The sequence below is a fragment of the Dendrobates tinctorius genome, unplaced genomic scaffold, assembly GCF_039654945.1.
Source record: "Dendrobates tinctorius isolate UK_male_01 unplaced genomic scaffold, ASM3965494v1 ptg000075l, whole genome shotgun sequence".
Lineage (NCBI taxonomy): Eukaryota > Metazoa > Chordata > Amphibia > Anura > Dendrobatidae > Dendrobates > Dendrobates tinctorius.
Genome location: NW_027361743.1, coordinates 59132367 through 59204455, shown reverse-complemented (window position 1 = coordinate 59204455; position 72089 = coordinate 59132367).

Genomic DNA, 72089 nt, shown 5'->3' with positions numbered 1-72089 from the left:
GTCCCCGCTGCTAAAGCGAAATGAATATTCACGCTTCTCCACGCCTCTATGGGTGTGGAGAGGCGTGAATACCATTCCTCTTTAATAGCGGGCAGCCCATCCCCAGCACCGCACCACACACACAGCACCGCATCACTCACACTCACACACAGCTCCACATACACACGCAGACACACAGTACACCTCACCTCCCCGCAGCCGCAGCACATCCCGGCTTCCTGCTTTCTGGGCGTTTCCTGTCTGACAGCCCAGCTGGATGACGTCATCATCCAGCGTGCTGTCTCAGAGAGAAAGCTGCAGGAGAGAAAGAGGCTTCCGGGATGTGCTGCGGCTGCGGGGAGGAGAGTTGTGCTGTGTGTCTGCGTGTGTATGTGGTGCTGTGTGTGTGAGAGATGTGATGCGGTGCTCTCTTGTGATGAGTTGCTATGTGAGTGAGAGATTATGTGGACCGGTGCTGTGTGTGTGTGTGAGGGGGTGGTGGGGAAGGACAATGATATTGGTGGTGGGAGGCAATGATGGATGTGATGGGCAATTATGGCAGTGGGGGAGGCAATGATGGAGGTGATGGGCAATGATATTGGTGGGGGAAGCAATGATGGCAGTGGGGGAGACAATGATGGAGGTGATGGGCAATGTTATTGGTGGGGAAAGCAATGATGGTGATGGGCAATGATATTGGTGGGGGGAGGCAATGATGGTAGTGGGGAGACAATGATGGAGGTAATGGGCAATGATATTGGAGGGAGGAGGCAATAATGGAGGTGATGGGCAATGATGGTGGTGGGAGGCAATAATGGAGGTGATGGGCAATGATTGCAGTGGGAAGGCGATGGAGGTGATGGGCAACGATGGAGGTGATGGGTAATGATGGAGGTGATGGACAATGATGGAGGTAATGGGCAATGATGGAGGTGATGGACAATGATATTGGTGGTGATGCAATAATGGAGGTGATGGGCAATGATGGTGGTGGGCAATGATGGAGGTGATGGGTAATGATGGAGGTAACGGGCAATGATGGCAGTGGAGGAGACAATGATGGAGGTGGTGGGCAATATTGGTGGGGGAAGCAATGATGGAGGTAATGGGCAATATTGGTGGGGGGAGGCAATGATGGCAGTGGGGGAGACAATGATGGAGGTGATGGGCAATGATGGTGGTGGGCGGAGGCAATGATGGAGGTGATGAAATGGACAATGATGGTGGGGAGGAGGCAATGATTGAGGTGATGGAATTGGGAGTGATGGGGTGGTGGGGGAGAATGATAGGGGTGGTTGGGGAGAAGGCATCGATGGAGGTGGTGAGGGGCTGCATTATACTTTATGAGGGGGCTACATTATATTCTGATGGGGACTGCATTATTAGGGGACTACATTATATTCTGGGGGGCTACATCATACTATATGAGGGGGCTACAGTATACTCTATGGGGGGCTGCATTATATTCTTTGGTGGGGCAGCATTATTCTCTCAGGGGACAACATTATATTCTGGGGGGCTACATCATACTATATGAGGGGGCTACAGTATACTCTATGGGGGGCTGCATTACATTCTGTGGTGGGGCTGCATTATTCTCTCAGGGGACTACATTATATTCTGGGGGGGCTACATCATACTATATGAGGAGGCAGCATTATGCCCTATTAGGGGGCTACAGTATACTCTATGGGGAGGCTGCATTATATTCTGTGTTGGTGCTGTATTATACTATATGAGGGGGGCTGCATTATGCCCTATGAGGGTGCTACATTATATTCTATGGTGGGGACTGTGATATACCTTATGAGGGGGTTGCATTATATTTTGTGGGGTGCTGCATTATACCCTATGATGGAGGCTACATTATAATCTATGAGAGCGGCTACATTATATTCTATGAGGGGGCTACCCCTCTATGATTCTACCCCAACCCCTGCTACATAATTAAGACGTGTACTACCTTATATTATACCCTGATATTAGTGTGTTTTACCACACAATTGGTTGTCTTGTATTTATTTCTATGTAGCTACATAGTGGGCCCCAAGAATGATTTTCTCTGGTGGGCCCAAGGTGCTCCAGTCAGACGCTGGCAGTGAGACTATGGAACTCTCTGCTATATGATGTTGTAATGAGTGATTCCCTACTAAAATTTAAGAAAGGCCTGGATGCCTTTCTTGAAAAGTATATTACAGGTTATGTACACTAGTTTCCTTGATATTGTGTTGATCAGGGAGCTAGTCTGATTGCCCTATGTGTAGCCGGAAAGAATTTTTTTCCCCACTGTGAAGCTTACTGTTTGCCATATGGGTTTTTTTTGCCTTCCTCTGGATCAACATGTTAGGGCAGGTTAGGATAGGATATGGGTTGAACTAGATGGACCTAAAGTGACACTATGACACTTTTCATTCTCTACTCAACCCAAGAGTACAGGCCCCAACCACGGAGCTCTGAGCTGACGATCTGGCCAATTACTTCAAAGAAAAAATTGACCAGATCCGACAGGAAATTATCTCCCAATCACCTCATACCATGCACTGTCCTCCCTCCCCCACTGCATCTAGCTCACTCTCTGATTTTGAACCAGTCACAGAAGTAAACAGGCTCCTTGCATCTTCTCGCCCAACCACTTGCACCAGTGACCCATTTCCGTCACATCTCCTCCAGTCCCTTTCCCCTGCTGTCACCCCTCACCTAACTAAAATATTTAACCTCTCTCTCTCTCTCTTCTGGTATCTTTCCCTCCTCATTTAAGCATGCCATCATACATCCACTACTTAAAAAACCATCCCTCGACTAAAACTGTGCCGCTAACTATAGACCTGTCTCTAATCTTCCCTTCATCTCTAAACTCCTGGAACGCCTGGTCCACTCCCGTCTTATCCGCTATCTCTTTTATAACTCTCTTCTCGACCCTTTCCAATCCGGTATCCGCTCTTTACACTCTACTGAAATTGCCCTCACTAAAGTCTCTAATGATCTACTAACAGCTAAATCAAATGGTCATTACTCCATGCTAATTCTCTTGGATCTCTCTGCAGCATTCGACATTGTGGATCATCAGCTCCTCCTCACTATGCTCCTTTCCATTGGCCTCAAGGACACGATTCTCTCCTGGTTCTCCTATCTCTCTGACCGCTCCTTTACTGTATCTTTTGCCGGTTCCTCCTCCTCTCACCTTCCCCTTACTCTTGGGGTTCCTCAAGGATCAGTCTTAGGCCCCTCCTCTTCTCTTTGTACACTGCTCCTATTGGTCAATCAGTAGATTTGGTTTCCAGTACCATCTCTATGCTGATGACACCCAATTATACGCTTCTTCTCCTGACATCACACCAGCCTTTCTAGAAAACACCGGCGATTGTCTAAACGCTGTGTCTAACATCATGTCCTCACTATATCTGAAACTGAACCTGTCAAAGACTGAACTCCTTGTGTTTCCTCCCGCTACTAATGTACCTATACCCGACATTGCCATTTCCGTGTGTGGTTCCACTATTGCTCCCCAGCAACATGGACGCTGTCTTGGGGTCATACTTGACTCCGAGCTTTCCTTTGCCCCCCCACATTCGATCACTGGCTCGCTCTTGTCATCTGCACCTCAAAAACGTTTCTAGAATTCGACCTTTTCTTACTTTTGACTCTGCAAAAACTCTTACTGTTTCTCCTATTCATTCTCATCTCGACTATTGTAACTCTCTTCTAATCAGTCTCCCTCTTACCAAACTCTCCCCTCTCCAATCTGTCTTGAATGCTGCAGCCAGGATCATATTCCTCACCAATCGTTACACCGATGCCTCTACCTTGTGCCAGTCATTACACTGGCTACCCATCCACTCCAGAATTCAGTATAAACTTATTACCCTTATCCACAAAGCCCTCCATGGCTCAGCACCACCCTACATCTCCTCCCTTGTTTCAGTATACTACCCTACCCGCGCCCTCCGTTCTGCTGATGACCTGAGGTTAGCATCCTCAATAATCAGAACCTCCCACTCCCGTCTCCAAGACTTTACACGTGCTGCGCCAATTCTTTGGAATGCACTTCCCAGGTCAATACGATTAGTCCCCAATCCCCACAATTTTAAGCGTGCCCTGAACACGCATTTATTCAGACTGGCCTACCGCCTCAACACATTAACCTAATCTATCCCTGGGTGGCACAGTCAAAAGTTTTACCGTAACCAGGTTCCCCGCATCATGTTCCCACATGCTTTATGCATCCATTAGCCCTCTGTGTCTGTACTCTACACACTTTACATTATGGCTGGTCCAAACAATCAGGGCAATTGTTACCACCCACCTTTCGTGTCTACCTCTTTCCTCATAGACTGTAAGCTTGCGAGCAGGGCCCTCATTCCTCTTGGTATTTGTTATAATCTATGTGACTATTGTTATGCTGTAATGTCTATTGTCTGTACAAGTCCCCTCTGAAATGTAAAGTGCTGCGGAATATGTCAGCGCTATAGAAATAAAGCTTATTATAATTAAGTCTTCCTTCAACCATAAAAACTATGTTACTATATAGTGTCAGTGTACAGATAATAAACTGATCACTATAGTTTCATTATATAATAATAATAAAAATAATACATTTTATTTCTATAGCGCCGACATATTCCGCAGCACTTTACATTTCAGAGTGGATTTGTACAGACAATAGACATTACAGCATAACAATAATCACATAGATAATAACAAATACCAAGAGGAATGAGGGCCCTGCTCGCAAGCTTACAGTCTATGCGGAAAGAGGTAGACACGAAAGGTGGGTGGTAACAGTTGCCCTGATTGTTTAGACCAGCCATAATGTTAATTGTGTAACAGTACAGACACAGAGGGCTAATGGATGCATAAAGCATGTGGGAACATGATGCGGGGAACCTGGTTATGGTAAAACTTTTGGCTGTGCCACCCAGGGATAGATTAGGTTAATGTGTTGAGGCGGTAGGCCATTCTGAACAAATGCGTTTTCAGGGCACGCTTAAAATTGTGGGGATTGGGGACTAATCGTATTGACCTGGGAAATCTTTCCAAAGAATTGGCACAGCACATGTAAAATCATGGAGACGGGAGTGGGAGGTTCTGATTATTGAGGATGCTAACCTCAGGTCATCAGCAGAACGGAGGGCGCGGGTAGGGTAGTATACTGAAACAAGGGAGATGTAGGGTGGTGCTGAGCCATGGAGGGCTTTGTGGGTGAGGGTAATAAGTTTATACTGAATTCTGGAGTGGATGGGTAGCCAGTGTAATGACTGGCACAAGGTAGAGGCATCGGTGTAACGATTGGTGAGGAATATGATCCTGGCTGCAGCATTCAAGACAGATTGGAGAGGGGAGAGTTTGGTAAGAGGGAGACCGATTAGAAGAGAGTTACAATAGTCGAGACGAGAATGAATAAGAGAAACAGTAAGAGTTTTTGCAGAGTCAAAAGTAAGAAAAGGTCGAATTCTATAAATGTTTTTGAGGTGCAGATGACAAGAGCGAGCCAGTGATCGAATGTGGGGGCAAAGGAAAGCTCAGGGTCAAGTATGACCCCAAGACAGCGGGCATGTTGCTGGGGAGTAATGGTGGAACCACACACAGAAATGGCAATGTCGGGTATAGGTACATTTGTAGAGGGAGGAAACACAAGGAGTTCAGTCTTTGACAGGTTCAGTTTCAGATATAGTGAGGACATGATGTTAGACACAGCATTTAGACAATCGCTGGTGTTTTCTAGAAAGGCTGGCGTGATGTCAGGAGAAGAAGCATATAATTGGGTGTCATCAGCATAGAGATGGTACTGGAAACCAAATCTGATTCTTTGACCAATAGGTGTAGTGTACAAGGAGAAGAGGAGGGAGCCTAGAACCGATCCTTGAGGAACCCCAAGAGTAAGGGGAAGGTGAGAGGAGGAACCGGCAAAAGATACAGTAAAGGAGCGGTCAGAGAGATAGGAGGAAAACCAGGAGAGAACGGTGTCCTTGAGGCCAATGGAACGGAGCATAGTGAGGAGCTGATGATCCACAGTGTAGAATGCTGCAGAGAGATCCAAGAGAATTAGCATGTAGTAATCACCATTTGATTTAGCTGTTAGTAGATCATTAGAGGCTTTAGTGAGGGCAGTTTCAGTAGAGTGTAAAGAGCGGAAACCGGATTGGAGAGGGTCGAGAAGAGAGTTATCAAAGATAGCGGATAAGGCGGGAGTGGACCAGGCGTTCCAGGAGTTTAGAGATGAAGGGAAGATTAGAGACAGGTCTATAGTTAGCGACACAGTTTTGGTCGAGAGATGGTTTTTTAAGTAGTGGATGTATGATGGCATGCTTAAATGAGGAGGGAAAGATACCAGAAGAGAGAGAGAGGTTAAATATTTTAGTTAGGTGAGGGGTGACAGCAGGGCAAAGGGACTGGAGGAGATGTGAGGGAAATGGGTCACTGGTGCAAGCTGTTGGGCGAGAAGATGCCAGGAGCCTGCTTATTATAAACAGGATCTCGGTATTTAGTATCAGTGTACAGGAAATACAGGGATCACCGGTGACATTACACACAGGAGATCTGTATATAGTGTCAGTGTACAGGTAATACAGGGATCACTAGTGATATTATACACAGAAGCTCTGTATATAGTGTCAGTGTATAGGTATCTTGGTATATAGTGTCAGTGTATAGGTAATACAGGGATCACCAGTGATATTATACACAGGAAACATGTATATAGTGTCAGGATATAGGTAATACAGTGATCACTAGTTTCATTATAAACAGGATCTCTGTATTTAGTGTCAGTGTACAGGTAATACAGTGTTCACTGGTGACATTATACACAGGAGCTCTGTATATGGTGTCAGTGTACAGGTAATACAGGGATCACCGGTGACATTATACACAGACGCTCTGAATATAGTGTCAGTGTACAGGTAATACAGGGATTACCAGTGACATTATACACAGGAGCTCTGTATATACTGTCAGTGTATAGGTAATACAGGGATCACCAGTGACATGCTCAGGAGATCTGCATGTAGTGTCAGTGTACAGGTAATACAGGGATCACCAGTGATATTATACACAGGAGCTCTGTATATAGTGTCAGTGTACAGGTAAAACAGGGATCACCAGTGATATTATACAAAGGAACCCTGTATATAGTGTCAGTATATGCAGTATGTAATAGAGGGATCACCAATTACATTATACACAGACGCTCCATGTATAGTGTCAGTGTACAGATAATGCAGTGATCACCGGTGACATTATACACAGAAGCTCTGGATACAGTTTCAGTGCACAGGTAATAGAGATCACCAGTGACATTATACACAGGAGATCTGTATATAGTGTCAGTGTACAGTTAATTCTGTGATCACTGGTGACATTATACACAGGAGCTCTGTACACAGTATATAGTGTATAGCGTGCGTGTACATGTAATACAGTGACTCACCAGTGACGTCTGTAGTTGAAGTCCTTCATCTTTGTTTTCCTTCAACCAGCACAGACCGCCGTCACTTCTTCCAGCCAGGACTCGTCCCTGCAAAAAATAACACAAAATCATCAACATCAATAGCTGATTGCTTCCAGAGGACTTTCCCCACTCTTTCCCTGACTTCTACACTACGTCAGATGAAAAAAAGCGACTTAGTGCCGCCCTGCACAGTCACAGGACCTACCTTTGGTTCCTTCCGTGGAAAACTGTTTCCTAAAAAGTAAATTATATTACAGTAATAATAATGTCCCTAATTGGACCCTAAAGAAATTATGTTCCCCACTTGTCATCATAAACTAATCTAGCATGTTCCTTATTCTGGCCCTCGAACAGAAATTAAGTCCCTCATCCTGGCCTCCTTTATTCAATAATTTCACCCAGCCTGACCCCCTATATTTTATCTTATGCCTCAGCCTGGCCCCCTGATATCCATCCCGCTTCCCCAGCTATACATACTGGCCCTCATATGTCCCTTGTCCTGCCCCATCATTTATCTCTCCTGGACGCCCATATATCCTTCCCGGTTCCTTGTCCTGGCTCCCCATATATCCATCTTGGCCCCCCATTTACAGTGGGGCAAAAAAGTATTTAGTCAGTCAGCAATAGTGCAAGTTCCACCACTTAAAAAGATGAGAGGCGTCTGTAATTTACATCATAGGTAGACCTCAACTATGGGAGACAAACTGAGAAAAAAAAATCCAGAAAATCACATTGTCTGTTTTTGTTTCATTTTATTTGCATATTATGGTGGAAAATAAGTATTTGGTCAGAAACAAGCAATCAAGATTTCTGGCTCTCACAGACCTGTAACTTCTTCTTTAAGAGTCTCCTCTTTCCTCCACTCATTACCTGTAGTAATGGCATCTGTTTAAACTTGTTATCAGTATAAAAAGACACCTGTGCACACCCTCAAACAGTCTGACTCCAAACTCCACTATGGTGAAGACCAAAGAGCTGTCAAAGGACACCAGAAACAAAATTGTAGCCCTGCACCAGGCTGGGAAGACTGAATCTGCAATAGCCAACCAGCTTGGAGTGAAGAAATCAACGGTGGGAGCAATAATTAGAAAATGGAAGACATACAAGACCACTGATAATCTCCCTCGATCTGGTGCCCCCCGCAAAATCCCACCCCGTGGGGTCAGAATGATCACAAGAACGGTGAGCAAAAATCCCAGAACCACGCGGGGGGACCTAGTGAATGAACTGCAGAGAGCTGGGACCAATGTAACAAGGCCTACCATAAGTAACACACTACGCCACCATGGACTCAGATCCTGCAGTGCCAGACGTGTCCCACTGCTTAAGCCTGTACATGTCCGGGCTGTCTGAAGTTTGCTAGAGAGCATTTGGATGATCCAGAGGAGTTTTGGGAGAATGTCCTATGGTCTGATGAAACCAAACTGGAACTGTTTGGTAGAAACACAACTTGTCGTGTTTGGAGGAAAAAGAATACTGAGTTGCATCCATCAAACACCATACCTACTGTAAAGCATGGTGGTGGAAACATCATGCTTTGGGGCTGTTTCTCTGCAAAGGGGCCAGGACGACTGATCCGGGTACATGAAAGAATGAATGGGGCCATGTATCGTGAGATTTTGAGTGCAAACCTCCTTCCATCAGCAAGGGCACTGAAGATGAAACGTGGCTGGGTCTTTCAACATGACAATGATCCAAAGCACACCACCAGGGCAACGAAGGAGTGGCTTCGTAAGAAGCATTTCAAGGTCCTGGAGTGGCCTAGCCAGTCTCCAGATCTCAACCCTATAGAAAACCTTTGGAGGGAGTTGAAAGTCCGTGTTGCCAAGCGAAAAGCCAAAAACATCACTGCTCTAGAGGAGATCTGCATGGAGGAATGGGCCAACATACCAACAACAGTGTGTGGCAACCTTGTGAAGACTTACAGAAAACGTTTGACCTCTGTCATTGCCAACAAAGGATATATCACAAAGTATTGAGATGAAATTTTGTTTCTGACCAAATACTTATTTTCCACCATAATATGCAAATAAAATGAAACAAAAACAGACAATGTGATTTTCTGGATTTTTTTTTCTCAGTTTGTCTCCCATAGTTGAGGTCTACCTATGATGTAAATTACAGACGCTTCTCATCTTTTTAAGTGGTGGAACTTGCACTATTGCTGACTGATTAAATACTTTTTTGCCCCACTGTATATGCATCCTGCCCCCCCCATATAGCCATACTGGCCTCACATATATGTAACCTGGCCCCCCATATATATCCATCCTGCCCCCCCCCCATATATATGCATCCAGGTCCCTTGTCCTGCCCCCCCTCCCTCATAAATCCATCTAGACCCTCCATATATATGCATCCTGGCTGTACCATATGTATGCATACTGCCCATATATCCATCCTGGTCCCTCCTCCTGCCCCTCCCCCATATATCCATCCTGGTCCCCCATACATACATTCTGGCCCCCTCATATATATCTATCCTGGCCACCCCCCATATATCCATCCTAGCCATCCCATATATGCACCCTGGCCTGCCATGTATATGCATCTTGGCCTCTCCATATACAGTATATGCATCCTGGTCCCTTGTCCTGCCCCCATCCCCCATAAATCCATCTTGGTCCCCCATATATATGCATCCTAGCTGTATAATGTATATGCATCCTAGCTCCCCATGTATCCATCCTGGTCCCATGTCCTACCCCTCCCGCATATATCCATGCTGGCCCCCGTATATGCATTCTGGCCCCCTCATATAAATCCATCCTGGCCCCATTCCCCATATATCCATCCAAGCCGCCCCATATCTGCATTCTGGCCCCCTAATATATATCCATCCTCCCCCCCATAAATGCATCCTGGCCCCACATATATATATGCATCTTGGTCCCTTGTCCTGCACCCCAATAAATCCATCCTGGCCCCGATATATATGCATACTGGTTCCCCCATATATCCATCCTGGTCCCTTGGCCTGCCCACCCCATATATCCATCCTGGCCCCCCATATGTATCCATCCAACCCCTTGTCCTTCCCCATATCTCCATCCGGGCCCCCCACATGTATCCATCCGGGCCCCTCACGTATGTGCATTCATCCTGGCCCCCCCCATTATGTGCATCCATCCTGGCCCCCCTTCTGTGCATCCATCATGGACCCCCGTATGTGTATCCATCCTGCCCCCCCCCCATTATGTGCATCCATCCTGGCCCCCCTTCTGTGCATCCATCATGGACCCCCGTATGTGTATCCATCCTGGACCCCCGTGTATATGCATCTATCCTGCCCCCCCCGTATGTAGATCCATCCTGGCTCCCCCATATGTGCATCCATCCTGGCCCCCCGTATGTGCATCCATCCTGGCCCCCCCCGTATGTGCATCCATCCTGGCCCCCCTCCATATTTGCATCCATCTTGGCTTCCCCGTATGTGCATCCATCCTGGCCCCCCTCTTATTTGCATCCATCCTAGCTCCCCTTCTGTGCATCCATCATGGCCCCCCCGTATGTGTATCCATCCTGGCCCCCCATATATACATCTATCCTGTCCCTCCCGTATGTAGATCCATCCTGGCTCCCCCATATGTGCATCCATCCTGGCCCCACCGTATGTGCATCCATCCTGGCCCCCCCCCTCCATATTTGCATCCATCCTGACCCCCCCTCTCATTTGCATCCATCTTGGCTTCCCCGTATTTGTATCCATCCTGGTCCCACCGTATGTGCATCCATCCTGGCCCCCCTTTATGTGCATCTATCCTGGCCCCCCCGTATGTGCATCCAACCTGGCCCCCCTCTTATTTGCATCCATCCTAGCCCCCCTTCTGTGCATCCATCATTCCCCCCCCCCCCATATGTGTATCCATCCTGGCCCCCCCATATATGCATCTATCCTGGCCCTCCTCCATATTTGCATCTATCCTGACCCCCTCTCTCATTTGTATCCATCTTGGCTTCCCCGTATTTGTATGCATCCTGGCACCCCCTCTTATTTGCATCCATCCAGCCCCCCCCCCTTATTTGCATCCATCCTGGCCCCCCCCCTTATTTGCATCCATCCTGTCCTCCCGTATTTGCATCCATCCTGGCTCCTCCATATGTGCATCCATCATGGCCCCCCCCCCGTACGTGCATCCATCATGGCCCCCTGTATGTGCATCCATCATGGCCCCTCCCATATGAGAAGAAAAAAATACTGCTCTTACCTACCTGAGCTCCCGGTGCGTCCTCCTCCTCCTCCTCTGCAAGTACGGCGCGCTCATAGTAACATGACCGCCGACATAGCAGAGGCCGGCGGTGAATGTGTGAGCACGCATGACACTGACGTCATACGCCGGAGACGACAGGCACATACTTGCCAGTATCTATTGGGACATGCGACGCAGTGGTTCAGGTAATGAACGCTGCGTGAGAGCGCCACTGCACATACGCGGCCTGCACTTTTAAAGGGCCAAGCCCCTAAAAAGCGCAGACTTTTTTTTCTTCTTTTCCCCCTCTCCTTCCCACTACCACAATCCCCGGTACCCCACCAGGCCAGACCGACCCTGCATATACTGAATGTTTACGACCCTTTAATTAAGCATCATTCAGACATCTGCTTGCTGTTATTTTCACGGATAGAACATAAACGCATTATAGTCTATGGGGCTGTTCACATGTTCATGTTTTTTTGTGTCCAAGCAAAAATTATAGAGACGTGCGTTTCTTTATAAGCATCACAGATAGGAAAGTTGCAATATAAGTCTATGGCTCTGAAAAAAAAAAAATCACAGAATCCCACTGTTTATTGTACAATACCACAACACTCAAAAAGTCCAATTGATTTACATTTATTTGAAGTAAATGCAGCAGTACGTCTGTATAACAGAAAAAGGGCCAACGTTTCGTCCACAGACCTTGGTCACAGCCTATAAAATATATACAATAAGGCCGCGTTCACATGATCAGTATTTGGTCAGTATTTTACATCAGTATTTGTAAGAAAAAAAACAGGAGAGGAACTATCAGGCTGTGTGCACACGCTGCGGATTTTGCTGCGGTTCCGCAGCGGTTTTGGCCGCTGCGGTGTACAGTACAATGATTCCCTATGGGAATCAAAAACCGCAATGCAGATGGTGCGGAATTTTCCGCGCGGATTATCTGCGGTTTTCAATCCGCAGAAAGAATTGACATGTCAATTCTTTCTGCGGATTCCCCTGCGGTTTGCCATCTCCTCCATTGAGAAGATAAAAAACCGCAGGGCAAAACCGCAGAGCAATCCGCAGGTAAAACCGCAGGTCTTTTAACCTGCAGTTTCACCTGCGGATTTTACAAAATCCGCGTGGATGAATCCGCACCTAATCCGCAGCGTGTTCACACAGCCTCAGAGGAAAAGTCTAAAACAAACACGTCACCACTTCAGTATTTATCACCCACTTCTGGTTTTAGCTTCAAAACACTGAGCTAAAATACTGACCAAATACTGAACGTGTGAACGTGGCCTAACAGAGACTAAACAACATGATGATAAGTTGCATAAAGATCAAAGTAAATAAAATAAATATGCACAAAAGTAGGAATTAGTCCTACCGGTAATGGTATTTCCAGGAGTCCATCATGACAGCACCACCAGGAGGTTGTCCTTATCCTTGGTAGGGACAGGAACACAGAAGAGGTTAAATAGCCCCTCCCCGCTAACACCCTTCAGTGATTTTCTAAGTACCACACCAGGATGGATGCAACGCGATTTTATTGAACTTCCTTCTACACATGTTACATCACATATCAGACTGGAAATTCAAGGGAGGGTATATAAGGGGTGCTGTCATGATGGACTCTTGTAAATACCATTACCGGTAGGACTAATTCCCTCCTGATAGCATCACCAGGAGAATCACCAAATTACTCCAACTAGGGCAGGATTACAGCCTGAAGGACTTTCCTCCCAAAGGCCGTTTGATGATTTGTCATAACATCTAATTTGTAATGTTTACAAAAGGTATTAAATTTAGACCAGGTTGCGGCCCTGCAGATTTGGACGCTCCTGCGCTCTCTGCCCATGAGGCAGAAACGGCTCTCAGTAAATGGGCCATGAGGTTTTCTGGCGGAGGATTCCTTGCCGACACATATGCTGCGCCAATAGTTGACTTCAAACATCTGGCCAGGGCAGCTTTCGATGCCTTCTTCCCTTTGTTTTTGCCTGCCATTTGGATAAAAAGGTTAGAGTCCACTCTCCAGTGTTCTGTGAGTTTTAACCCCTCAATGACCGCCAATACGTCTTTTAACTGACGTGAGATATAAGAGAATAGCATCCCCATACAGGTGACAATCCAGCAGCTGTCGGCTGCACACTATAGCTGACCACTTGCTGCAACAGCCACGATCAGTGTTTGCACCCTCCAAATCTTTTTAACCCCTTAGATGCTGCTGTCAATAGTGACAACATCATATAAATGGTTAACAGAGAGTGTGGGGGCTTCCTCTTTATCCCCATCCGCACCCTAAGATCATGATTGTGTGGTCCTGATGTTTGCCATGGCAATTCAGGACCAAATAGCGGCCTCAGAGTCTGACGGCTGTTGTAACCTGTTCAGAAGTCAGCGACATTTAGATGGTAATAATACACTTTTTCATTTCTGTCATGCCACTTTGCATTAATTTCTGAAAATCACCTGAAGGGTTAATAAACTACCTGACTGCAGTTTTCAATATGTCAGGGGGTGCTGTTTTTAAAATGGTTTTACTTTTGGGGGTTTTCCAATATATAGGACCCCCAGAGTCACTTCAAACCTGGATAGGTCCCGAAAAAATTAATTTGATAAATTTCCTTGATAAAAAGAAAAATTACTGCTGCATTTTTAAACCTCCTGAAATGCTAGCAAAATAAAAGAACATTTTACAAATGGTGCTCATGTAAAGCAGACATGCGGAAAATGTTATTTATGAATGTTTTTGTGTGGTATGACTATCTGGATTAAAAGGGAAAAAACGTATTGACCTAAATTTACCATTATCATAAAGTACAATGTGTCACGAAAAAACAGTGACAGATTTGTTGAAGCGTTCCAGAGTTATTACCACATAAAGTGACACTGGTCAGATTTAAAAAATTTAGCTCCGTCACTAAGGGGTTAAGCATTGAAGAACGGTTCTTTTAACCTCCAAGAGGTGGAGAGAGTGTTCTTTCTCGTTGCTGTAATTCTGGCAGAAAGTAGGTAATACTATTTCCTGATTCCTGTCTAAACCGGAAATCACTTTGGGAAGAAAGGCCGGATTTAATTTTAAGACAATGCAGTCCTCCTGTATTTTTAAATATAGGTGTTCTATGGATAGGGCCAGGATCTCCCCTATGTGTCTCGCAGTAGCTATTGCTATGAGAAAAAGAGCCTTGAACGTTACTGACCTTAGGAAGGCCGGCTCTAGTGATTCATATGGATCCTTGCGTAGTTCATTTAGGAGTAGGCTGAGATCCCAGGGTGGTATTGAGCTACGGCTTGTGGGTCTCATACGCTGTGTGGCTTTTTTGAACCTCACCACCCAGGGATGATTTGCTAGAAGATAATTGAAATATAAACCTAGCGTACTAGGTCTCAGGCCCTTGTCAAAGCCTGCTTGGAGCAAGCCGAGAATGTGGGGGATATTTGGACATTAGATACTGGTACTGTACATTGAGAACAGAACTTCTTCCAGATTTTCCAATATATTGCTGAGGTGACTGGTTTCCTACTTTGCATAGTAGATATCATTAGTTCGGAGAGCCCCTTTGATTTTAGGATCTCCGCCTCTGGATCCAGGCTGATAGCTGTAGCATTTCTGATACCCTTCAGTCAGCAGCCTCCAAACTCCTGTCCCTTACTTCATCCTTTGGACTTACACAGTGGTTCTCCTCAGCCACCCACACAGACGGACACACATTAGACCTGGTCTTCACCCACCTCTGCTCTCTTTCTAACTTCACCACCTCCCCTCTCCCTCTCTCTGACCACCATCTACTCACTTTCTCATCCCCATCCTCCTCTCCTGGCACCCATGTCCAGCAACATGCGCACCCCTGCAGAAACCTTGCACACCTAGACACCCACGCGCTCTCTGACTCTATTCTACCACTGACATCCATATCCTCACTCCAAGACACAGACGGTGCCACTGCTTTCTACAATGCCACTCTCACATCAGCTATTGACACGGTCACCCCTCTCGTTCATGGCAGAATGCGATGTACCAACAGACAACTCTGGCACAATAACACCACTAAAAAGCTCCGGCAAGCGTCCAGGGCTGCAGAGCGGCATTGGAAGAAAACAAATTCGCAAGATGACTTCACTGCATTCAAACAGAGAAGACTCGCTTTCAAATCTGCCCTCACCTCTGCTAAACAGGCCTACTTCATAACCCTTGTATCTTCCCTATCCTACAATCCCAAACAGTTATTCAAAACTTTCAACTCCCTCCTCCGCCCACCACTGCCCCCTCCAACCTCCCTCATCTTTGCTGAGGACTTTGCCACACACTTCAAAAATAAGATCGACCAAACAAGGCAAGTCTTCATTGTTCAACCACCACAACCCCTTTGTATACCAGGCCAATGCCCAAACCCCATAACCTCCCTCTCCAACATCACTGAAGAGGAGCTTAATCGCCTCTTCTCCAAATCGCACCTCACAACCTGTGCATTTGACCATCCCACCTCCTCCCCAACCTCACCACCACACTTATCCCATCCCTAACCCACCTCTTCAACCTATCGCTACCGTCCGGTACCTTCCCTTCTGCATTTAAACATGCCACAATCACGCCTATCCTTAAAAAGCCAACCCTCGACCCAACGGCTATATCCAGCTATCGCCCAATATCGCCCAATATCACTGCTCCCATTCGCTTCCAAACTCCTGGAGCTGCACGTCCATGCTGAACTTTCCTCCCACTTCTCATCTAACTTGCTCTTTGACAATCTACAATCTGGTTTCCGCCCCGATCACTCCACTGAGACAGCCCTGACTAAAATTACTACTGACTTACTTACAGCCAAAGCAAACAGACAATATTCTATACTCTTCCTTCTAGACCTGTCCTCTGCATTCAACACAGTTGACCACTGCCTCCTACTACAGATCCTCTCCTCCTTTGGCATCAAAGACCTCACCCTATCCTGGATCTTCTCATACCTTTTAAACTGCACATTCAGCGTCTCCCACTCACACACTACCTCCTCATCCCACCCTCTCTCTGTTGGAGTCCCCCAAGGCTCTGTTCTAGGACCCCTACTCTTCTCAATTTATACCCTTGGCCTGGGTCAACTCAAAGTCCCATGGATTCCAGTATCACCTTTATGCTGATGACACTCAGATCTACCTCTCTGGCCCAGACGTCACCTCTTTGCTGTCCAGAATCCCGGAGTGTCTATCAGCCATATCCTCCTTCTCCTCTCGCTTCCTCAAGCTCACTGTGGACAAATCTGAACTCATCATCTTTCCTCCATCTCACAGATCTTCCTTACCTGACCTATCTAGCACAATTAATGACATCATGCTTTCCCCAGTACCGGAAGTCCGCTGCCTCGGAGTAACCCTTGATTCTGCCCTGTCCTTCAAACCACACATCCAAGCTCTTTCTACCTCCTGTCGCCTCCAGCTCAAAAATATTTCCAGAATCCGTCCTTTGCTCAACCTTCAATCTACTAAAATGCTTGTGCCTGCCCTCATCATCTCCCACCTTGACTACTGCAACATCCTTTTCTGTGGTCTCCCTGCTAACACCCTCGCACCTCTCCAGTCCATCCTTAACTCTGCTGCCCGACTAATTCATCTCTCTCCTCGCTACTCCTCCGCTTCTCCCCTCTGCAAATCTCTTCACTGGCTTCCATTCCCTCAGCGTATCCAGTTCAAATTACTAATACTGACCTACAAGGCCATCTATAACCTGTCTCCTCCATATGTCTCTGAACTAATCTCCTGATACCTTCCCTCACGTAGTCTACAGTCATCCCAAGACCTCCTTCTCTCCTACACACTTATTCGCTCCTCACCCAACCGCCTCCAAGACTTCTCCCGAATACCCCCCATACTCTGGAATTCTTTGCCCCAACATGTCCGACTATCAACCACATTCGGATCCTTCAGACGGAACCTGAAAACCCACCTCTTCAAGAAAGCCTACAGCCTGCAATGACTCCGCTACCTCCTCACCACTACTGGAAATATAACCTCAATCAACACCAGAACTGCTGCAACCCGCCAACCTACTGTCTCCTTCCCCACCATCCTGTAGCATGTAAGCCCGAAAGGGCAGGGTCCTCTCCCCTCTGTATCAGTCTGTCATTGTAAGTTTGTTTACTGTAAGTGAAATCTGTAATTTGTATGTAACCCCTTCTTATGTACAGCACCATGGAATCAATGGTGCCATATAAATAAATAATAATAACAATTTTTGGTCTCTGATGTACTAGAGGTCCCTGGGTTAGTAGGTCCAGTCTTGCTGGTAGTAGAATTGGATCTTCCAGCGCCATCCAACTTAGTAGGGAGAAACAGCTCCTTTTGGGCCATTAAGGGACAATCAAGATTACTGATGTTCTGCATTCTTGGATCTTCCTTCAGACTCTTGGTATAAGAGCAAGTGGTGGAAAGGCATAAGCGAGACCCATGTTCCATTTCTGTGCCAAAGTGTCTACCCCTTTCTTTCACCTCTTTCTATTTTCTGTCCCCTCTTTCTTTCTCTCTGTATTCTTTTTCTCTGTTCTCTTTCTTTCTTTCCCTTTTCTCTCTGTTCTTTCTTTATTATTATTTATTGTTATAGCGCCATTTATTTCATGGTGCTTTACATGTAAGGAGGGGTATACATAAAAAAAACAAGTACAATAATGTTAAACAATACAAGTCATAACTGGTACAGGAGGAGAGAGGACCCTGCCCGCGAAGGCTCACAATCTACAAGGGATGGGTGAGAATATAGTAGGCGAGGATAGAGCTGGTCATGCAGCGGTCTTTCCCCTTTCTTTTTTTTTTTAACCGTCTTTATTGAGTGTAATACAAAGTATACATATAATGTCCAATAACATAACAGAAGAACATTTATGCAATATTATTAACATTAGACGACATTTTTTCAACTATAACCCCCCATCCTCTCCCCCAGGCAAACTCCATAAATTTGTAACACAATTTCGATCCAATCTAACAGGGATATTACCGGCAAGCTGCTCTCTCCCTGCCAGATCGTGGTTCGTCGATGGACCGCGTCCTCCTCTGGGCGCGGTACATCGACGACATTTTCATGATCTGGCAGGGGTCAATTACTCTACTTGAGGATTTTATGCAATCTCTGAATACTAATAATTTGAATATCCGCATTACCTACTATTTTGATGTTAATAAGGTCGAGTTTTTGGACGTCACACTCAGACGGGATGATAAGGATGTATTACAAACAGATATTTTCAGGAAATCTACTTCAACAAATACTCTGTTACATGCCTCTTCTGCACACCCGAGACACGTGATTCAGTCCGTGCCCACAGGACAGTTTCTGCGTCTTCGCAGAATATATGCAACTAATTTGGATTTTGAACTTCAAGTAGAGGATCTGAAAAAGAGGTTTTACGAACGTGGCTATAGCCGTCGCATGGTGAAACGTGCCTATAATCGCGCTAAACATTCTCTGCGGCATATGATCTATTATATAAATCGGAGGTGCGACTAACTGATGACAAAGTAAGGTTTGTCACTGATTACCATGCCCAATTGGCTCGAGTAAGGGATGTTCTTATCAATCGTGGCCCATATTTAGGGCTGATCCAATTCTTTTGAAATATATTCCTGAAAGACCAGCTATCTCTACCAGACGCACTAAGAATCTATGCGATTATCTGGTTAGAAGTCATCATTTGGGTAGTTCTAAACCAACGTTTTTGGATAGTGGAACAGGTTGTAGGCGAGGTTGTACTCCTTGTGGTCGATGTGTAGCTTGTCCTAATATAGAAAGGTGTAATACCTTTTACAATGCAGATAGATCAAGTACCTATGACATAAGGAAAAGTATTACATGTAATACTCGTAATGTCATTTATTTTGCAACATGTCCTTGTGGACTTATTTATGTTGGTTTGACCACGCGTCCCTTTAAGGTTCGCGTGAGAGAACATGTTCTTGGCATTTTGGCAGCAGTCGACCACAAGGAGGCATCCTCCCTAAAAACTATACCGTGGCATTTTTGGCTGTGTCACTCTTGCGATGCCTCCCTTCTTCGTGTGAGGGGCATTGATTGTATTGAGGCCACTCTGCGAGGGGGTAGAACGTCGCAGAAGTTGGCCCAGCTAGAATCCCGCTGGATTTGGACTCTTAATACACTTCATCCCCATGGGCTTAACGAATATAATAGCTTTGCTCCCTTTTTATGACCTAGATGGCGGTATTTGAGTTAGGTTCCATCTGTGTTAATAGCTTTGTTTTTAATACTTATTTTATGTTGATTTTTTAGGTGGTCTTTGGAGTCTACTTATTTTTGTGTTATCACTTGTGCATTTCATGGAGGTTTAACATCTTGCAAAATGACAGCTACTGTGAAACTACGTGGATGTCCCTGAACAGTGATAGAGGCCTATATTTGCTGGACAGTGTTTACATTGTTTTATGTGCAATATACAGTCATTTTGGCTGTTTCGTATCTCTTTATACGTTATATATTGTATTTTGCAATATATGCACTTTCGGGTACATCATCATTAGTTGTATATGAATATTTATATTGTTTATGATGGATATTTTACTATGCTGTAGTCAAACCTTTTTGGGTGGAATATTATATATAGATAGACATAATATCGTGTGCCGTAGTTTTGACTAGCGAGAGAGATATGGATAGATGCGTTTTTGTACATATATACTGTCTGATATTGTATTTCGCCATCTAGTACGCTCATTCCACCTCTTTAGGTGCTAATTCTGTTTGGTCACGTAGCCTGATCATTTCATCTATTTATGTGTTATATTTTTTTGTCATTTGTCCCTTCAATGTTGTAAAGTCAATGTTGATTTTTATGTTGGCTAGCGTTATAATTATGTGCCTCTTTGTATTTATACATGGAGCTACTAATTTTCTATGCTGTTACATCTTTTATGTGTTTTCCCACACACTTGCCCTCTTTTAATATGGCGCCGAGTATAATTCTTGTTCTGCGCACGCGCGCTGTGAGTCACTCTGATGGTGCTCTCCATATCCTAATGACGTCTGATCATGTGGGGCCGCATGTTTCCGGCGCTCATTGGATGGGAGGCACGGTCTAGAATGGACCAGCAGCTGCCGCGTTCATGGAACTTCCGGTAGGCGCGCTATATAGATGTGCACATTGTGTTCCTTAACCACGCCCCCCTGAGGAAGGAGCAAGCGCTCCGAAACGCGCGTCGGGGTGATGCTTGGACACTGAACGCTGTTGTCTCTTGCCTCCTGCTGCGGTTCATTTAATTAGGAATGATTGTCTCTTTATTATTTACTTGCTATCGCTGTGAGTGCCCTCTGGTGCAGGTACACAATCAATGTGCTAGAGGATGCTCACTTTGATTAATATTATGGCACACGATTTAGATAGTGATCTTGGTTAACACTATGGTATTTGATGCAGAGATAGACGCAGGGGAGACTATTTATGCTAGGTCATATTTTCTATAATGTATTATATGGATGAGTTTTCAGTGTGATGTGTCAGCGTCGGTAGTTTTTCTTGCGGTTTTCACAATATGGTGTTATAGCCTCACCTGTATGCTTTCATATAATAAAGGATTTTTTTATGAATTTTTCATATTAACTTTGGACTTAGTGATCGTTTCTTTTTGGCTTGTGTGTCTCTCATATACCAGTTGGTGAGCTGGAAACAACTATGTATCGCCTGGCGTGTGGAAGATGTCTGAGTATAGATAAAAGAGGACCATGTGGAAAAAAAAACGTTCAGTGTCTTTTTCTTAAGTAAGGCCTCTATCCAATCTATTTAGAAGTGATATGTTACTTTTGTAGTAATTAGGCTTAAAGAAGGTGTTGCATCCTGCGTCCACAAATGGAGAATGCTTTTACGTGTGGCTGCCGCCCATATGAACAAGATGCGGCGCTGCTGGACAGAAAGCCTCACCAACTGGTCCTGTGCGAGAATATTAAATATGGCCCACTCTGAGGAGAGAGAGAGATAGATATGTCAAAGGTGTTGATGAGATGTTGATGAGATGTTGCAGAAGTGTATCCCACACCTCATTTTTGGGCAGTCCCAAAGGCAATGGAAAATATCAGCTGGAGAGTGTAAGCATTTAGGGAAGGGATAGTCCCCTGAGGGGGACATTTTTACTTGACCTCCGTGGAGATATATGCTCTATAAAATATCATAAGAGACATGGTTATGTAACTGTCATATGGTAATATAAAGTTAATATGCAGAGTGGCTTTCAAAAGGTCATTTACCCGACAGTTTGTTAATTGAGCAACCCATTTTCCAGGGCCTGGTGAAGAGTCTGACCAATGTATAGAAGGCTTTAATGATTTATATAGAAGACTCATAGAATAAGTTCCCATTTGGGCTTTAATGGATATTAAATTTAGAGGGTGTGTTCTAGCATCATCCGGTATGTCTCGCAATATTGAGCTAACGTAATGTCTAATTGGAGAGATCGTAAAATTGTCTTCTGTAAGGATTGGGTATTTGAAAATCATGTCCTCTAAGGCAGGGGTCCCCAACCACCGGGCCGCTGCAGTGCCCTTGCCGGTCCGCGGACACAAGGGGAGCCAGGGGCGGTCAGTGGCGTAGCGGGGGCTGGGGCGGCGCGCAGCAGTTCTTAGCGGCGGCCAGGGAGGGATCCAAGCAGCTCCGCTGCCTGCAAGAGGGAATGGCAGGAGCGGAGCTGCAAAGACCCGTCCAGCTTCCTGCCCGTCGCCCGCGCTTCCTGTCTCTGACTGACACAGAGAGGAGAGCGCGGCCGCTGCTGTGTCAGAGCGAGGAAGCGCGGGCGATGCTGCGACAGGAGAGAGGTGGTGTGTGTGTGTGTGTAGCCTGGCCGTGTGTGAAGGATGGGGAGACGGCAGTGATGGGGTGACGGCAGTGATGGGGTGACGGCAGTGATGGGGTGACGGCAGTGATGGGGAGAGGGGAGTGATGGGGAGAGGGGAGTGATGGGGAGAGGGGAGTGATGGAGCACTCATTCAAAACCTATGGTGAGTTGAGTCACATTATAAATGTTATTTAATTATAAGTATGCACTGCTACACTACAACTGCGTCCATAGCCTCGCCCCCTTATGACCAAAGCCCCGCCCCTGCCACACCTCCATCCCCGCCCTGCCGGGCCATGGAAGAATGGTCTTGCTTGAAACCGGTCCCTGGTGCAAAAAAGGTTGGGGACCACTGCTCTAAGGTAAGAAGGCATTGATTATTTGTTAACGTATCTCGGACCAGTCTAGACCCATTGTTTCCAAGCACCTTGTAAATGGGAGGTGACTTGCCTTGTAGAAAAGAGGGGTTACCTTGAAAGGGAAGAAACATTGAGATGTGGGGGTCAAGACCGCTAACTCGTCTAGCTTGACGCCATCCCAAGATTACCGACCACAATAGAGGATTATCTCTAACCTCCACTGGAATTTCAGCATTTCGTAGGTGAAGCAATGCTGGGAGGCTCAAGGGTCTACACATGGCCTCATCTATTGGGGTATTAGTGAAGCGATTAAAGGCATGTATCCAATCAAGGGAATGGCGAAAAGCAGCCGCTATACTGTAGAGGCGTAAATTTGGGAGATTAAGTCCACCCAAAGATTTGGTTTGCTGTAGCTTAAAAACACTAATTCTAGAGCCCCCTTCTGAGCCCCAAATAAATTGGCAGAAGGCTTGTGTCAGTAGCCTATCAGCTTTAGAAAGTAGAACCGGGAGCGTCTGTAAAAGAAAGAGTATTTTAGGGAAAGAGATCATTTTAATTAGATGGGCTTTACCTGCAAAGGATAATTTAAGGGATTTCCAGGATTGAATTTCTTGTATAACTACAGAAATAAGAGGCTGAACATTTAATTTATAGATATCATGAGGATTTGATGGTAGGTCAACGCCAAGATAAGGTAAAGAATTTCTCCTCCACTGAAAGGGAACGGCCACCGTTTGAGCAATTTTAAAAATAGCTAAAGCATGAGTTTTATTAAAGTTTATACGAAATCCCGAAACTGCTCCAAAATCATTAAAGGCATCCATTATAGAGGAAATGGCTTCCTTAGGATTGGATATCATGAGTATGCCCCATATGCTGACCCATAAGATGCTCCATAGATTATACCCCCATAAGATGCTCCATAGATTATACCCCCATAAGATGCTCCATAGATTATACCCCACACATTATGCCCCCGTAAGATAATCCATAGATTATACCCCATATGCTGCTGCTGCAAATTAAAAAAAAAGAATGGCATACTCACCTCTCCATCGCTGAGGGACAGGTGCTGGGTCCTGAGCAGGCGGAGACACTGGCGCGCTATGGGAGCCAGTTGCCATGGTCGACGCTGGCTCAGAACCAGACACCTGCGATATTCACCTGTCCCGGGTGCATCGCCGCTGTCTTCCAGGTCCTCTGCAGTGACGTTCAGCAGAGGGCACGCACTAACCACGTCATCGCACCCTCATCTGTCTGAGCATCACTGACAAAGGACGCAGCAGACAGCGGTGAGCAGCGATGGACCAGAGACAGGTGAATATCGCATATACTTACCCCTCCTGACGCAGTCTCTGCAGCCGCGCTTCTCTCACGGTTTCCGGCAGCGCATATTCATGACTTTAATGAGCGGTACCACGTGACTGCTGAAGGAAGGAGCCTGAGACCGTGAAACAAGCATGGGGGCTGCAGAGACGCTTCAGGGGGGTCAGCATGACCTGACACCCGTGCTCCCCCACCGACACCCTGGCGTTGTCACGTGCACCGTCCTGTGTGACACGGCCAGCAGGCCGGTAACTAATACAACAGGACACGGCCTGTGTAATTGTCCAGTGTGACGCGGCCCGCAGGCCGGTAACTAATACAAGACAAAGGGGATAAGGAAACATTTTCAACGGTGGGCCAGCCGATAGGGAACGGGGGACGTGGAGACCTTCTGCACTCCCCTGAGTCAGTGTCCCTAACACTCCTAACGTGCCCTATACAGGCTCCTCACCTGTCGCCGATCAGGAACCTGTCACCCTAGCAAACCCTACACCTATTCCTTACTAGGGAGCTGGGTGGTGCAGGCACTGGCCCCACTGCTGTACTAACACCAACATGAGGAAAAGTGACTAACAGGGAAACACTTAGCTTTGCTCTGATGCACTTGCTCCTGGCAACAGAGTCCAACACCTGAGTGCATCTTCCTCCCACCGTGTCCAGCACCCGAGTGCCGCCTTGGAGCAACAGAATCCAGCACCTGAGTACAGCTGTCCAGCAACAGTGTCCAGCAACCGAGTCCAGCACCTGAGTGCAGCTCTACACCATAGCTGCCACTCCACCAAGCTTTGCAAGAATTCTTCACTGACACCATTGCTGCCACTCCACCATGCTTTACACGAACTCCTCGCTGACACCATATCTGCCACTCCAGGACTCTGGACGAGCTACCCTGGTCTCTCCTCCAGCTCCCTCCTTCACCCAGGATGGTTGGAAAAGACCAACAATAATATCACCAATGTGAGTGAGCACAACTGACACACCTTTATTGAGTAAACACACCGGTTAGTGATTCCCATGCAATTACACTAACCACCACCGGTGGCAAAACTATCTCTAAGCACACCAGTGCAATGACCATACTGGCCACCGGGGGCAAAACTATCTCTAAGCACAAAGCTTAGAGAGAGGAAGAAAAAAAAAAAAAGGTTACCAGTGCTCATCTGACATGATCCCGCATGGATCGTGACAGGCGTAAATGACTTGCGTATAAGCAGAGAGGGGGACTTTCAGCCCAAAAAAAATGGGCTGAAAATCTCGGCTTATTCGCGAGTATAAACGGTACTTGAATTATGTATCTCCCTTGTGAGAGAATCCAAGCATATTGGAGAGAAAGCCACAGAGTTTCTGATAGCTAGCATTACACCTGTTTTTTCTTATAATTGTCTTGTAACACATGTGGATAAAGGGGGTGTCGCAATCTGCCAGCATCTTTATGGATAATAGGAGTTTCCTGGGCACAAAAGATGTCGCATTTAGAGGAAACCACGACCTTCCACATAAAAGATCTTTTCTGTGGACTGTTAAGACCATTAACATTAATTGAACATATCTTAATCACCTTTTTTATACTTAGGAAAATGCTGAAGCCTGATAAAATCTGTGACCATCCATATGAAAATATTAATTAATCCAGAATTGAACCAGAAGGGAACAGAAGGTAACTGGAAAGAGTCACTGTAAACAATGTTTTTGTTTGTTTCCACTCTAACCCCTATAATCCTTCACTTTCTGATAACCCCACTAATCCCTACACCAAGCAAGGAACTGTTCATCTCTTCTTCAATCCTTCCAATCCATCTCGCCTCTTCCTCAGATCTGTTCCTCAACATACAATCCTCTGTCTCCAAACACAGACAGCCCTCTCATACCCTCTCTGCTCCCCCTCACTGCTGGCGATATCTCTCCAAATCCTGATCCTCGTCACCACATTCCCACAGTCATTTCTACCTCCCATCCACACCCAATCACAACTTCCCGTAACCACTCCAACCTTATACACATTCGCCCAGCCCCAGCTTCCCCAGTCCCACTAACAGGAGCTCTGTGGAACGCTCGCTCTGTGTGCAACAAACTTTCTTTCATCATCATTTTATTACCAGCAAACTTTCCTTCCTCGCCATCACCGAAACCTGGCTCACCTCCTCTGACAGAGCCTCTCCTGCTGCACTCTCATATGGTGGATTCCACCTTTCCCACACCCCCTCGCCCCCAGCTGCAAGCATGGTGGAGGAGTTGGTTTTCTCCTGTCAGATAACTGCTCCTTGACCCCAATCCCACTGCCGCCCTGTTGCCCTCCCTTCCTTCGAGGTGCACTCTGTGCGCATCTACTCCCCCTCCAACTAACTGTCAGATACTGCCGCTCCAGGGTCAGCCACCACCTTCTTCAACACCTCGATCTACACTCACATGTCTGTAAGAGGGAGGAGAGATTCAGACAAAGTTCCCTACACAATGCGGATGCCGCTCTATATAACACCACAATAGCTGTAGCTTTGGAATCAGTTGCCCCTCTCAAACATACCAAAGCTCGCAAAATCAACAGACAGCCCTGGCACACCAGTCTGACCAAAGAACTGAGGCGGGCTTCCAGGGCTGCTGAGCGGAGTTGGAAAAAATCCCACTCCAATGAGGACTTCATCACATTCAAACAGTCCCTCACTACTTTCAAGGCCACATTCGCTGCAGCAAAACAAACCTACTTCTCATCTCTCATATCCTGTCTCACAACCCTAAGCAGTTATTCAACACCATCAATTCTCTCCTCCGCCCCCCCAGCACTTCCTCCCTCTCCACTCATCTCAGCTGAAGACTTTGCCTCATTTTTCAAGGAGAAGATTGATAACATCAGAGACAGTTTTGGTCAACAACCCCCAGTGCCCTTCCTCCTACCTGCCCTGCCCTCCTCCCCCAAAACCAACTTCTCCACCATTACAGAAGATTGACTCTCCACTCTACTCTCAAGATCACATCTCACTACCTGTGCACTTGACCCGATGCCATCTCACTTCATCCCAAACCTCACCACAGTCTTCATCCCAACCCTAACCCATCTCTTCAACCTATCACTAACTGGTGTTTTCCCCTCAAGCTTTAAACATGCCTCAATCACACCTATCCTCAAAAAGCCCTCTCTTGACCCATCCTCTGTATCTAGCTATCGCCCTATATCACTTCTCCCCTATGCCTCAAAACTACTGGAAGAACACGTCCATCTTGAACTATCCTCCCACCTCTCTTCTTGCTCCCTCCTTGACCACTTGCAATCTGGCTTCCGGCCACACCACTCCACTGAAACTGCCCTAACTAAGGTCACCAATGACCTACTAGCCGCCAAGGCCAAGCGACACTACTCTGTCCTCCTCCTCCTGGACCTGTCCTCTGCCTTTGACACAGTGGACCATTCCCTATTACTACAGACCCTCTCATCTCTTGGTATCACAGACTTGGCCCTATCTTGGATTGCGTCATATCTAGCAGACCGGACATTCAGCGTCTCCCACTCGCACACCACCTCCTCACCGCACCACCTATCCGTCGGAGTCCCGCAAGGTTCAGTCCTAGGGACCCTGCTCTTCTCAGTTTACACCTTCGGCCTCGGACAGCTCATAGAGATGATAATGAAAGCCATGAGATTCTATGTTGATGACACACAGATCTACATCTCTGGACCAGATATCACCTCCCTACTAAACAAAATCCCTCAATGTCTGTGCCATTTCATCCTTCTTCTCCGCTAGATTTCTAAAACTTAATATGGACAAAACAGAATTAATCATCTTTCGCCCATCTCACGTGACCCCCCCCCCACCCCCCAACGGACCTATCCATTAAACGGCTGCCCACTCTCTCCAGTCCCACAAGCTTGCTGACTCGGGGTTATCTTTGACACTGATCTCTCTTTCAAACCACATATCCAAGCCCTTTCCGTTTCCTGCCGACTTCAACTCAAAAATATTTCATGGATCCGTACATTCCTCAACCAAGAATCTCCAAAAACTGCAACCTCCTGCTCTGTGGCCTCCCCTCTAACACTCTCGCACCCCTCCAATCTATTCTTAACTCTGCTGCCCGACTAATCCACCTGTCCCCCCGCTATTCCCCGGCCTCTCCCCATTACCCAAAGAATCCAGTTCAAAACCCTAACCATGACATACAAAGCCATCCACAACCTGAGTCCTCCGTACATCTGTGACCTAGTCTCCTGGTACTTACCTGCACGAAACCTCCGATCCTCACAAGATCTCCTTCTGTACTCCCCTCTTATCTCCTCTTCCCACAATCGCATACAAGATTTCTCCCGCGCATCCCCTCTACTCTGGAACTCTCTACCACAACATATCAGACTCTCGCCTACCATGGAAACCTTCAAAAAGAACTTGAAGACCTACCTCTTCCGACAAGCCTACAACTTGCAGTAACCACCGATCCAACAAACCGCTGCACGACCAGCTCTACCCTCGCCTACTGTATCCTCACCCATCCCGTTGTAGATTGTGAGCCCTCGCGGGCAGGGTCCTCTCGCATCCTGTACCAGTCGTGACTTGTATTGTTTAAGATTACTGTACTTGTATGTATTATGTATACCCCTCCTCACATGTAAAGCGCCATGGAATAAATGGCGCTATAATAATAAATAATAATAATAATAATAATATACAGATGTGCAACATCAACTCCATCGTTACCAAATCCACCAAGCTTTCAGAATTATCCTGTATGTAAAAGAGAACATAAATATACAAAACATTAATTTGACCAACATAAACAATTAGCAGACCAACTAAAAGATCTACTCAGGCTTGGACTGGCACATAGGGTAACAGGGCAATCCCCCGGTGGGCCCTTGTGCAAATCTGGACCCCCAACCTTACTGTATGGGCAGTAATAGTCCTAATTCACTTTGTACAGAAAAAAAAGCAGCATCTCATTCATTAACTAAAGTATCCAGTTTATTATATAGAGGTATAGGTATATTTGGGAACCAGGGTCATGTAATATTTGCTTGCAGGCAAAAAGTGGGCCCCCAAAGTCAATGTTACTAGTGGGCCCTTGGCACCTCAGTCCGACACTGGATCTACTTATTCTGTGCGACTGACTAGTCAGTATCCCAGAAGAAGGGGGAAAAGTTCTGCCCGATTGGCCGAAAAGGCTACACGATTCCCTCTCTACCCAGATGAAGAAAATTCTATCATTCAGCACAGACTTGTTTTTAGTTGAAGAAAGTTGACAGCCAGCTTCCTCGAATTGTGTGTGGGTTCTGTGAGGGCAAGTGGGTTCTATTAGTGTAAGGTTACAGTTACGCATGAGGTTTTCTCCCTCTTCCAAGGAGGTAACCGTGTCCCACTCTCCTCTGTAATGTATGAGAAGCTTCAGTTGGAAACCCCATCTATATGTCACTTTCTTTTCTCTCAGAGTGAAAGTGATAGGATTCAATAATCTGCAGAAAATGTGAGTCACTGCCGATACATCCACGAATATTTTAATTTGTTGATAAGTGTGTGGGAGTTCTCCCTTTTTCTAGAAAAGAGTAGTAGGTCTTCTTTTATATGAAAGAAATGGATACGAGCAAAGAAATCTCTGGGCATTGGTTCAGGTATATTTTTGGGGCGTTGTACCCTATGGATTCTGTCAATGATTGTGTCTAATGGGGAGCAGTTAGGGATAGCTGCTTTAATCAAACCTTGAAGGAATCCCCTCAGTTCTTGAGGAGGAACATTCTGGTATCCCTCGCAATTTTACCTTGTTTCGCCAAGAGCCATCCTCTACATCCACAAGTTTAGTTTGAATGACTTCCAATTCATCTGAGAGTTCATTATGTGCATCTATCAGCTTGTTGTGTGATTTGGCAAAGTCTCCCATTTTAATTTCCATATGAGATACTCTCTTGTCTAGTTCCTTAGTGTATTGCACTGTAAAAAAAAGACTTGCTGTGCTATTTGTTCAGGGTTCTAGTCTTTTGAGCTTCTTTTAACTGTATCACGTTTATAAAGACATTAAACTGTTAAAAGAAGCGGACTGACAATTATTCAAGAGGCTTCCACTTGGGATTCGCTCATTATTTTCTACATACAAGGCAAATAAAAATGTCAGTGCCAAAGCTGCAACAAGAGGCAACTGAAAAGATGACACAAAAGATGCTTAAAGAAAGACACAACCAGCGTTTTCAGAAAGCACCTTCTGTTTGCAAATTTCATCAGGTAGCTCTGCTTGTAAAAGACATTGTGTGCACATACAGGGTCGGAATGGCCCACCGGAGAACCGGAGGATTATCACAGCTGACACTGTGCCGGGTGTCAGGGGCGGTCACGGACCGCCCCCGACACGTTAACCCCTTGCACACCGCGATCAAACAGGTTCGCGGTGTACCAGGGGTTAAAGGGAAGTATCGGCAGGGAGGGGGCTCCCTCAGTGCTTCCCTGAGCCCCCCACGGCAGAGCAATGTGTAGCGCTGCTGCGGGGGGCTCCTTCCCTGCAGGTCCCCGAATCCAAGATGGCGACGGGGACCTTCGGGGGCCTGCAGGGATCCGGCTTCCTCAGTGCCTGCACAGCGCAGGCACGAAGAAGCCTGCTGCACTGCCTGTGACAGACCGCTGATCTGTCACAGTGATCTGTGATGTGACAGATCAGCGATCTGTCACAGGACAGTGATGTCCCACCTGGGACAATGTAATAAAGTTTAAAAAAAATAAAAAAATTAAAAAAAAAAAAAAATCGCCAAATAAATTAGAAAGAAAAAACAAAAATTCCCCCAATAAATTCATTTTTTGGAAAAAAAAAAAACAATAAAAAGTACACATATTAGGTATCGCCGCGTCCGTAACGACCTGCCCTATAAAACTGTCCCATCAGTTAAACCCTTTAGCGAACCCCCTTAAAAAAAATAAAAAACGAAGCAAAAAAAAAAAAAAAAGATTTATTATCATACCGCCAAACAAAAACTGCTATAACACGCGATCAAAAAGAAGCATATAAATGTCCATGGTACCGCTGAAAACGTCATCTTGTCCCGCAAAAAACGAGCTGCCATACAACATCAGCGAAAATATAAAAAAGTTATATATCGCAGAATAAAGCGATGAAAAATATTTTTTTTATATAAAATTATTTTCATTGCATAAAACCGACAAAACAAAAAAACGACCTAAATGAGGTATCGCTGTAACCGTACTGACCCGAAGAATAAAGCCGCTTTATCAATTTTATCGCACGCGGAACGGTGTAAACGCACCCCCCCAAAAGAAATTCATGAAACCCTGTTTTTTGTTCATTCTGCGTCCCAAAAATTGGAATAAAAAGCGATCAAAAAATGTCACGTGCCCGAAAATGGCACCGATAAAAACGTCAACTCGTCACGCAAAAAATAAGACCTCACATGACTCGGTGGGTCAAAATACAGAAAAATTATAGCTCTCAATATGTGGTGATGCAAAAACTATTTTTACAATAAAAAGCGTCTTTTAGCATGTGACAGCTGCCAAACAAAAACCCACCATAAATAGTAAATCAAGCCCCCCATTTTCACCCCCTTAGTTAGGGAAAAATAATAAAATTAAAAGAAAATGTATTTATTTCCATTTTCCCGTTAGGGCCAGGGCTAGGGTTAGGGCCAGGGCTAGGGTTAGAATTGGGGGGTTTCCACTGTTTGGGCACATCCGGTGCTCTCCAAATGCAACATGGCATCTGATCTCAATTCCAGCCAATTCGGAGTTGAAAAAGTCAAATGGTGCTCCTTCCCTTCCAAGCTCTGCCAAGCGCCCAAACAGTGTTTTACCCCCACATATGGGGTATCAGCCTACTCAAGACAAATTGCATAACAACTTTTGGGGTCCAATTTCTCCTGTTACCCTTAGGAAAATAAACAATTGGGGGCAAAAATATCATTTTTGTGGAAAAATATGATTTTTTTATTTTCACGCCCGGGCGTTATAAACTTCTGTGAAGCACTTGGGGGTTCAAAGTGCTCACCACACATCTAGATAAGTTCCTTAGGGGGTCTAGTTTCCAAAATGGGGTCACTTGTGGGGGGTTTCCACTGTTTAGGTACATAAGGGGCTCTCCAAAGGCAACATGACACCCGCAGACCATTCCATCAAAGTCTGCATTCCAAAACGTCACTACTTCCCTTCCGAGCCCCGACGTGTGCCCATACAGTAGTTTTCTCCCACATATGGGATGTCAGTGTACTCAGTACAAATTGGACAACTTTTGGGGTCCAATTTCTCCTGGTACCCTTGGGAAAATTAAAAAAAAAAAAAAATTGGTGACTAAAAGATCATGTTTGTGGAAAAAATACGATTTTTTTTATTTTCATGCCCGGGCATTATAAACTTCTGTGAAGCCATTGGGGGTTCAAAGTGCTCACCACACATCTAGATAAGTTCCTTGGGGGGGGGGGGGGGGTCTAGTTTCCAAACTGGTGTCATTTGTGGGGGGTTTCCACTGTTTAGGTACATCAGGGGCTCTCCAAACGCAAAATGGCATCCGCTCTCGATTCCAGCCAATTTGACATTCAAAATCTCAAACGATGCTCCTTCCCTTCTGAGCACTGCTCTACACACATGGGGTATCTGTGTACTCAGGAGAAATTGCACAACCAATATTGTGATTTATTTTGTCCTGAAACCCTTGACAAAAAAAGTAAGAAAAAAAAACGGTGTCCAAAGATAAATTTTGGGGGAAAAAAGATTTAAATGTTCATTTTTTTCCTTCCACATTGCTTCAATTCTTGTGAAGTACCTAAAGGGCTAATACACTTCTTGAATTTGTTTTTTGAACACCTTGAAGGGTGCACTAACATGTCACGAAAAAAAAAAAGACAGTCTCAGAATCGGCAGGATCCGTTAAAGTGTTGTAGAGTTATAAGCACATAAATGACAGTGGTCTGATTTCACAATTAAGGCCTGGTCTTTTACCTATAAAATGGCTTGGTCGTTAAGGGGTTAAAGCAATAGGTCTCCAAAACAGGAAATTCACAAAATAAATGAGAAACGAATGGGAGGAAACTGGCGTCAATGTCTGACCAAACTAAGAAACCGCCTAAAGGAAATGGGATTTACATACAGAAAAGCTAAACAAAAGCCATCATTAACACCTTAACAGAAAAAAAAACAAGGTTACAATGGGCTAAGGAAAAGCAATCGTGGACTGTGGATGAAAGTCATATTCAGTGATGAATCACAAATCTGCATTCTGCAAGGTGATGCTGGAACTTTTGTTTGGGGTTGCATGTCAGGTAAAGGCAATGGGGAGATGGCTGTCATTACATCAATAAATGCACAAGTTTATGTTGATATTTTGGACACTTTGCTTATCATCCCATCAATTGAAAGGATGTTTGGGGATGATGAAATTATTTTTCAAGATAATGCATCCTGCCATAGAGCAGGAACTGTGCAAACATTCCTTGAAAAAGACACAAGGTCAAAGTCATGGCCTGCAAATAGTCCAGCTCTCAATCCAATAGAAAATCTTTGGTGGAAGTTGAAGAAAATGGTCCATGACAAGGCTCCAACCTGCAAAGCTGATCTGGCAACAGCAATCAGAGAAAGTTGGAGCCAGATTGATGAAGAGTACTGTTTGACATTCATTAAGTCCATGCCTTAGAGACTGCAAGCTGTTATAAAAGCCAGAGGTAGTGCAACAAAATACTAGTGATGTGTTGGAGTGTTTTTTGTTGGATTGTTTTCCATGATTCCATATTTTTTTATTTCAGAATTGAGTGGATTCCATGATTTTTTCCCTATGCTTGGTTTAAAAAAAGTAACCATTACAGACTACATTTTTTGTTCTTGATTTCTTTTAGTGTTTCTTAAAGCCAGAAAGTTGCCATTAGTTTTGTGCCATGTCTGATCTGCTTTTTTTCTACAAAATTAAACTGAATGAACATCCTCAAGGCCAGTGATTCCATAATTTTTTGCCAGGGTTTGTACAGTCCCTGGCAATGAGAAAAAACTTTGTCCAGCTCCACGATGTAGTGAAAAATATTCTTTATTCACTCAATAGAAATGAGGTTTAAAAGCCAGCATGAGTTACAAGGCATGCGATCGATCTACGCGTTTCGAGTTGCTAGGCACTCTTAATCATGATACGCAGCTTTGTCCATGGGTAGATCTTATATACTCTATCCGGTCTACACACCGGTTAAATAATTAATTAAAACAAATAGTTTTCTCTCCAACAATCACAATTACATATAACAATTTGATTCATTAAGATACAATATTATCGCCTTTAGTAGTATTTTATTTCATAATTTTTATTCATTATTCTCTTGTTATTATCCATGAAAAGATGAAGCAAACTTCTGAAATAGAAGAAAAACATAACAGATCTCAATGTTGCAACCATTCACAACAGTAAAATTCACATAGATACAATTTTTTTCAAAATGCATGCGGTTTTCAATTACATGTCAAGTTTTTATTTCTTTTTTGTGCAATGTTAATTTTAGCACAACAGAACATTTTTTAGTATACACATGTATACAAAGAAGGGGGAGAAAAAAAAAAAAAAAAAAAAATTTAAAATTGAAAAAAAATTTTTTCAGGGTATATGATTTTTTTGGTTATATGCACAGCCAAAAAACATTTAATTCTTTTATTACCCCATCATACACCAATCATAAAAATCCGTTCTGATGCATTTAATGAAAAGTCGTTTTCATAAACTTTTTTTTGTTCTATTTAATTTTTAGTTTATATCTGGAAAAAAAAAAAAAAAAAAACTTCATGTACTGAAAAAAAAACTGTTCTAATGCTTATATAGAAAGATAATTGTCATACACTTTCCCAAATAAATGAAATATTTCTTAAGTAACTGTACAACATAAAACTATGTCGAATATTTTGGTTTTTATATTTTAACCCCTTAGCGACAGAGCCAGTTTGCAGCTTAATGACTAGGCCAATTTTTACAATTCTGACCACTGTCCCTTTATGAGGTTATAACTCTGGAACGCTTTAATGGATCCCGCTGATTCTAAGACTGTTTTTTCGTGACATATTGTACTTCATATTAGTGGTAAAATTTCTTCGATAAGTCTTGTGTTTATTTATGAAAAAAATGGAAATATGGCGAAAATTTTGCAATTTTAAAACTTTAAATTTTTATGCCCTCAAATCAGAGAGATGTGTCACACAAATTTCTTAATAAATAACATTTCCCACATGTGTACTTTACATCAGCACAATTTTGGAAGCAAAATTTTTTTGTTAGGAAGTTATAAGGGTTAAAAGTTGACCAGCGATTTCTCATTTTTACAACAAAATTTCCAAAACCATTTTTTTTTTTTTTTTTAGGGACCACATCATATTTAAAGTCATTTTGAGGGGTGCACATGACAGAAAATAACCAAAAGTGGCACCATTCTAAACATTAGACCCCTCATGTGCTCAAAACCACATTCAAGAAGTTTATTAACCCTTTAAGTGCTTCACAGGAACTAAAGCAATGTGGAAGGAAAAAATTAATATTTAACTTTTTTTTTGCAAAAAATTTACTTCAGAACCAATTTTTTTTATTTTCACAAGTGTTAAAAGAGAAAATCAACCACAAAATTTGTTGTACAATTTCTCCTGAATACGCCGATACCCTATATGTGGGGGTAAACCACTATTTCAGCACACGGCAGAGCTCGCAAGGGATGGAGCGCCGTTTGACTTTTCCAACGCAGAATTGGCTGGAATTGAGATCGGATGCCATGTTGCGTTCGGAGAGCCCTTAATGTGCCTAAACAGTGGAAACCTCCAACAAGTGACCCCATTTTGGAAACTAGACCCATTAAGGAACTTATCTAGATGTGTGGTGAGCACTTTGAACCCCCAAGGGCTTCACAGAAGTTTATAACGTAGAGCCGTAAAAATAAAAAATCCATTTTTTTTCCACAAAAAAGATCTTTTCGCCCCCAAATTTTTATTTTTACAAGCGTAACAGGAGAAATCATACCCGCACAGTTGTTATGCGATTTGTCCTGAGTACGCCGATACCCCATATGTGGGGGGGAACCACTGTTTGTGCGCATGGGAGAGCTCGGAAGGGAAGGAGTGCCATTTTGGAATGCAGACTTTGATGGAATGGTCTGCGGGCATCATGTTGCGCTTGCAGAGCCCCTGATGGGCCTAAACAGTGGAAACCCCCCACAAGTGACCCCATTTTGGAAATTAGACCCCCTAATGAACTTATCTAGATGTGTGGTGAGCACTTTGAACCCCCAATCGCTTCACAAAAGTTTATAAACGCAGAGCCGTGAAAATAAAAAGTCTTTTTTTATTTCCACAAAAGTTATTTTTTAGACCCCAATTTTTAGACCCCCAAAGTTGGCAAATAGTGGAAACCCCTCAATTCTTGCTCCAACCCTAACCCCAACACACCCCTAACCCTAATCCCAACCCTAATTCTAGTTCGCCCTAACCCTAGTCGGGACCCGAGCCCTAACCCTAGCCCTAACCCTAGCCCAACCCTAACTGAAAAAAAAAAAATATTTTCTTAATTCCATTATATTGGCCTATATAAGGGAGTGATAAATGGGGGGGTTATGTACTATTTTTTTTATTTTGATCACTATGATCGTTTATCATAGTGATCAAAATAATGAATTGAATCTGCCAGCCGGAGCCGGCAGATTCCCGGCGGGCGCACTGCGCATGCGCCCGCCATTTTCAAGATGGCGGCGCCCATCGGAGGATGCCGGCGGGACGTGGGACCACCGGGAGGGGACGGAGGGCCACGGAGGGGTACCGGGGACCCTATTTCTCTCTCCTCTGATGTGCGATCACATCAGAGGAGAGAGAAATTAAATGTAAAATCGCAGCTTTTTTTTGCGGTCGCCGTTATAGGGTTAATAACGGCGATCGCAAAAGCGGGGGTCGGTAAAAACCGACAGATTCATGTTCTCTGGGGTCTCGGCTACCCCTGGCAGCCGAGACCCCGGAGAAAATCCGACACTGGGGGGGCGCTATTCACTTAAATCACAGCGCCGTGAATTAACGGCGCTGTGGTTTTAGGGCGGTTTCACATTAGCGCTTTTTAAGCGCACGCACGGCCGGGGGTAGCTCCGCCCCCGAGCCGGCTCTCTGCCCGGCGTGCCCGCCCCTTGCTTGTAGCGCCGCCTCCTAGTGGCGCACCCCATCTTTAGCATAGGGTGCGCAGATCGTGCGCAGGCCGTGCGCTAGTTGCGCTTTGACCTGCACTGCGCACTTTTGACGGTGCGCCGTGCGCGCCAAAATCAAACTTTTCGGATTTTGCCGCGCACGGCGCATCGTCAAAAGTGCGCAGCGCAGGTCAAAGCGCAACTAGCGCACGGCCTGCGCACGATCTGCGCACCCTATGCTAAAGATAGGGTGCGCCGATCGCAGGCGCCGCTGTGCGCTAGGAGGCGGCGCTACAAGCAAGGGGCGGGCACGCCGGGCAGAGAGCCGGCTCGGGGGCGGAGCTACCCCCGGCCGTGCGTGCGCTTAAAAAGCGCTAATGTGAAACCACCCTTAGTACCCTCAATTACCGCCGTTAAAAGGCGTATCGGCGGTCATTAAGGGGTTAAACATGCAGATTCGAAAAACGGCATGAAAATACAGTTCTGTGCACAAAAAATACCCCATGAAAAACCTAGCAAAAAAACTCTGCCATATTTCCACATATTTTAGTATATGTTTAATCAGAACATGAAGATTCATTATAAATGTGATAAGATAGATGTTTCAAAGAGGAAAGGGTTGAAAACTAGAGGCTTTTTCAAATGTGCTGCTAGTCAGTGCAAGATGTGTACCTATACCAAAAGGTGTGATAAATTTGGAGATTTTGATGACAGTAACCTATTTGACATCAAAGATTTTATAAACTGCAACACCAAAAATGTAGTTTATATCATGGAATGTACTTCTTGCCGACTAAAATATGTGGGTAGCACAAAACGCACGTTAAAAACTAGGATTAGAGAGCACATTCTTGATATAGAGAATGCTAATATGAATAGAAACATATCACAGCTCTCCCGACATTTTATTGAGACTCATAGTAAAAAACTGGACTCATTAAAAGTATATGGGATTGAGAAAGTCCACAGTCGGATCAGAGGTGGGGACTTAGAACCTGTGCTTAGGAATAGGGAGGCGTGGTGGATGTTCAAATTAAACACTAGTATGCCACGAGGCTTGAATAAAAGAAAAGACACCATGCTCTTTTATTAGACTAGCACTTATTAACCCTTTCCTCTTTGAAACATCTATCTTATCACATTTATAATGAATCTTCATGTTCTGATTAAACATATACTAAAATATGTGGAAATATGGCAGAGTTTTTTTGCTAGGTTTTTCATGGGGTATTTTTTGTGCACAGAACTGTATTTTCATGCAGTTTTTCGAATCTGCATGTTTAAAATATAAAAACCAAAATATTCAACATAGTTTTATGTTGTACAGTTACTTAAGAAATACTTCATTTATTTGGGAAAGTGTATGACAATCTCTCTATATATGCATTAGAACAGTTTTTTTCAGTGCATGAAGTTTTGTTTTTTTTTCCCAGATATAAACTAAAAATTAAATATAACAAAAAAAAGTTTATGATAACGACTTTTCAATAAATGCATCAGAACGGATTTTTATGATTGGTGTATGATGGGGAATAAAAGAATTAAATGTTTTTTGGCTGTGCATATAACCCAAAAAATCATATACACTGAAAAAAATTCTTTAGAACAGTGCAAATTGGAGTTTTTTTATTTCCCCTTTAAACGAACGTATTATGGCTGTGTGCACATTTGGTGCGCTAATTGAAATAATCCCTGAAAAAAAATTTTCAATTTTAACATTTTTTTTTTTTTCAAAAAGTTTTTTTTTCTTCTTCTCCCCCTTCTTTGTATACATGTCTATACTAAAAAATGTTCTGTTGTGCTAAAATTAACATTGCGCAAAAAATAAAAATTTGACATGTAATTGAAAACCGCATGCATTTTGAAAAATTGTATCTATGTGAATTTTACTGTTGTGAATGGTTGCAACATTGAGATCTGTTATGTTTTTCTTCTATTTCAGAAGTTTGCTTCATTTTTGCATGGATAACAAGAGAATAATGAATAAAAATTAAGAGATAAAATAAAGATAAAATACTACTAAAGGCGATAATATTGTATCTTAATGAATCAAATTGTTATATGTAATTGTGATTGTTAGAGAGAAAACTATTTGTTTTATATTTGTTTTAATTATTTAACCGGTGTGTAGACCGGATAGAGTATATAAGATCTACCCATGGACAAAGCTGCGTATCATGATTAAGAGTGCCTAGCCACTCGAAACGCGCAGATCGATCGCATGCCTGTTAACTCATGCTGGCTTTTAAACCTCATTTCTATTGAGTGAATAAAGAATATTTTTCACTACATCGTGGAGCTGGACAAAGTTTTTTCTCATTGCCTTGGATTGTGCGCTTTGACACAGCGGTCTCGTGCTCCGATGTTGGAATGCCGTATCTGGTGAGCTGGATTTGTATCCTGATTTGTTGTATAGTCCCTCCATAGCTGGGTGTCCAGTTGAGACACAGCAACTTACACTATTCACACCAAGTAGGTTTTAACATGACAGTTTAGGTCTGTCCCGATGGGGTACGTCTTGTCACGGTGGGATAGCTTTATGCTTTGACCAAAAATGGAGATTAGACCTACCGGTAATGTTATTTCCAGTAGTCCATCCTGACAGCACCATGGAGGTTGTCCTTCCTTCATCCTTACAGGGACAGGAAATGCACAAGAGGTTAAAAGGTCCCCTCCCACTTCCACACTCCAGTGATTTTTTCAAGTACCACACCAGTATGGATGCAATTTATTGAGATTTTGTACAAGCAAATCATTACAAATACAAATCTTCAGGAGGGAACTACCAGTGCTGTCAGGATGACTGATGGAAATATTACCGGTAGGTCTAATCTCAGTTTTCCAGGAAGTTCCTCCTGACCGCACCATGGAGAATACCAAAGTAGGAATTGCTTTGGGTGGGACCACTGCTTGTAGCACTTTACAACCAAAGGTCTGTCTGGCTAGCTGCTAACGTGTCCAATTTATAGTGTCTACAGAAAGTGTTTAGAGTAGACCAGGTGGCGGTCCTGCATATTTGCTCTACTGAGGCTTCTGCCCTCTCTGCCCATGACATTGACATTGTGAAGGGTTAATACTAAAATCAGAGTTGAAGTTTCGTTTTAGCCATTCTCTGAAGGTTTCGTTTCTCCGTTTTTGTTGCTGTAAGATAAATTTTTATAATTGGCATGGGCTGTCATGAAACCAGACTGTTCTCATCAGGTACAAAGATAAGGGAGGCGGGAGTGTAAAAGTCTGAAGAATATGTCATTATACTATCTATTTGGATACGGACATATATGTAGTTTCCGGTTTTCTTGCAATATTATTGGCTTACAAAGTGAAATGATGATATTGGTACTCGAGAACTTTGCATAATTAAGCAAAAGATTATAAAAGATGTGACTAAAATAAAGGGGCTTAGTGATCTGCCTCGATCCTCCCGTACAGAGACCCCAGTCTCCGTGTGGTTATTTGAGTTTCTAGCAACACTGGAATAATTTGGACATCACTGGCTCAACCGTGAAGGGTTAATTTAGCCCTCCCTAAATAGCTACCTCGACACCATCACCCTAGTGGAATGCACTCTAAGCCCTTCTGGTATAGGTAATCCCTCAGCCTCGTCTGCTGAGGAGATAGTTGACATTATCCATCCTGCTAGATGCTCCTTTACCCTTATTTCTACCCCTTGTATTGGACAAAATTGTGTGTCCTGTCGCCACTCTCGGGTAGCCTCTAAGTAGCGCGTGATCGCTCGTTTGACGCCCAATGAGTGAAAGAATCTTTGTTTTTCGGGGATGGGCAGAATGAGGGTAGGACCATCTCCTGGTTTAGATTCTGGGGAGATACTATATTAGGGAGGAATCCTGGGTTTAGTTTTATTATGCGGTCCTCAAAAATTTGAGTGTAGGGGTTCTGGACTGACAGAGCCTGAATCTCAACCAGCCATTTGGCTGAGGAGATGGTTACAAAAAAAAAAAAAAAAAATACATGACGTTTGTGTAAGCTTTATGACGCCCATCTCAGATGTTGGCTTGTAAGGGGGTTCTGCATAGAGTGTTAAGTACCAGATTTAGGTCCCACAGGGGAACTGTTTTCCTTAAAGGGGCCTCAATCTCTGGATGGACTTTGCAAAACACGCTATCCATGGATGAGAGGCCAAGGAGAAATCAAAGAAAGTACTTAAAGCTGCTATCTGAACTTTCAGTGTGCTTGGACTCAGACCTTTATTAAATACTGCCTGGAGGAAGTCAAGGATTTGTGGGATATCTGGGCAAGCTAGTACCCCCATGGACCTACCACCTGAGCAAGAACTTCCTCCGAATCTTACGATAGATTGCACTCGTAACGGGCTTACGGCTGGCCTGCATCATTGAGATCACTGTCAGAGGCCTCTGGATTTTAGGATCTCCCTCTCAGGATCCCTGCTGCCAACTGTAGGTTTTCCTGATCTGGGTGCAGAACTGGGCCCTGGGAAAGCAGGTCGTCTGCTGTTGGTAGATGGTGCGAGACCTCCTGAGCCATCTTCTCCAGGAGGGGGAACCAACTTCGCCTGGGCCAGAAGGGTACCACTAGCATTACCCATGCTCCTTCCTCCTGGCTCTTTGAGGACTCTCGGTATTACAGCAATGGGGGGGGGGGGGAGCCGTAAAGCAGTCCCCCTTCCCATCTCTGATTCAAGGCGTCGACCCCTTCTGGATGGTCCGCTGGATTGAGGGAGAAGAATCTCTGTAGCTTGATGTTCTTTTTTGTCGTAAAGAAGGTCCAGCTGGGGGGGGGGGTTCCCCACTGATGGCACAAGTCTATGAATATCTTTTTTTCAATTCCCACTCGGTGGCTCGGACTTCTGGTCTGCTCAAATAGTCGGCTATGTTGTTCATGGAGCCTTGTAGGTGTACCGGTGATATGGAGCGAACATTGTTCTTCGCCCATGTGAAGATGCGGGCCGTCAGGTCCTGAAGCTTTCCATGTCTTGGGCCCTCCTGGTGGAGTAGGAAAGATACTGTGGTTACGCGTCTGACATGACCTTTATATGTTGGCCTTGTAGACTCGACCGGCTTAGTTTTAGCCAAACTGCTCGTAGCTTTCTGTAGTTTGAGGACTGTGAACTGATGTTTCTGGGCCATGTTCCTTGAAGGTACCTTCCTTCCAGATAGGCCTCCCATCCTTTCCTGCTGGCATCCAGGATGCTAGTCACGCATGGCGATATGATCCAAGGCACCCCCTGGCTGATGTTCTTGTGACTGGTCCACCATTGGTTTAGGGATTTTAAATTTATAATGGTCTGACTCTACCCCGAAGGGGTTTTTTTTTTTTTTTTTTTTTTACTGTGAAGAGAGTTGAAGTGGCCCTGACCTCTCTGCTTCTGGAACCTGAACCACTACTTCTGATCTTAGCAGATCTTTTACATCTGCCCATATAGGGTCTATAAGGGTTTTGGACTGGGGATTTGTAACTACAAACCGTGCTGGGGGGGGGGGGCTTTGTGAATTCAAGGGTATAGCCCTGGGAAGCTATTCTGGATCCACTGGTTCTGGGAAATGAGCCCCCATGCCTCCGAGAAGTGTTTGAGGCGACCCCCTACTGGTATGAAGTCATTGTCTCCTGCTCCTGGAACTTGGTCTGGAGCGAGAAGGGGGGGGCCCCCCTATATCCCCCCCCCCCTTCAGGTATTCCCAGCAAGCTGATCTCCCTTTCCCTCTATACTCCTGCCTTTGGGAAGGACGGGATCTCAGAAGGGAAAATATCTTGTTTTTTCCTCGGGGAACCCTTCTCCAGTATTTTATCTAAGCCCAGTACTAATACCTTTCCACCTGAGAAAGGTATCGCACAACTTATTTTTCAGCTGGTAATCCCCTGACCAGGTCTTCATCTATATGGCTTGGCGAGCCGCATTGGATAAAGAATTATTCCTGGCCTCAACGCACCAATCAGCTGAAGCATCCGCCAGGAATCCGGTTGCAATTCTCAACAGGGGAAGGCCCTCTAAGATCCCACCTCTAGGGGTTTTCCCTTTTAATTGGTGCTCTGTCGATCCATAGATGCATTGATCTGGCAACCGATGTGGCGGCTATGTTTGTCTTCATAACCGCCACAGAGACCTCCCAAGCCCTCTTTAGGCTGTGCACACACTCGGCGAGGAGTTGGCTGGTTCGCTGTGGTGCCAGAACCAATTTGTCCACAGTTATTGTATCCCCAGGCAAACACCTAAGTGGTGAAAAGACAAACATGACAATCGAAAGATCATCCTCAAAAGACTGCACAGCGCAGCACATATACTAATCTGCACCCAAAATATGCCTGGTGCATTTTACGGCTGTCTAGTGTAAATTTGCACTGTTCAAGTTACACAATTTTGGTAAATTTTCAAGCGCAATTGCTTTAAATTTCAAGTAACACCTTCAGAGAGAAAGCAAGAAAAGCTGGTTAATGGGAACCTGTCAGCACTTCCGGCCGATATATGCGGCCACTGCTTTTCAGGGCTTCTCTACAGCATTCTATAATGCTGCACATAAGCCCCTGGTCCGACCTGAAAGATAAGAAAAATAAGTTATACTCACCCGGGGTGGGGCGATGCAGTCCGATGAGTGTCACAGGTCTGGTGCCTCCCATCTTCTTGCAATGCTGCCTTCCTGCTTGGTTCATGGCTCCCCAGCATTGTGCTCCAGTGCAGGTGTACTTCTATGCCCTGTTGAGGGCAGAGCAAAGTACTCAAGCGTGCAGGCGCCATTCCTCTTTGACCTTTCCTGGCACCACGCACTGCAGTACTTTGCTCTGCCCTCAACAGGGCAGATGAGTATGCCTGTGCAGGAGCGATGATGCCAGGGCGCCATGAACCAAGCTGGAAGGTGCCATCTCAAGAAGATGGGAGGCACTGGACGCACGACACCCATCGGACTGGACCGCCCCCAGGTGAGCATAATAAAGAGAAATAAGTTTATCTTTAAGGTTGGATCGGGGGCTTATCTGCAGCATTATAGAATGCTATAAGATCTGGCCACTGCCTCATCTACATCAGCCCCAACTACTGACAGGTTCCCTCTTTAAAGGGATGGCCACCCTGCCTAGCGTTAACAGAAGGTGTCTAACAGTCGAGATCCAGGTCCTGCTCTGCCATTACCCATTTGTCTGACAAAGTGATGTGAACTATGAGAGTTAAGTACACCTTGGCGTGATATGGCTTGCTTTTTTAATCAAAACAATGTTAAGTTCCCATGCACCATTACCATTTACTCATTACATGGTATTTGCTCATGGCCAGTGTGAATACTCACCTATGCATTGCACTTATATCAACATATTCGCTGGCTCAAATTAAGTCTTACAAGATAAAATATACAACTGCAGTTCTCCATTTGTGACCCTACGCTGCCATGTCTGGCAAGTGTGCAAGAATATCCCAAACACAACACGTGAAAGGAACTAACAAGTCTTCAGATCACTAAATCAATAAGACATTTAAACTGAATGTGTGGATTCTGCTCAGCAAGTTTAGGCAATTTGTTTAGCAATCTTTGAGCCTGTGTTTCTCCATGAAACATTACCTCTCCATCGGATGTTAAAGCCATTGAGTGATGGGAGCCACACGCCACTTGCACCACTTTTTTTGTAAGCGCTTCAACGCAGATCTCAACAGGGACGGTACCTTGGACAGTGTTACCATTCCCAAGCTGGTTGTACCCATTGTGCCCCCAAGCATAAAGCTCCCCATCTAGAAAACAAAGCAATAAAAGAAGGGTAGAATTACTAACAGCTGCACAGACCAAGACAAAAGGCAAGATTAAGTTTCATAACTCAAGACAGTTTGTACTACAAAAATGGAGCATTAGAAGCTGTGACTACTTGGGAGATCGCTTGTGTTGTGAAAAATGAAAGGTGGAACTGCTGTTTTGGGGAGGGTGAATACTGCAGCAAATGCCCAATTCTAGAAATTACATTTCAATTAGGTCTATTAAAAAGGTTTCAATATTCTTATTGTTAACTTTTGTATATTCATATTAAAAGTTTCAAAAGTATAAACAAGAAGCAGGCAGGTGTACGATGTATGCAGCTTCCTTGGCCGTGTAGACTGGGGCAGAGTCAGATCTCATTCTCCGTGCAGGGTGTGTGCTTGAGAGCTCACATACTGCTAGGGGCCCAGATATAGCAGGATGGCAAAATACAACCAGAAGGCTCAAAGCATAGCCACGGTTATTGCCATCTCCTCCTATAAGGGAGTTGCAGCTTCCATAACACTACCAGATTTCACTGCATGCAGTCAACGCAAAGAATTTGTAGCACCAAAAGATTCATATCAATAGGACTCGTGCTTTTTATGGCAATACATCTAAAATCTGATAAAGGGACGACTACTTCCTGAAATGCCGAAATGTGTACAGGAAAAGAGAAAGAATCACTCCATGCTGCAGCAGCCACATCTACCCTCCCACCCCTGCTGGTGACCATAGTTAAACATTGGATGAGGCAGCCGACATTGGCATAGTTGGTGATACCCCCCCACACCTGCACAGAAAGGAAGGAAAGGTAATAAATTACTTTACATACCTTCAGTACAGACCAGTACATGGGGGCCGCTGCCATAGCAAATGCCAGTTATTTTCTTGCCACAAAGTATATCAAGTCTTCTTGGAGCCATTGTGCTTTGATTATCACCAGTTCCCAGACAATTACTGCAATTCTGCCCAAATGCAAATACCTGGAAACAAGATTAGAGAGTTATGCGGTCTGAAAGCATGACCTATACATGTTACTGTGCACCCATAGACTAAAAATGGGCAAGAGTATCATGACGTACAGGGGCGGTATGGGACTGCACCGAGCAGCACAGATTGCAATGCAGGATTAGAATCATTTTTGTTTATATAGTACCAACATATTCCAAAGCGCTTTACAATAAGGTAGGGACATGGACAGAAACAATACAATGCAACACATCGCAACAGTTACAGGAGGAGTGAGGACCCTACGTGCACTCTATAAGGATAAAGGGGGACACAATAGGTACTTTTTATTTACGGTCCAGCCACTGTTTTATAAGATTTTATAGATCTTAAGTACAAGACTGTATTAAGGTTACAAAAGTATTAAGTTACGTACCGGTAACGGTATTTTTCGGAGGCCCATGACAGCACCACGAGAGAGGGGATCCGCCCTATAGGAACAGGAAACCTACAGATACAAAAGGGCGGCACCTCTCCCACGCATCAGTTGGATTACAGAGCTTGAGAGGCTACCATGGTTAGTACACAACATATGATATATACAACCTATCTACCCTATTTAACAGAATTATTTCATACCATCTCCCACATAAGGTGATTCTATGAACAATCTTCTAAGGAGTGCACCCCTATATGTGAACAAGGGAGGGAACTAAGGGTGCGGTCATGGGCCTCCGAAAAATACCGTTACCGGTACGTAACTTAATACTTTATTCGGACTCCCATGACAGCACCACGAGAGAATTACAGAGATGTAAACTAACTTAGGGAGGGACTACAGCCTGCAGCACCCTTAGCCCGAAGGTGAGGTCTGAGGAGGCACCCATGTCTAACCGATAGTGGTTAAAAAAGGTGGAAGGAGATGACCAGGTGGCCGCCTTACATATTTGATCAATTGATACTCCAGATCTCTCCGCCCAGGATGATGCCATGGCCCGAGTGGAATGTGCCCTCAGGTTCTGTGGAGCCGGACCGCCACCTGCTGTGTAGGCAAGAGAGATAGCCTCCCTAATCCACCTTGCTAATGTGCATTTTGATACTCTGTATCCTTTCCTGGAACCTTGGAAGGATAGGAATAATGCGTTCTCCTTCTTCCAAGGATCCGTGGCTGCTAAATATGTCAGTAAGCATCTTCTAATATCTAACGCCTGGAGTTTCTGCTCTTTAGGGTTGGTTGGGTTAGGGAGGAAGGAAGGCAGAACTATCTCCTGTGTCCTGTGGAATTGTGTTGCTACCTTGGGAAGGTATGCTGGATCTGGCCTTAGGATTACTCTATCCTGTAAGAACTCTGTGTAAGGAGGAAATCTGGAAAGTGCCTGTATATCGCTCACCCTACGCGCGGATGTTATTGCTACCAGGAATGCAGTCTTAAGAGATATAATCTTTAGTGAGGCGGAATCTAAAGGTTCAAACGGACTTTCTGTCATGGCTGTAAGGACTAAGTTTAAGTCCCACGGTACGCATCTGTCTTTGTGTATAGGTCTCGATCTGGCCGCTGCTCTGATGAACCTTGCTACCCAATAATCTTTTGCAATATCAGCTGCAAACAGGGCCCCTAAGGCTGAAACTTGTACTTTTAGCGTACTTGTGGAGAGACCCAATTCGAAGCCTTTCTGGAGAAATTCCAGAATGTTTCGTGGGAATTCCATCTCTGATGTCAAAGTGAAAGGTGGACAGGAAGAGTTTCCAGGTCCTAGCATAGATATTAGTGGTGGTTAATTTTCTGCTTCTTAGGAGGGTGTCAATTAAGTTCTTGGAGAACCCTCTATTTTTTAATAGTGACCTTTCAAATACCACGCCGTCAAATGAAGTCCCGCTACTTGTGGGTGGCTGACTGGCCCCTGGTAGAGGAGATCCGGAAGGTTCGGCAGTACCCAGGGATCGCCTATCGACATGGTCCTCAACCACGAGAACCAGGTCCTCCTGGGCCAAAAGGGGGCAGTCAGTATGACTCTTGCCTGATCCTCTCTGATCTTCCTGACTACCAGAGGAAGAAGATTCAATGGTGGGAAGGCGTATGCCAGAGAAAAGTCCCATCTTATCAGTAGGGCATCCACCGCCAGGGGATTTTCCCTGAGGTTCAGAGAGCAGAACAATCTTTCTTTTCTGTTTTTTCTGGTGGCAAAGAGGTCTACCTCTGGCTGGCCCCATCTGCAGACAATCTGGCGGTAAATATCTTTGTTCAAAGCCCATTCTCCTTGTCTTAGAGCCTTGCGGCTTAAAAAGTCTGCTCTTACATTGTCCTTTCCGCTGATGTGGAGCGCGGTCAAAGATAGACAATTTCTCTCTGCTATCTGGAGGAGCCGTTCTGTTATCTGCATCAGAGCGCTGGAGCGGGTTCCACCTTGGTGGTTGACATATGCTACCGCTACCTGGTTGTCCGAGTGTATCCTCACATGATGGCCCTGCAGGTAGATAATGAGTTTCTTGACTGCCCGCTCTATCGCCAATAGTTCTCTCTGGTTGGATGAGACTTCAGAATTAGAATCCCACTGGCCCTGTACCACTACGTCCCCCATATGGGCTCCCCAACCGAAGGAACTTGCGTCTGTGGTTATAATACAGGTTATCTGTGTTATCCAGGGCACCCCTGACACTAGGTTCTCGCTCTCAAGCCACCATCTCAGTGATGTAACAGTTGAGGGGCTTAGACACATCCGACCCTGTAAGGAGCCTCCAAGGGCCCTGCTATTAATCAAGACGTCGTTTTGAAGGGTTCTGGTATGGAACTGTGCCCACCTTACTGCTGGGATGCATGAAGTTAGAGAACCTAACAGGGACATGGCCTGTCTGAGGGTCACAGATGGATTATCCATTGCCCGAAGAACCTGCTCCTGTATCTTTTGTAATTTATCTAGTGGTAGCAGGCACCGCTGAGTGTCTGAATTTAGTATCAACCCTAATAATTTCTGTATTTTTAAGGGCTGGAGTCGGGATTTCTCGTAGTTTAAAATCCATCCCAGGTTTTCTAACCTGGATCTAGCTTTTTCTATCTGGGATTTACAATGACCCACCGATTTTCCTACAATCAAGAAATCGTCTAAATATGGAATGATTAAGACGTCAACCTCTCGTAAGTGAGCCATAACTTCGGCCACTAACTTTGTAAAAACCCTGGGTGCTGCTGAGAGACCAAAGGGAAGGGCTCTATACTGAAAATGACGTACTGTGCCCTCTACTGAAACTGCCACCCTCAGGAACTGCTGGAAGTCTGTATGGATAGGTACATGATAGTACGCGTCTTTCAAATCTATGACTGCCATAAAACAACCTTTAAACAATATTTTTATTGTTGTATTAATGGACTCCATTTTGAATGTATGATTAATCAAAAACTCGTTAAGGGAACGAAGGTTTATAATCGTTCTGAATGTGTTATCAGGTTTCTGGATTAGAAACAGGGGAGAGTAAAACCCTCTTCCCCTTTCAGCCTCTGGAACCTCTACCAGGACATTTTTCTGACATAGGCTCAAGACTTCCGCTTCTAAAGCCGCTTGTTCGAGATGAGAAGATCTTAAGGGGGTCAGTTTAATGGTGTCCCGCGGGATCTGGGTAAATTCCAACCTAAGCCCAGTGGATATTACCTTATGCGCCCAGTCACTATTCGTAATCTGTGACCATGCCGGGAAGAAGGATGACAGTCTACCCCCCACGGGAACCGCTAGTCATTGATTTGGTTTCTTTTGATCTCTCGACGAGCATGTAAACATATAGCCCGTACCTCGTCTCCTTCTGTCTTCCCATCTGGGTCGATCTCTAACAGGCGAAGAGTTGCGCCTTCTCCCCTGGCCAAATCTCCTTCTACCAAATGGGCGACGGTAGGACGCTGATGAAAGGTTTGGGAATCTTTTCTTGTCGTCCCCCGCCTTTTCAAGCAGCTCGTCTAGGACAGTTCCAAACAAATATTCGCCCTCACATGGAATCGCACAGAGCTTTGCTCTGGACTGGATGTCTCCCTGCCAGCACCTTAGCCACAGGGCTCTGCGAGCTTCGTTAGAGAGACCTGCTGCTCTGGCGGCCATTCTCACTGCATCCGCTGAGGCATCTGCCAGGAAGGCTGCTCCCTCTTGGATGGTCGGTAGGGCCCCAAGAATTGTCTGTCTTGATGTACCCTGTTTTAGTTGTGACTCCAACTGGTCCAACCAGACCATCATGGACCTGGCCGTGCACGTTGAAGCCACTGCTGGTCTTAAGGACCCGGCCGCCATCTCCCAGGTGTTTTTCAGGAAAGTATCAGCTTTCCTGTCTAAGGGATCTTTAAGGGATCCCATGTCCTCAAAGGGGAGCGAGGATTTTTTTGATGCCTTCGCAATGGCAGCGTCTAATTTGGGGGCTCTGTCCCAAGAACTTACTGCCGGATCGTCGAAGGGGTATCTCCTTTTGAGGGCTGGTGGTAGCGACCCTCTTTTGTCCGTTTTTTTCCACTCTCTGTGGATCAGATCCTGTATCTTTTGATTTAACGGAAAGACTCTCCGCTTCCTCTGTTCCAGCCCACAGAACATGACATCCTGCATGGATAAATGGGGCTTAGGCTCCTCTACCTCCATTGTCCCTCTGACTGCTTTGACCAGCTTGTCTACCCGGTCAAGAGGCAGACAAAATCGCCCCGAGTCCTCTTCTCCTGAGGAGGACGAGGGAGATGAAGCTTGGGAGTCTCTGCTTTTTCTCCACTCTACCGAGGAATCAGACTCCGCCGGGACCTCGCCCCTTAGACTTTGCGGCTGAGACAAGGACTTTAGGGTTTCCCTCATTTCTACCCTGACAATGTCTCTCAAACTCGCCGCTACTGCGGGCGACTCTTCTGCCACTGTCTGCTGAATACAGGGGGGGAACAATCTTTTGAGGCACGCGTCCGGTAATGGGCATGCACAGAGTGCGCATTCCCTATGCTTATTTTTACTTGTAGCTTTTTTTTCCCTACAAAAAGAAAAACACAGAAGGGGGGTCCCGTCACTGAGTGAACTTTCACGAAGATCACTTACCAGTGCCACAATCAAGTACCGGAGAACGAGGGGGATTTCTTTCGGTCGATGCTCCTGTCTGCCTGGAGGAGCTCTTACGAGTGGACTGGTCACTTTGTCCCGCATTACTGTCACGGGACCCTTTCTTTTTCTGTTTGACCTGCCGAAGGTCATCCAGGGGCGGCAGTGATGTTTGCCGCTGCTGCCCTTGCTTCTGCCGCTGCTGCTCTCGATCGCTTTCCATTACCACTGCTGCTGCTGCACACTGCTGCATGTAGTAATGTGGCCAAGGCAAGGTACCCTGCCCAGGTCCCGCCTAAATACCCCTCCTCCGGTCAGCATTATCCATGCCGCGCCCCTCCCCCCCCCCCCTTAACGGAGCTCCCTACCCCAGCTGGCGCCCGACCCCGCGCCATCGGTGTTTCCGATGGGCGCCGCCATCTTGGAATCGCAGCGCATGCGCAGTGGCGCGCTGACCCGGAAGCGCCTCCTCCGCCCGCCCCCTGACGTCACCGCTACCCCGGAAACGCCGGAAGCCCCGCGGGACGCCCGGGAGCTCCGGAGCAGCGCCCGGTCGCAGCCCCCTGCACAGCGCTGCCAACATATCTGCGCCGCCGGAGCCGGGAATCCCCGGGGGGGGGTATACTTACCAGCGGCGGCTTAATTCCGGAGACGGACATCCTCCGGACGCCGCTCCCTGCTGTCCACGCCACCGCCGTGACACCCATCCTGGGCCACCGTGGCGCCTTCCAGGAGATCCGAACCAGGCCGAGGTAGGAGACCCCCTCGCTACCGGTGTCGGCTGGCCGGCCTGGGATCCAATTCTTCTGTAGGATCCCGTCCCCTCAGGAACAGAAAACCAACTGATGCGTGGGAGAGGTGCCGCCCTTTTGTATCTGTAGGTTTCCTGTTCCTATAGGGCGGATCCCCTCTCTCGTGGTGCTGTCATGGGAGTCCGAATAAATCCCTTAGGCTATGTGCACACATAGTTTTTTGGGTCTGCAGATTTTGTAGAGAAAACCGCAGTTAAATCCGCAGGACAAAAGTCCTGCGGATTTACACCTCATAATGGATGAGGTGTAAAACTGCAGCGTTTCTGCACCAAACAATTGACAGGCTGCGGTTTGTAAACCGCAGCAAAACCACGCAGAAAAATGCAGCATGTGCACAGCTTTTTTTATTTCCATAGGAAATAAAGGTACTGTACAACGCAGCAGAATCTGCTGCGGACCTGCAGGTGCAGAAGCGCTGCGGAACCGCACCGTGTGCACATACCCTTAGGGTATGTGCAAACTTTGCGGTTTCTGCTGCGGTTCCACAGCGTTTTTGGCTCTGCAGAAACGCAGCAGATTCTGCTGCGTTGTACAGTACCTTTATTTCCTATGGAAATAAAAAAAAGCTGTGCACATGCAGCGTTTTTTCCGCGGTTTTCAAAACGCAGCATGTCAATTGTTTGGTGCAGAAACGCTGCAGTTTTACACCTCATCCATTAAGAGGAGATAAACTGCAGACAAATCGGCGGTTTTCTCTACAAAATCTGCAGAGACAAAAAAAAAAAAAAAAACTATGTGTGCACAATCCCTTAGGTTACAGTGTCTTGTCTTCATTTCATGTGCAATTTGAGCAGTTTTGTAGAACGTGGTTAAAATAAATCCGGTCTACAAGACTGATGGCAATAAAAAGTTTTAGAGGCAGAAATTATGGGAGTAGTTCGTTAATACCTTAAGGGTGTGTGCACACGCTGCGGAATCCGCTGCGGATTAATCCGCACGGATTTTGCAAAAACCGCAGATAATCCGCAGGTCAAAAGACCTGCGGATTATCTGCGGTTTTGCCTGCGGATTCACTATCTCCACAATGGTGGAGATAGGAACCCGCAGCGGTTTCCGCAGAAAGAATTGCATGTCAATTCTTTCTGCGGATTCAAAACAGCAGCAAATCCACGCGGATTTTTCCGCAGCGTCGGCACAGCGGGGTTTTTTTTTCCCCCCATTCATTTGAATGGTACTGTACACCGCAGCTAAAGCTGCTGCGGGGTTCCGCAGCGTTACGCAGCGGAATCCGCAGCGTGTGCACGTACCCTAAGGCAGCACATTCACCCAATTTATAGCCTCATAAAATATTGCAATCATATTATATGGTACTTACAATTGTTCGATTTTCTACCCAGTTTATGTACAAACAGTAAGTGTGCTGTCCCTGCAGAATTCATTCCTTGAACTCATGACCCAGCTGCTCCCTCAAATTTTGCAGTGACTCATGACTCACCCCAGAAAATCTGATCTCCTGTGTCTACATAGAGCTTAGAAAGATTCAGCCAGTCAGTTTAATGACATTTATATCAGATGTAATGGTAAAGAGAATTGGCTGGGTTGAAAAGTAAAATGAGCAATTGTAAGTACACATTGCCATATAATATGATGACTGCAATATATTAAGAAGATACAAATTTTGATGGGAGGAGGGCGGCTTTTTCAATAAGTCAGTTAAAGGGAATCAATCACCAGGTTTAGGCTTCTAAACTGAGAGCAGTATAAAATGGGGACAGACGAGGATAGCACCAAGTTACTTACTGGGCTTGCTGTGGTTGGGATATAACCAGTCTATCTACTGTAGGTCTGATAGCCTTCAATGAACAGTTCAATTTAAAAGGGAAGCCTCTTCCAAAAATATTTAGGACCACACAATTTTAACAGTTAAGCTACTTGGTCATAAATCAAGTTAGATGTTCAGAAAAGAAATTACGTTACAGACCTTGTTAACAGAACAAGCTCACTGAAGGTTTTAATTTATCACACTCTGGCCCATTTTAGTCTGCTATGTATCGAGATACACAGAGGATGTAGAAGGCACACTGTTTAAAAGTCTTACTGTAAGTATTGCAAAAATATAAAGAGGAATACAGAATACTACCAAGAAGGTGAACAAGTGAACATGGATTTTTGACAAAAGAAAAACAAACCCTCAAACTGAAACCCTATTAAATGGGTTGTCCACTACTCTGACAACCTCAATCCGTATGTTTGCTCCCAGTGCATTAACACCTATAATCCCATCTGGTGCATGTGCCGTTCTGGTGGTTGTCACTGGCTCTCCCTGGGATCACATGACATTGTTACGTCACGCGATCCCTGCAGCCGCTTCACTCTTCCCTCCTTAGGACATATCGCATACATCCAGAGAAAGTAAGCTGCTGATCTCGCTTCCTTCAGATGTGTGCGAACTCTCCAAAAGCAGGAAGCGTTAAGCAGCCACTAACTGGCCACAAGGATTGCAGGATGTAACATGCAAGCCCAGGAAGCCAACACTGACACCACTAGAACAGTGCCAGAAACATAGTGTATGAGGGCTCTTTTACTGGGAACAGAGATTGAGAAGGGGTTGTCAGTAGTGAACTATCCCTTTAGTCTTGTATGGATTGACCAAGCTTCCACAGTCACCATTATATTTGTTGGCACCAGTCTTCTCAGAAACACTACAGGTCCCAGCTACTGTATCTTAAATTAGACTAAGTAGTTACCTCCATCCAGAGAACCCAATGGCATACACCGAGGTACAGTAATAGCCCATACAACACCAGGGCTGTGGAGTCCGTCTGTATAAAATGGGCCGACTCCTAAAATATATTTGGTACAGTAGTACAACACAGGATGTGCTGTAAGTGCTTTCATAATTTGGAAAGTTCTGAGACGTCCCATAAACGAATGTTCCTGATCTATGGATCTCTGCATTTAGTGGAGATGAATCTGTGCTGCACTTTATGTACCGTACATGCTCAGTAGTCCAGGGCTGTGGAGCCAGAGTCCAGGGGATTGAGGAGTCGGAGGTTTGGCTTACCGACTCCACAGCCCTGTCCAGCATGGCAGGAGCTCTTTACAGGACCATATACAGTAAGTTGTAGGTTACATAGGATACAATTACAACAAATCTCAACTCAAAGAAAGGAGTGGTCAAGGCATGACCCCACCCAAATCTGTCAGACAGATGTGTAATGTAGAGACAACATTTAGCAAAGAGTAATTATAGTGCGCTGGTCCATTAGAGCAAAGGCCCTTTTACATTTAGCGATGCACCAGCGATCCAACCAGCGATCCGACCCGGTCAGGATCGCTGGTGCATCGCTAAATGATCGCTAGTGAGCTTTCATACAGAAAGATCTCACAGCGATGCAGCAGCGACGCAGCGCACGATACTCACCTTTCACACACAGCGATCCTGCGTCCTCCCGCCCGCCTCCACGCGTCGCTGGACGTCACAGCAGGAAGTCTCAGCAGGAAGCGCCCGACGAGAAATGGAGCCGGACATTCTCGCGCGATCAGCGATGGACAGCGGGGGAGCCGGTCGCTGGTAAGTATCACACATAGCGATATCGCTAGCAATATCGCTATAACGTCACAAAACCAGTGACGTTTTAGCGATATTGCTAGCGATATTGCTTAGTGTAAAACCCCCTTAAGCGTTGAGAAATGCAATGGCATGTGGAGCCACCATCCAGCACCCGGCCTGTAGCTGCATCTCTTCACACCACACAGGAATGTAATCCTGAACAATCCCGTTAAGAACACAACAAAGCAGCTAAAATATGTAAAAGCCATAAACCCACTAACCTCATCATTGTCATTGGTGTAGATGACTTCATTTGCACATGTACCAAACACACAGGCTTGTTGGATGGATGCCACCTCCTGGGGTGATAATAAAGTGAATAACGGCTACTTCCCAAAATCCACCATGTTCTGAGAGGGATTCACCTCAGTTGTAGGTAATCTGAACACCTAAAAAAATAAAACAATTTATACCCAAGTATTGCACTAGATAACTACTAGCATGCACAGACATTTACAGAGCTTCCATACAAGTGAAGGTAAAGCTGTGCCTGAGCTCTCACCTTTCCACTGACTGCTCAGCACAACAGGATCCACACCCAATATACAGTTCTGCCATACCCGGCTTTTATAATATGCCAGGACAACCCCTTTAACATTGCAGCTTGTAGAAAGCTTACCGTAACTTACATGTTAACAGATTCCCAACCAGAGGCCTGCAGTGGTGGAACTGTCAAGCCTGTCAACATTTCGAAATGTTCTCGCTTCACCATGAGAAACATCTGTATGGTTCTCTTGGTGAAGCTGTGAGCACTTCAAAAGGTGTCGAGAATTAACCACTGTTGGACTTCTTACTGGACTGGACTATTACACTGCCATTAATGCAGGTTACCTGAAATTCCAAATTACTTATATGTTGGACCTCAACCTGCAGGCTGGAATTCTGTGATTCCCATAGTGTGGTGTCTTACAAAACCACGAGATGAGCAGTGTCTCCTCTTCACCCAGTTATCTGGATAATACCCTGCTGTGCTTATTGTTCCCAGTGTCATTTCTCAAACATTTCAGATATGTCAGTTTTAGCTATGAAGCCATTTTGCTGCATCTTTCGTATAAGATCAGATAGTGGAAACCTATCCATAGTGACCTGGGAGTTACCACTCCACTGTCCATACGTTAGGACGCTGCACAGAGATGGCATAGCTCTAGCGTGTAGCGACATCACTCCTAGACAAAAGGAAGAAACTTGGCCTGAATAATTATAATATTATATACACACACTTTTAAAAAACACTTTCAAAAAGAACAGCAGAGGTGCATAATGTATGCTCTGTGGGCATGATGACAATGTGCACAAACGGAGTCATCCCCAGCTTATGTACTCCTCTCTGACGCCAAGTGTACTCCTCCTGGCATCAGAGGAGCCCATGTCCAGAAAGCATATTCTGAGCTTCTGGACTCGAGCGCCTCTGTAGCCAGGAAGCGTACACCCAGCGTCAGACTAAGGGCCCCGTCACATAGCGACTCACCAGCGATCCCGACAAGGATATCAACGTGTCAGGATCGCTGGTGTGTCGCTACATGATCGCTGGTGAGCTGACAAACAGGCAGCTTCACCAGCTATCAGCACCAGCGACAACGAGCGGGCGCGTCGCTGTGTACCTTAGTTACCAGCGCGCTGGTGCAGGGAGCTGGTAACCAAGGTAAACAGCGGGTTCCTAAGCACCGCGCGCCGCTTAGAAACCCGCTGTTTACCTTGGATACGAGCTCGCTGATGTCCCGCCTGCGGGAGACCAAAGACCCAAAAAAAGTCCAGAGCTTTCAAGAATGATCAGCGATACCCAGCAGGGGGGCGGTCGCTGATAGATGTCACACACAGATCTCGTTGGCGAGATCGCTGTTACATCACAAAACGTGTGACTCTGCAGCGATCTCGCTAGCGAGATCTGTGTGTGACGGGGGCTTAACACCCCATCGACTAGGCAAAGCCCTCATTAGCACAGCAAACGAGGACACTATAAAGGCTTTTTTTAAAACTTCGTTTGTACAAAAATTTATACAGGGAATTTACTCAAAGTGAAGGCTGCTGGGACATAACTGGTTCCTTTAACCCTCCGTCAGGCGCAATAGATCTGACAGGCACACAGTAATTAGTTTCACTTCTCTCTCCTTGCCCACTTATTAGAAAACCCCACCCCTCCTAGTAATCTCCTGACTCTACAGGCTCTGTGAAACCTGATATCACAGTGACTCAGCAGACCTTCTAGTGAGCAGATATCAACACTTTGGCTTCTCAGGCACATTGCGCCTGATTTCAACACAAATTGAAAGGTTAGTATTTTCTTTTTTTATTCATCACGATTGTGTATTTAGCTTGTTTTATGAAGGATTAATGCTAAGTTAGTGTACATAAGTACTGTTTTCTTAGACAAAAGGAGGGTGGCTTCTAAGGCACATTGCGCCCTAACACATACTCTTTCTCTCTTGCTTCAGATTTTCTGCTGCAATGGCCAGAAAACAGTATGATTCATCTAAACCCCTTCATTTAGAAGAAATGAAGATTTTTTTGTTAGAAGACGATGAGGAAGAACCAGCAGTAACTGAGGATTTAGAGGAATCTAGTGACATTTCATCTGAAGATGAGGTAGCAGAATGTAACACTGATTCTGGAACAGAGCAGGATGGTGATGACACGGATACAGAGGAAACAGACACAGATCTAGCTTATTATTTGGGCAAAGATAAAAATACAAAGTGGAACAAAAAGGCACCCAAGAACAAACAGCGCAGAGAATCCCACAATATTATTACACACCTTCCTGGAGTTATTGGAAGTGCTAGAAAAGCTAAAACTGCAGTGGAATGTTGGAGTAATCTAATTACAGATAGCATGTTGGAAACTATTGTTCGGTTCACTAACCAGTATATTGACACAATCAAAGAGCAATTCTCCAGAGAGAGGGACATCACAAACACTGATGTGATTGAACTCAAGGCATTTATTGGCTTGTTATACCTAGCTGGTGCTTTCAGAGCAAATAGGCAAAGTTTGGAGGAGCTGTGGGGGACAGACGGTGATGGCATCGAAAAATTCAGCCTTGTGATGAATCTGAAACGATTCAAAGTCCTGATCCGTTGCCTCCGTTTCGATGATCTTCTGCTGCAATTGAAACCACTGAAGATGAGTAGAAAATAATTAAGTAACATCTAAGTGCAATATCCTTTAAGTTTTTTTCCATAATTTTATATTTAAGCAATAGTTAAGTAAAGATAACTGGAGCCTATTTGGCGGTACTACCGAAAAGTGGTACTTTTAGTTTTAATAAGTTTATGGTTAATAAATGTTTTTTTTTGCATCTGATTTGGTGTAATCTCTTTTAATACATTCCTATGAAGGTCACTGACTACTTCTATAGTCCTGAAATTGAAATATGTAGCTACTATAGGTGGTTTTCTGACCTGTGCTTGTCAGGCACATTGCGCATGAACTGAGGAGAATCTATATTGCGCCTGACGGAGGGTTAAGGGGGAGTGCGAGGAATAGAAGCATGTTACTTCTTCCAGGAAGGAGCAGAAGTTTCTCATCACTGGTGTCTGTGTGCTTGGCTGCAGTCCTATGTAAGCAGTCCCAGTGTAGAAAGAAGTCTATTGCTTTGTGCACTTTAGTGTGGTGCGTCTCTATGTGGCCATGGTGTGATCATGCAGCCACTGCAATGGGAGAGAGTGAAGCCCCCTGCACCCCCAGCTATGCCCTACATTCTGCAGCAGGATCCCAGCAATGCACAGTGATCTGCACACAGGACCGACCCAATAACCTCCCTCAGCACCTGCAGTACTACAAGTCTCAGCATTTCCTGCCATCTGACACCGCGCATAGAGACGAGCTCTTGTTACCTTGCTCACCGCGGAGACCGGCTCTGGTGCGGTTGTCTCCTCAGGATAGAGCACATATCTTGCCGGCCGCCAGTGTACACACACCGCGGGCTGGGAGCGCGGCGCTCGCTGGTGCACCCTACGTCGGCACACGAACACCGGCCGGGGCGCGGCAAATGCCATGTCACGTGGTAGCAGGACTCTACCGCACAGGAGAGGAAAAAAGGAAGCAGGGACGGAGCAGGTTAAATAACGTAAGCTGATTGGCTGTCAAACTCCAGGAAGGCGCTGATTGGTAGCTCTGTTCCCGCCCCTGACAGATAAAAGCATGTATTAGCTGCTGCCGCGAGCTCTGCTCTCAGAGTCAGCTCAGTGTAAAGTTGTGGTGCCCGAGAGTGCGGTCAGGTGCTGGGAATGCCGTCTGTGAAGCCTGGGATGTTTTGGTTGGATGCAGGGCTGCCACTAGGAATCATGGGGCCCCATACTGGTAAAATTTTTGGGGCCCCCTTGAGACTCCACCCAGGCTCCATCCCAGCCCCGCCTCCACCCCTCGAACTGTCCAAAGTCCCACCGCTTTCTCTTGGAAAAACTCCACTTCTCACCAATCACACATTAAGGCCTCTTTCACACATCAGGTTTTCGCCGTCAGGCGCGATCCGGCGCTTTTGACAGAAACCGGATCCGGCGAAATGCAATGCCGGATCCGTTTTCCCCCCATTGACTTGCATTTGCGCCGGATGGCCATGCGTTTCATCCGGTTTTCGCTGGATCCGGCAATGTGTCGCAATGTGTCGCGATCCGGCGTCTGGAAAAAACGTCTACTGTAACGTTTTTTGTCTCCGGCGAAAAAGCCGGATCCGGCGCGTCCGGCTTTTTCACACCATGAAAGCCTATGAGGGCCGCAATGCGCCGGATCCGTTTTTTTTGGTCTGAGCATGCTCAGTAGCTCTGCCCACAGGAGATATATAAAAGCAAGACAATGGGACCCTCAGCCACACCCAACATGCCACCCAAGCCAAGAACCAGGAGCAGGAGAAGGCAGCAGACATCTGCAGCAGCAGCACCATCAGCAACACCCCAAATGGAGCAGCATGCTGAACGGGAGGGGAGTCCAGAAGCAGATGAGAGACGGTAATTATCAAATCCCCCATTCCTCCAAACTAGGGCCATGGAATATCAAGATATTCATTGGCCCTTTGTTTCTCTTTATTCAACAGCCGCCAAAGAGATGCAGCAGCAGCACCAGCAGCACCACCCCAAGTGGAGCAGCATGCTGAACGGGAGGGGAGTCCAGAAGCAGATGAGAGACGGTAATTATCAAATCCCCCATTCCTCCAAACTAGGGCCATGGAATATCAAGATATTCATTGGCCCTTTGTTTCTCTTTATTCAACAGCCGCCAAAGAGATGCAGCAGCAGCAGAAATGGCATCACTGGCAGCAGCAATACCCACAGCCATGGAGTCTGGCCATCAACAGGACAGCACATCTTCTTCTGGGAGCCCTCCCTCGCATCGTCAGCGTTTGACGGTAAGTTTTTATTTCCAAAATCCATCATCTCTGTAATATATGTCTATTCATTGCCTTTTATTTCAAAACAGGATTCACAAGATGAAGAGGAGCTCCCAGAAGAAGAAGGATGGGGTGGACAGACACCTGGAGTGGGCTCACAATTGGTAAGTTTTTTGCATCAAACGCAGAAACACAACATCACACTACACACAACACATAGAAAACAATGTTCTGCAGACCACACACAGCAAACAAATGCCTACATCCAAAGACATAACATTTTTTGTTTTCTTCTCTAGTCTTCCCAATCTGGTGCTCGGCCAAGAGGTCCTCGCAGTGCCTCCCAGGGTCGTCGGCGACAGCAACGCGGCGGTCACCAGCGTGTAAGTATAAATATTTTTGCTTTGTTTTTTTGCACTTTTTATTTCATTTCTTTTGTGGAGGCTAATTATGTTATTTTTGTCTTTTTCTTTAACAGCCTTCACAGCGTGCTCCCGACTCTGACGGTGAGGATGGAGGGATTGATGTGGACCGCCTCATCGATCTCGTCAGAGAAAGGGAGCCGCTCTGGAATATGGCTGACCGCCGCCACGCTGACCTGATCATTACCCGACGACTCTGGGAGGAAATCTGTTCTCTCCTTGTGGGCCGCTGGGAGGACCTCGAAGCTCGGGCCCAGATTAAAGAGCGTAAGTATATACAGTAACGGTTGCTTGATGTAAACCAGTGTTTCCCGAACTCCAGTCCTCGTGGTCCCCACGGATCATGTGTTCAGGATTTCTATTTACTATGGAAATCCTGAAAACATGACCCCTGGGGACCATGAGGACTGGAGTTTGTGAAACACTGATGTTGTATACTAACCACTCCTTTCTCGTTTCAGGGAACAGAATTGTGAATCGGTGGCGGTCTGTGAGGGATCGTTTCAAGAAGGAGTTCAATAGAGATGCGGGCCCCGAGTGGATCTGGAGGACGCAGGAGCAAGTACAAGTACGCACAAGCCCTGTCGTTCCTCCGGGAAACAATGCTCACCAGAAGGTAAATATTACACACCACATGTGAAAAAAATGTTAGATGTAACTTTTTTTTTTTCAGCCAGGGCCATACCATGTCAGTATTTTAATTGTTATTTTTTCTCTTTATTACACAGCACGGTGAGCAGCACTCGGGAGCCTGCACGATTGGACCCTTCTGAGGCGATCCCTGAGGAGACCGGCACCGAGGGACACTTCGACCGCCCCGGTACATCTGCACCTTCCCAGCCTTCCCACACATTGGACCCATCTGTCCCATCCACCAGCACAGGAGCATCGTGGCCACCTACATTACATGAAGCTGCTGGTGAGGAGATCGCTTTCCCTTTACCCCACCCTTCTGCCCCTGCCGCCTCTAGTACACCTGCGGGTACTGGGCGGCAGCGGCAGAGGGGTCAGGAAAAGAGTTATGCGCAAGAGTTATTGCATCTGAATGCATCTTTCCAGAACTGTCTCAAAGTCTTGTCAGAGCAAATCGCCGCAGGCTTTCAGCAGATCAACTCCAGCATTCTGGAGGTGAAGACACTTCTGCAAACCATGCATTCAGAAGCAAGATCTTCGCCAAACCACACCTTTTTCAGGTCTGTTGTGGAGCGCATGGCAACACTATCTCCTACCCAGCAGATGCATGTAATGCATTCGTGCCACGGTGCTCTACAGCAGGTTACCTCCCAACCTCCACCTCCCACCACTGTAGTTCCTCCACCTGCACCCCCTCCAGCCACTTTCCATCCTCCCCCTCCTATTACATACCAGCAACCTCACCAGTACCAGACATCTCCCCACTTCCAGCAACCTGCCCCGTCCCAAACTCCTTCCCCGTCCCAAACTCCTTCCCCGTCCCAAACTCCTTCCCCGTCCCAAACTCCTTCCCCGTCCCAAACTCCTTCCCCGTCCCAAACTCCTTCCCCGTCCCAAACTCCTTCCCCGTCCCAAACTCCTTCCCCGTCCCAAACTCCTTCCCCATACAACTTTCCATCAACATCATCTGCTCCTACAGTCCCTGCCCAACCCTCCACTCCACCGCCCACCACCTCTTCTGCCTCCCACATGTCCACCCATTCTGTAGCTTTTTCCACACCTTCACCTCTAACTGTTCCTTCCCCACCACGATCCCAGTCCTCTCTCCACACACCCAGTGTCGAAGTGTCCCGCAGCCCCTCCAGCAGTATTTCCACCCCACAGTACACAGATTTGTAATGTTTTTTTGTTGTAATAAAAATGCCCATTGGGTTTAAAACCTTTATTAAAAAAGTTTTTTGCACTTTAGAAACATAAAAAAAAAAAAAATTTAAATAAGTTAAATTCGTTTCACAATGGTTGTCTGTCATTTCTTTCTGCGGCGAACTATGTTTTAAAAAAAAGGTTAAATACAGGGTATTTCAAAGGTAAAAAGGTATTCAAAACCAGGTATATAACTGTGGGTAAATTTTAGCTTTTTGCCACAGTTGTGTTCCTGGTTGTGTTTGAAGCAAAGTATTTCACCTAAAAAGTTGTGTTTATTGTTGGTGATTTCCTAACAATGTACACAACTTTTGTTAAAAGGTGAAATACTTTGCATAAAACACAACCAGGTACACACCTGTGGCCTAAAGCTAAAAATAGTAAGACCATGACAAGATAGCCAACTTTGGTTGGCAAAGGTATATACTGTTGGTCCAGAAGGTACACAAGTTTAGGGCACAAATCTTTCACACTCTGTCATCCCAGTGTACTCTGCCTTGAGGTGACATAAAGTATAGTGGAAAATTGTCCCTGACACCGTCACAGAACTTCTAGTGGTAATATTTCCAATGACAACATCCATCTTCGCCAGTAACTTGCTCTTCTCTCCAACCTGCACTTTCTTCTCTACAACCTGTCAAAGAAGGGCTGTAGGAACATGCTATATCTAGTTTTCCAGTAGCCAATCCCGTTCGGAAGGCCACAAGGGTCAATTTTAAAAACCGGATCCGGCGTAATCCGTCGAAAAACGGATAGAAAAACGGATGAACCGGATGAGACGGATCCGGTTTTGTCTGTCAAGAACAAGACGGATCCGGCAGAAAACCGGATCCGGCACTTCAGGTTTTACAAAACATTTGCCGGATCCGGCATTCCGGCATGACGCCGGATCGCGCCTGACGCCGAAAACCTGATGTGTGAAAGTAGCCTAACAGGTCCCATCACCAGATCACACATATAACCTGCAGCTTTTGTTTTGGCCAAAAGATTTTTTTAAGCCGCCACCATAACAGGGTAAACTCTTTTTGCCGTGCTCTATTCTACTGTAACCTATTAAATATTTAAAATATGTGATACAATTTAGGTTTTTTCTATTTTTCAATTTTTAAAATGACCAATAATATCACATACAAGGGAAAAATACCACCGCACATGTCCAGACCACATAGTGACCTATAATACCACACACAAGGAGCAAATACCGCCAGACCATGACCAGACCACATATTACCACCACAGTGACCGAATAATATCACATACAAGGAACAGCACCTCACCATGACCAGACCACATATTACCACCACAGTGACTGAATACTACAATACTGAACAGTAATAAAAAAAACACGATACTATCACCATAAGTGCCATTATACACAGGAGATCTGTACTTAGTATGCAGTGTCTGTGTACAGGTAATACAGTGATCAATGACATTATACACAAGGCCTCTATACAGTGTATAGTGTCGGTGTATAGGTGACACACTAACTCACCAGTGACGTCTCTAGGTGAAGTCCTTCATCTTTGCTTTTCATCTTTCATCCAGCACAGACCGCCATCACGTCTTCCAGCCAGGGCTCGTCTCCACAGGAAATAACAGTTACCTAGAGCTCCGCTTGCAGAACATATTACTTAATTTTCCCAACCTCTACATTACATCACATGAAGAAAAAAAGGCAACATAGTGTCACTCTACACAGTAACAGGACCGCCCTCCCCCCATTTAAAACAGTATACTCAAAAAATAAAATAAATACATCACTGCAGTAATAATATCCCTTAATTAGACCCTGTGGTAATAATATCCCCCATTCAGCCATCCGTTCTCCCATCCCGCCCTCATAAGTATCCATTCTGCCCCATATGATCTCCCCATCTTGCCCCATCTGTCTTCACCGTATCCATCCTGCCCCATGATCCTGCACGATCTATCTCCAATCCTGCCCCCAGTGTCTCCAGTCATGCCCCCATGTCTTTGATCCTGCCCCCTGGGTCTCCAATCATGTCCCATATCTCCAATCATGCCCCGTATCTCATTCTGCCCCCGTGCCTCACATTCTGCCCCTTCCTGTGTCTCACTGTCACATTCTGTCCCCGTGTCCATTCAGCCCCCTCCTGTGTCTCACTGTCACATTCTGTCCCCGTGCCTCACATTCTGCCCCTTCCTGTGTCTCACTGTCACATTCTGCCCCCGTGTCCATTCAGCCCCCTCCTGTGTCTCTCTGTCACATTCTGCCCCTATTGTGTCCAGCATTCTGCCCCATCGTGTCCAGCATTCTGCCCCATCATCTCCAGCATTCTGCCCCATCGTGCCCAGCAATCTGCCCCATCGTGCCCAGCATTCTGCCCCCATCATGACCAGCATTCTGCCCCCATCATGACCAGCAATCTGCCCCATCGTGTCCAGCATTCTGCCCCCATCGTGTCCAGCATTCTGCCCCCATCGTGTCCAGCAATCTTCCCCATCATATCTAGCAATCTGAACCATTGTGTCCAGCAATCTGCCCCATCGTGTCCAGCAATCTGTCCCATCGTGTCCAGCAATCTGTCCCATCGTGTCCAGCATTCTTCTCCATCGTGCCCAGCATTCTGCCCCTATCATGACCAGCAATCTGCCCCATTATGTCAAGCAATCTGCCCCATCGTGCCCAGCATTCTGCCCCATCGTGACCAGCATTCTGCCCCCATCATGACCAGCATTCTGCCCCCATCATGACCAGCATTCTGCCCCCATCATGACCAGCATTCTGCCCCCATCATGACCAGCATTCTGCCCCCATCATGACCAGCATTCTGCCCCCATCATGACCAGCATTCTGCCCCATCGTGCCCAGCATTCTGCCCCATGTCCAGCAATCTGCCTCAGTGTTCATCATTCTGCCCCATGTCCAGCAATCTGCCCCATCATGTCCAGAAATCTTCCGCCATCGTGTCCAGCAATCTGCCCCATTGTGCCCAGCATTCTGCCCCTATCATGACCAGCAATCTGCCCCATCATGTCCAACAATCTGCCCCATCGTGCCCAGCATTCTGCCCCATCGTGCCCAGCATTCTGCCCCTATCATGACTAGAAATCTGCCCCATCGTGTCAAGCAATCTGCCCCATCGTGCCCAGCATTCTGCCCCCATCAAGACCAGCAATCTGCCCCATCGTGTCCAGCAATCTGCCCCATCATGCCCAGCAATCTGCCCCAGTGTTCATCATTCTGCCCCATGTCCAGCAATCTGCCCCAGCGTTCAGCATTTTGCCCATGTCCAGCATTCTTCCCCCATGTCTCTGTATCCCCCGGGCCCCCCAGATTGCCGCTCTTAAAAATTTTAAAAAATTTAAAAAAGTTCTTCTTACCTGGCCGCGGTCCAGCGGCGGGTGACGCTCGCGCTCCCTCCACACTGCAGCGCATCCCAGTCGGCGACTGACAGTGACGTCAGACGCCGGCGAGGTGCGCGCTGTGGCTGACGTCAGCTGCCAGCCTCCTATTAGCTGGCGGCTGTTAACTATTGACGTGTGGGCCGGCGGGCCCGCATTGTCAATAGCGTTTAGCTGCGGCAGCTCCGATGGCCCGGTCTACCTACCGGTAGGGGCCCGGTGACCAGAGGAGACCGGGCCCGATGCGGGCCCCCTCTGCCCACCAGGCCCCATACGCCAGTCAGGGCAGTAATGCCCTGATGGCGGCCCTGGTTGGATGAAGTGGTTATGTCTCTATAGAGTGAGGGATAACCTGTGCCAAGGTCAGGCAGAGACAGAATCAGGCCTCTGTGCAATAAGGGTGTGTGCACGATGCGGATTTTGCTGCGGTTTTGGCCGCTGCAGACCCGCAGCAGTTTTTGCTGCGGTGTACAGTACCATGATTCCCTATGGGAATCAAAAACCGCAATGCAGACGGTGCGGAATTTTCTGCGATTTTCAATCCGCAGAAAAAATTGACATGTCAATTCTGCGGATTCTGCTGCGGTTTGCCATCTCCTCCACTGAGGAGATGAAAAACCGCAGAGAAATTCTGCGGTTTCACCTGCAGATTAATCCGCAGCGTGTGCACACAGCTCTCTGCTCTGCATTTTCCTGCAAACCCATAGGGCATGAATGGAGAGGAGACCAGCGTGTGCACTAGTGATTAGTAGGGGTTATAGAGGTGCTGCGGGTGGACCCCCACTGATACAGAACTTGCTACCTACCATGTGGATAGGTGACTGCTACCAACTGGAAAAAAAGCATCAACAGCCTCAGACCAAGAGGAAAAGTCAGTACCCTTCTTGGTCTCATCAGTAAGAGGTTTGACTATGACTGAGAAGGTCTTAATGAACTTACAATAATAGCAAAACCTAAGAACCTCTATAAATCTCTAACATTAGTAGTTTGTACCCAATCAAGGATGGCCTGTACCTTCACGGAATCCATCTCCAAATCTTTAGCAGGAACCAAATGACCCAAAAACTGAATCTGCTGCACCTCAAATTGACACTTCTCTAGTTTGCCCGAGGATGCACATCTAGTTGAAGTTTGCACTGGTGTCAGTGGGTCCCTCACCCACATAGGTGTGGTCACAACCTCTGTGTTCCTTACACCCCTGCTGTTATGGAGATCTGTGGCCCATAGAGCTTAAGAGCTCATTTACTTATTAAGGAAAAAGTGAATTTCTCAGGAATAAAATATCAGATTGCAGATATCAAGGTATCAGCCTACTGAAAGATGCCAATTTTATTTGCCTAGGCAGTAGCTGCCTTGCACTGGTCACTAAAGGTGAGTTTGCTTCCCACCAGTACACCCAAGTCTTCTTCAGTGGCAGTTCTACCTAGGATTTTGCTGTACATTTTGTTTGGTATCATAAAAATATTGAAATTGCACTTTGTATGCCCTCTACAAGGTCCCTTATAAATGTATTAAAAAGATGGCCCAATACTAACCCCTGGTACCCCACTGTTAAAGGGAGCCTGTCAGATCATTGTAGCATATAAAGTGTCCCCAGAACATTGTTAGTGAAGCAATGTGCATCACTAACTCTTTTTTCCATTAAAATCGCCACTGTAATCCTTATCAAAAAGCACATTATATCGTTATCTTACCTGCTCATTTAGGCATAGGAGTGTGCTTCATTGCGTTCAGTCAAGGTTGTCCCCACCCACGCAATTTGAATGATGTCCTATGTTTTTTTTCCATTATGTGTATATAATATTATGTAAAATAGGGGGCAGGTCAGTGAGGGATCAGTGACCTGTCAGATGCCTTACTGGTGATTAGTTAATCAGAGCACCAGATGAAGCTTTCCCCCCCCACAGGCTGCCCCGAAGCACGGGAATATCATTAACTCAAAACTGAAAATAAAGATTACACAACAACCACAAGATGGATTTCATCAACCAAGGTATCATTTTATCAGTATGATGGCACCAACCTGACACTGTAGGTTACTGAGCACAATCCTGCTGACGGGTTCCTTCTAAGGCCTTAACAAGAGTGGCCTGAGCTATCGCCAATCACTGATGTTAGCTGTATAAAAATGCCAGCATCTGCCCATTATGAAGCTCTTGTGCCTGCTCCACACATGCTGACTTCACTACATGCACTGATAATCATGGAGTGTTAAGAGATTTAAGGTATTTTTCGGATTATAAAACACACCCCAAATTTTGAGGAGAAAAATAGTAAAAAAAAAAAAAAAATTTTAATAAAATGATGGTGCTTATAATCCATGCGTTCTATTGCTTACCGGGGTGGTGGCTGCAGTGAAGCGGGAGTCCCAGGGTCGCTGCTGGAGGAGGCAGGAGTGGGGTGATGCTGCAGGTCACAGGCTGGGATGAGGGGGTGCTCCGATGTGCGGCGCGCTGCTGCCGGGAGTCTTCGATGGTGCCCGGCTCTGCCGACATTTTGTGACAGGCCAGAGCCCCGGCAGTTCAACGGTTTCCTGTGCGGTGGACTATGGGGGCGGTGCATGTGCAGATGGAGATCTCGGCACCAAGATCATAAACTGGCCACAACCAGGTGCTTCCCGCAAGATTTCAGGCAGAAGTGAAAAGAATTATCAGAAGAGTTGTCCAAGAGCCAATGATCACCTGTGGAGATCTATGGAAAAACTTGGAATTAGCAGGTACAATTGTTTAAAAGAAAACTATAAGTAATGCACTCCACCTCCATGACCTGTATACAAGCTCACCACACAAGCCTCCATTGCTTAGCAAAAAGCATGTTCAAGGACGTTTAAAGTTTTCTCATCAACATTTAGACAGGCTTCTAAAATACTGGGAGAATATAGTCTGTTCAGATGAGACCAAAATTGATCTCTTTGGATACCATAATGCACACCATGTTTGGAGGCCAAAAAGGCACTGCATATCATAACAGTGACGTTTAGAGGAGGGGAACATCATGGTGTGGGGCTGTTTTCTCCATGCGGCACTGGAAAACTTCATATAATTGAAGGAAGGATGAATGGACAAATGTTTTCCGAGACATTCTTGATGAAAATCTGCTACCATCTACCAGGATGATGATGAATCAAGAGTGGATATTTCAGCTAGTCAATGATCCCAAACACACAGCCAAGGAAACTTTCAATTGGCTTCAGAGAAAGAAACTAAAGCTGCTAGAATGGCCCAGCCAATCACCTGACCTGAATTAAATAGGAAATTCATGGAAGGATCTAAAGCTCAGAATTCATAGAAGGAGCCCATGGAACATTCAGGATTTGAAAAGTGTTTGCTTGGAAGAATGGGCCAAAATCACACCTGAGCAATGCATGCAACTAGTTTCTCCATATAGGAGGCGTCTTGAAGCTCATCACCAACAAAGGCTTATGTACGAAGTATTTCATATTTTTCAGTTATCGTGTTCAATACTTTTTCCCTGTGTCATTTTTCATTATTACACATAACTTAATTTATGGACAGCTATGGTTTGATTTCTTTGCTTGTGTAATTTGGATGGGTTGTTACCGACATCTGGTGAGTATTTCATGTCAAAAGCAGCACCATTGTCATGGTATGCCTAGGTTACTTTAGGCAAAAAACCCTGGGACCCCTGCGAAGTCCCTCAGACTAGGGGAACCCTGTCTGTCCCTCTACCCAGGGTTTACACTGAAGGTGTGCCTGCCTGAGCCTCCACCCTGTCCCTGTCTCCTGTCCAGCCCTAAGCTGAACCCACCTCCCTCCACCCAGTGAGGGGACCTGACACCAGACCCCACAAATACGTATGGACAGGGGTAAAAGAAACACCACACAGTTAATACACAAGGGAATACAATAATGTGCAAGGGCAACCAAATATATATATATAACAGATTGGAGAAAGAACCACTGAGGGATATACTGCACCAGATATCAGACGCTCCAACACCACCACTGCTGACCGGTATTGCTAGCACTAGGCTAAAGCTATAGTCGGCGACGCCCATAGTCAGGACGAACTATTTAAAGACCAAGGGCGTGGCCCAGCCCTCAGCCAGCATGACAACCTGGTTAACCCTATCCCGACTGGAACAGAATACCCAACAGGGTATTACCGCTGTCTGCCGGACACCCTGGTGTGAACAGTGTCCGACATGACAGTACCCCGCCTTCTACGAGGGACCTCCGGAACCTCACCATGTCGAGGACCTGGCTTGTCCGGATGGCGACGATGGAACATAGTAACCAGTCGATCAGCATGAATGTCAGAGGCCGGCACCCATGTCCTCTCCTCAGGACCATAGCCACGCCAGTGGACCAGGTACTGTAGAGTGCGACGCACAACCCTACAGTCCACCACTTTGGACACCTCAAATTCCAACGAGCCATCCACCAAGACGGGAGGTGGTGGCCCGGGGGAACCATCCACCAAACCCACGACCTTCTTTAGCAATGCTTTGTGAAATACATTATGAATCTTATACACAGCCGGCAACTCCAAACGAAATGCCACGGGGTTGATCACTGCGGAGATTCTAAATGGGCCAATGAACCTGGGACCCAACTTAAGTGATGGTATCTTGAGCTTAATGTTCCTAGTAGATAACCACACCCAATCACCCACACACAGGGCCGGACCTGGCACACGTCTGCAGTCAGCCACCCGTTTGTACCTGGAACCCACCTTCAACAAGCGCTGCTTGACTCTCCTCCAAACAGACGACAATTGAGCTCCCAACTGGTCCTCCTCAGGGACGCCAACTGAGCACCCCTGATGCAAGGTGCAAAATTGAGGATGTTGACCATACACACAAAAAAAAAGGAGATTCCCCAGACGATTCCTGGCAATGGTTGTTTATTGCGAATTCTGCCAGAGGAAGAAACGCTGACCACTCTTCCTGATTGTCGGAAATAAAGCAGCGCAAGTATTGCTCCAGGTTTTGGTTCATCCGCTCAGTCTGTCCATTCGACTGAGGGTGGAAAGCCGATGAATGAGATAATTTGATTCCAAGGCGAGAACAAAAAGCTCTCCAAAACTTTGCCACAAACTGCGTACCTTGATCAGACACAATGTCAGACGGGACACCATGAAGTCTGACCACCTCGCGAATAAATATCTGAGCAAGAGTCTTAGCATTGGGCAAAGACGGTAAAGCAACGAAATGTGACATTTTGGAGAACCTATCAACAATTACCAAAATGACCGAGTTCCCTGCCGAGGCGGGCAAGTCAGTAATAAAATCCATGGAAATCTCAGTCCATGGCTTACTGGGCACCCCGAGAGGCTGCAAGCTACCAGCGGGACAGGAACGAGGAGTCTTGGCCCGTGCGCACGTGGTACAGGCAGCCACATATGAGGCCACATCCTGCCGGATTTTAGGCCACCAAAAACGACGCGATACCAGTTCCAGAGTGCTCTTTACCCCTGGATGACCTGCCAGTACCGTGTCGTGATGTTCGCCGGCCCAACACTCTAGAGCGTAGATGTAGCGGCACAAAAGATTTATTAGCAGGCAACCCCGGCGGTACCACCTCCTGAGCCTCCGCAATCTCTGCCTCAATCTCTGTCGTGATGGCAGATACCACCACACCCTTTTGGAGAATAGGCACCGGCTCTTCACATAACTCTCCACCAGGAAAACACCTGGATAAAGCGTCTGCCTTAACATTCTTCGACCCAGGTCGATAGGTAACAATGAAGTTAAACCGGGTGAAGAATAATGCCCAGCGAGCCTGTCTGGAGGACAGGCGCTTAGCAGATTCTAAATAAAGCAAATTCTTATGGTCGGTTATCACAGTAATCTGATGAACAGCCCCCTCCAAGAAGTGTCGCCACTCCTCAAATGCCAATTTGATGGCCAATAATTCCCTGTTGCCAATAT